Consider the following 72089-nt stretch of genomic DNA (forward strand, 5'->3'; position numbering starts at 1 on the left):
TCCACGTCACCAACGAACTGTGCAAGTACCAGCAAGAATTCGTCCTTCGAAATTGTAGCAGGAGTGGGGGGATTAAAGCAAAAAAAAAAATAATAAAGACTTTCGATTGCGAGTGTAGCCGAGAGTATCCCGGTCATTTCCTTCGCCTGGATTTACTTGGTCCAATTTCGGGAGGGGAAGGGGTTTCGGAGTGGGAGGAAAGGACCGGCGGGCGGATTTTCACTTCCCTTGCACTCCCCATTCCCCTCCGACGCTTTCTTCGCCACGGGCAGATCCCTCTGGTGAGTGCGGCCAGAAGTGGAAAGTGCTCTCTACCTCCCTCACTCCTCCTCGCGATCGACGTCGAAAGAGTTTCGAAAGATGTAGGGAGGGCATTGGCCAGGTTGGGGGAAGAGGGAAAAGGGGAGGGTTATAGGGTGAAGGGAGGATTAAGGGAGGCGAGGGGTGTTTGCGGAAAGATATGCGGAGGGGGAGAGACCGGGGAAAATGGGAGAGAAACTGCCCTTTTATTCGCAACCCAATCGAGATCGCTTTTACTGATCCAACGCAGTGGATCGGAGCGTTCCCGTGTTGGTTTTTTATTTACCCCCTCCTACCCCCTTCACCAGTGGGCACTCCTCCCTCCGATCGAAACTGGTGGTATGGATTCGCATCACTTGTAAATGCGCTCTCAGTCAGCGAGAGTTGGATCTCTTCCTCCGTTTCCTTAATCTCTCTCTCTCTCCCTCCCTCTCTCTCCGAACGGACGAGAGCTGAGAATCAACTGAAAAACAAACAAACTAATAAAATGGTCAAGGGATGCGGAGTACATTTCTATTAACTCGTCCCTTCCAGCATGGGGAGGGGGTTGGGATGCGACGAGGTCTTTTGAGGAAGAGAATGGAGCAGAGAAAGAGAGAAATAAGGAAAGGTTTGTCCGTATTCAAAACACAGATTCCCTCGCGCGAACCGGTTTTAAAAGGGCGGTCATCCTAATGAGACAGGACAGGCTCGAGTTTTGTGGGCTCGTTAAGGGGAAAATATAGGTGAAAATATTCTTGCGAGGACCATTTATTAATAACCATCGGTATTAAATTGAAATTGACTCGAGTCTTCTCTACTCAATTGCATTCAGAAAAGCGAAGCTTTGAAAGGCAAATCGAAGTTGCCGAAAAGGAGATTCCTCGAAAGAATATTCTTTTTCTTAAAAATATTAATTTTATTATGGCTCATGATGGCTGTTGGCTTGGCGTATGAGTAATTTCGGTCCCAGCTATATATTGGTGCTGGCTTCGTTAACGTTATTTGTTGCGCATTTTATTCTCGTTCTCGTCGGGGAGCAAGTAAACATATTGCTTTCAGGTGGAATCAACTACATTCTATTCGATGCACAAAGGTTAAGAAAACACTTAGCTGTTTCACAAAATAAAATATATTGCGACCGGTTTCGATACAGCGTATCATCATCTGGCAATTACAAGTATCAGTACACAGAATTTATACCCTTGAAGGCCTTATACCCTATAAATTCTGTGTACTGATACTTGTAATTGCCAGATGATGATACGCTGTATCGAAACCGGTCGCAATATATTTTATTTTGTGAAACAGCTAAGTGTTTTCTTAACCTTTGTGCATCATGAAGGAGTTTCACCATGTTACGCCAACCACCATCGCATTTACATTCTATTCTTTGTGCCTACCTTTGCAGAAGACTCATCTCTGTTAATTGACTTGATTTAACGAAGTAAAAGGTTCGAGTGATAATTAGATATGTGTGATTCGTGTGCAAACCTACATGACATTCGTAGATTGATTGTCCAAAGCAAGATGAAAAACTATGCATGAGAAACACTCTTGACCGCTAACTTAAAATCAAGTTTAGGTGCTAATTTATCATCAACACTCAACTCTGATGACAGATTTGTAAGCATCAAAGTTTATGCGTATTGAATTACATGAAAAATAAATTGTTTACTTTTCTTCGCCGTTCGCAATTCGCCCACTGATATTTCATGATGCAGGTGAAATATTTTCAAAACATGCCCTATAGTAGTGCCGTAAAACATCGAAAAAGCCCCAGCGTATTCTCTTATTATGTTTACTGTGTACTTTTTAACCCTTGCGATTCTAATATATTAATAATATTAGTAATTAGTAATATTCTAGATTTGCGAAATGGGGATGCGCACTGGTACTGAATCGATTCTTGAACCTTTTTCCATTCCCCGAGGCACTTATTGACTGAATTCAACTACTCAAAATTAGGCGCTTTTTATGGTTAGATAAATTTCTTTTCATTCCTGCAAGGTGTGTTTATTTTCCAAATTCTTGAGATCTTAAACCGTATCGATTACTTTTGAAATTGATTCCATCTATTTTATTCTCTGTGCGTAATTTTTTTCATAAAATGTTTTGGGCGATTTAATAGCGATTCTACGAAAAGCATGCTTTCAAGAACGAGGGCCGTTTTTTTTCAACCTCCGATGGGTCATGGTCATGATCAGAAGAAGAAGTGATTGACTAAAAATTATTTCATTGCTAAATGTTGACACTTGTGGTGTCCTTTCCGCATAATCGCCCCTGCGATTGAGGAATTGGTCGACCCTCTAGACAAGCTTTGCGAGCGTAAAGATGGAATTCCCCCGGCTATATCGGCATTGCACGGCGGGTAATCGAAAAATGTCCCATTGAAATTACTCAAGGAGCAGTTGGGCTGTATCAGCGCGGAGATAACGGGCGTTGTCATGGATCAGAACACTTCAAGTCAGCATGTATCTTCTTTTGTTTTGCAAGCTTTGCAAGTACGAGGGCCATTTTTTCAACCTCCGATGGGTCATGACCAGAAGACGAAGTTATTGATTAAAAATTATTTCATTGCTAAATGTTGAGCACACTTGTGGTGTCCTTTCTACATAATCGCCCCGGCGATTGAGGAATTGGTCGAGCCTCTGGGCAAGCTTTACTATACCTTCTTCATGGAATGTTGCCGCCAATGACTTCCAATGAATTATGCCTTTGTCCTGAAGCTCATCGCCCGTTTGAAAACGCTTGCCATCTTGCCACATCTTCATTTCGGCGTAAAGATGGAAGTCCCCGGGCAATATATCGGCATTGCACGGCGGTTGATCCAAAAACATCCCATTGAAATTGCTCAAGGAGCAGGTGGGCTGCATCAGCGCTGAGATGACGGCCGTTGTCATGGATCAGAACACTTCAAGTCAGCGTGCCTCTCCTTTTGTTTTGAATGGGAATGGACGTAATTTTTCACACTGTTTCACACTCTAGCCACATTGCATTAAAGAAAAATTCTCTTTTATCGTCAAGACATCTCTCTCTTTAAGGTCAAGACATGTCAATGCTGAAGCCATTCGGCGAGATTTCTGGCTGTCTCTCCGCAGTGCACACTTGGTGGGAGAATGAATTGAGGTTGTGTAGTTAATGAGATTGCTACTAACCTTAAACTAACAACTTACGGTCAGAAATGACTTAAGCTTGTGGTGCGGAGGACGTGCAGTAGCCTTATCCGTCCAGTACCCGCCTGTCGTTGGTATGATGTTTTTGCTGAGCTATCGGATGTTGAAAAAAATCTCCCTCGTAGTATGGGAAAATAAATTAGTGTAAGAAGAGCAAGGAGAGGGAGAGAGAAAATCGCGGGAATGCAGTTCGATACATCAAAAAAGAATTTTATCAAGATTAAATGGAGCGGGAGCTTATGAACGATTTGAAAAGAAAAATGGATGGAACCAAATCGAAAATGAAAGTATGGAGGAGGTATCAGTAATAATTATTGAATCGGGCCAAAGAGGTAGTTTATGAGGGAATACTTTTCTGTGGAGACTTCTATTTCGTTGAACTGAATTTTCCTAAAAGATAAACACCGTAGCACATTCCCATGTTCGTTTTTAAATATTTACGCAATTCTTTTAGGCATGAATGTTGATTTTTTTGTATTTAATAAACAAACGAAATTTTTTAAGACAGCCAATCACAATAACAAAGTTAAATAAGCATTTGCTGTTCTTTTTCATCGTGGTATATACTATGTACGCAATAAAATTTATCTTGTAACTAAGTATATGAAGTCTTAGATAAAAAATTTAAATACATTAAAATGTATACCTCTGGGATCTGGTTGAAAAGGAGCTCATGGCATGGAATATCATCATACTTAGATATGATACGTAAGCGACAAAACCCGCGCCATTTTCATTTTATTGTTAATCTGAACGTTACGAGCAAAAATAACCAAGTGAGATAATGCTGATTCATTTTTTTTTTTACTACTAATGAACTAAGGTGAGAGTTATAAATGCAGTTTATCTAAAAGGATACCTTTGGAATGATCGTCGAATCATAGAATTGTATCGCTACATTTGCTTATGAAATTATCACATCTTGACAAGAAGACATGGATTGACTCAAACGAAAAGTTTGCAGCGAAAATTTTAGAAGTTGAGTGAGATGGAATAAGTGTGCCAAACATGAGGCAAGATGACGTAAAGGTGACAGAAATTGTACTTCAATCTCTGAATCTCTGTTCTTTGAATGTCGTGTAGCTCAATTGGACGTGGATTATATTTAACGCCATCAGCTTTCGCCTGAGGAGCTAAAGATTCAAAAAAAAAAAAAAAAAAAAACGGATCTTCCAGGGTGGGGTTGAGAGGGAGATGGGAGTGTGGTGGAAGGGAAGGTACGGTGGGAGGGGGCGGTGCGGCGTGCGCTTTAGGGACCACGCCCAAAAATGGTGGCGAAAATGGTATTTATGGCGTTTGAGCGTTTTAAAAGTGCGTATTGTTGCTTAACTCGGTGGCCCAATAAGGGGTGATGCAACATCGTGAATTGGAAGACGCAGTTAGAACCAATCAGTCACTCTTGGCATTCAAAATATAAAAAAACATATGGGGAGTACAAGGAATTAAAATGGAAAACTGCCACGTTAGGCACTTAAACTGACCGACCATTTAGAGGATAATAAAAAACGGTGGAGCTGAATTCATTTATGAATGACATTTCAGCCGTCGGAAGAATCAAGAAACTCTATGATCGACCGTGGATTTACAAAATATTTATTTACCTTGGGAGTAACCGCTGTGATTTTATTAATTTTCTCTCTTTCTCGGATAGTGAATATTTTTTTTGTTTATAAACATTACAGGTACTCACATCATTCCTGCTGTTGTCTAAATTTCTCATTTTCTGTAGGAAGTCTTTTTTATCAATGCATAGCTAAAACAATTTCCGCCAAATTTTCTATGAAAAGCTCTGTTTAAATAATTTTGTGGCTATGTAACATGAGCTTATTGAAAAGACGAGTATGTTATTTTTAATGCTACTGATTTGGAATATTGAAGAAAAATATAGCATTGAGCAGGAGAGGTATGGGAGAGACAGAAGAAATGTGAATATCTGTGGGGGAGCATGGTCCAAAAAATATTGGGGATGAAAATTGTGAGATTAAGAGATTTTAGATTTTGAAAGACACGGGGACATAGAGGCGTGATGAGGAGGAATTACATAGGCACTAAAACGGCCTTTGGACAAGTATAGTTTAGAGATAGCTGAGAACTGTATAATAATAAATCTTAAGGTATTCATGTTACTAGACGTCCATAGATTGATATGAACTTTTAAAGAACTCAATATTTTTGGTAAAGTGATGTATGTTTCCATTACTATTGTCCTCGCCGATGCAATATAAATATTATTAATTTATTATTCCATAGTGATACATTTTCGTATTTGGCACCTAACGATAACGAGATACGAGGTCACCTAGCGGATGAATACCGTAGATATTCCTGCGAAATTAGCCCTGATCTCTGAGTGCGCTTCCTATCAACAAAAAGTTAAGTAAAATATAACTTCCTAAATGAAGTCACATAGAAATCTTGCGATATAAACACATGAAGAAGAAATGAGAAAGGGTTTTTCTCATGCGTTTGCCTGGTAGAGACAGTTGTTTATATAATAAACCAGCCTTGTTTGAAGACAATGAGCAGTAATAAATGTGAACATGTGATAGCATTTAACTCTAGTTCTATCCGGTCTCTTTTATCAAAGTACAGAGTAGAGAATAGATAATTATGTAACGAAATTTTAACCCTGGATAGCTGATACCAGTAGGAACCAAAATTACCAATGATGTTCAGGTCGAAAACACACCATTTTTTTTAACCACTTAAAACTTTGACCCAAGCGCCAATCTCAGTCTCGATTGGCCGCTCCTGTTGAAAATTCAAAGGCAAATGCAAGCTAAGCATTTTAAGTTATGATTTATCCATACCATCCGGCAACAGGACAAACTCGCAACCAATCGGAGCGCTTGGCTGAATGTTTCCGTAGTTTCAAAATGGTTCGTTTTCGGCCCAAACTTCATCAGTAACTTTGATTCCTTCTGGCATCAGCTATTTAGGTTGAAAATTCCTTAACATAATTTTTCCCCACACTGTTTATTCCCCTGAACACGTGCCTACGGCGAAGGATGCGAGAGGACGGGTTCAGACTTGAGTGAAGCCGTTTAGAGAGATGAGAGAGAGAGAGGGAGAGAGGAGGAGGAACTTGGCGTAAACTCTTCATCGAAGTAGGCCTTGGTGGTCAAAATAATCTTTGCAGCTTTCTCTTTACCTCACTCACACTGGTCCTTTTAAATTCTTCCTACAGATTCTGTACAAAGATCTGGTGCTGGGTCGCGCGATGGCTTGAATTGAATATTTCATCCATACAAGGATCCTCTCTGAATTATCAAAACTGAATTTCAGTTTTGTGGCTTTTCAAATTATGTTAGCATAAAAAAACACATCTAAGTAATTACAAATTTAAGATATGATTTATTCGTGCCGAAAGCTGAAGATTCCTGAGTATTGCACTATTGAAATCCATTTTCGGGTGCACGTCTGCGTGATTAGTATGAAAAAGAGAAAAATTAAATTGAATCGTTTTTATTTTATTTGCTTTTTTAAACTCTTGACAGCAATGTACCAGTATTCCAACGGTACGAGAGAAAAATATTTACACCTTCAGTCTCCTGACGATATTCCCAGGAGGAGGAACGAAACGTCGAGTTTAAAAATTTAGCACGCACACGTACACCCAAAAATGGGAATGTAATAGTGCATCTAGTCGCTGCAGAAACCTTAAAACCAAAATTCCTGAGTAGTGCTTGTCGGTCTGATTAAATGTAAAAATAATAGAAATAACATTTCAAGGTAATAGAATATACAGGATGAACTAAAGTGATAATAAACTGACTTAGTGTCTTCTGGGTCTGGTAAAATTCATGTTCCCTATATGGCTTCTACTAAATCAAAAGAAAAAAAATCAATAAATGGGGATGAATAATATAGCGTAGTGTAAACGTAATCACGGACATAATTGGCGCCAGAGGTAATGAAAAGTTGGATTAATGTTTCATGAAGGTTATACCTTCGAAAAAGAGCCTTTTTAAATAATAATTAGCTGTGAAAAAATCTTTTACCGATGATAATTGGAAATGAGATTGATACAGTTTACACTTTGGGCCCCTCTCGTGTTCTTAATGGCTAACAAATCTTGGCCACGCTGATCGTTGTCATCAAAGTTATGTTACGTGACCTATTTTCAGGGATTCGAAAAAGTCAGTGTGTATAACTGTCAGTTGAAATTATTCTCTTCTCTCAACTGGTATCTTTTTCACATTTATCGTAATGAAATAACTTCTCTCAAAGAATGGGTTAAAATTTGATTTGCAATGGGATATAATGGGATACGTCAAGTTCAGATACCCATACCAAATGAGGAATTTTGAAAAATACTCTCCTTTTAATTCAATCAATTTACTGTAACTAACTTTTTTTCGAGTTTTGATATGTATTCTTGAATTAGTTTGTACACTCATTTTCTGCTGAATTATTTTGCTGTAGTTTAGTCTCTGCTAAATGGATATGCATATAAAATTTTCTCGTCTATTCAATCATTAAATGCGCAGATAAATTGGTTTATGTTATAATTTAGGAATTAGAAAGCAATGATCTTTCGTAACATTCTACACAAAGTGATTTTCTTGCTATAACGTTCTCTTAATGATGTTGTTAAGCTTAAGTTACATATTTACAGAGTCAAATTACAACTATATAGTTGCAGGTGTAATGGAATAATTTACCCCTCCCTAAATCGTAATGTTTTGCAAAAAGCTTTTAAAAAAGTACGGTAAATAGTCTGTAGTTGATGTCGGCTTTTTTTACAACGAAACATATAGGATGAAAATAACTAAGTTGGATTAAATTTCGTATGAATACATCGAAGATTATGAATGCATTATGTAAATAAAAAAATAACGCACATGATTATAGGGGAAGCTTCCAGTAAATACCATGCATGTTTTTACATCCCTCACTTCAATGCAGTTTGCAACGACGACTTACAGTGATTGATTTGGACGATGATACAGCATCTTGTTGTACCGAGGGGTAGGCTAACTTAAAATATCGAAATGCTGCAGTTTGGTCTGAGAAGAGGAATTTTTTTTCCCAAAATTTTCCCTTTTCGGGTCTAATAAGCCAGTTGAAAATCATTGCAAGGCTAATTTTCCGTCTGTTAGAATACAATGTGCAAACTATAATGGACCTCTGGGTCCCCATTAATGGACCCTCGCGACATCACATTAGTAATTTACATAAATAAAACCAAAAAGATGCATCCCCATAGAACTAGGATAGAAAATTTTAAATTATGCAATAATTAAAGAAAGTATAAGGCTCATCGTTATGATATTAATTTTTCACCATTCCTAGGAACGGAAAGAACGATATTTTAATGCTCAGAATCATGCTGAAAATTCACGTGTTTCATCTTCTTCCAAGTACATAGTTACAATGACACGCACCTTTGTTTAATTTGGCATCCAAATTGCTTTAATTGACTGTCCAAAGTGATGCTTATTATAATATACTCATTTATAACGGTTTCCAATGCATTCTAATTCCAAAGCAATGCTAAGGGGGGATAAAAGTAATTCTACCCCTGACTTTAATTTTACTACTAAATTACCGTGCTAAATTTCCATTATTGCGTTTTCCAAGAGACTTTGATCAGGACGACTGCAGACGTTATCAGTGAAGAATTATCCGGGATGAAAATAAAATGAACAGCAGTAAGCATTTTTATGGTCCGTAAAAGTATAAGCCAGAATATTTTTTGAATGTAGTACAATAAAATGGAAAATATCTTTAAGCATTTGGTGAACATTACGTTCGACGCAAAAAAATACGTGCAGATTAATTCTTAAACGCATACTTTGTTTGAGGAAGTCCAGATGGAATAATGAAATAAGTATCCATGATTGTTATTCATGAAATAAGGGATAAATGCCAATAATGCCAAGAGTTTCTTGAAAAGAATCTTTGCCAGACGCCTCGAGTGCAATTCACCGTTGTAACAACCACGGGACGCCAGCCAAGTCCCACCTAGTGGTGACGGGCGTCCCTCACAAAAAAACCGCTCGAGCGTTGGAAGAGGATAAACTATAGCACTTCAGGACCGCGGAGATGAACAAGGAAGAGTTCTCGAAGGGCAAAACTGATCGGGGAGTTAAAAGACTCCCGCGTGAAGGGAGCTACCGGCGGTGGAGCGACATTAGGGGCGTGGCGGTCTCCTTCATAGGGGAAGGCAGCGAAGAGAAAGTGGGAGGGGGAGTAAAAAGAACTTACAAAGTAATCGTTCGCCGGAGAAGCAGGTTGGGAGAGGAGACCACCTTGTGGACGGATTTTTTTTATTTCCCTTTCGCATTGGCCTCGTCGTGCGGGATTGATGCGAGTAACTAGTCCACTTTGGCAAGCGGAACGCCGGGCGGAGGGGAATGGGAGGGTGGGCTGGTGGGGGAGGAGAAGGAGGAGGTATTGGGATCCGCCGGTGGGAGGGGGGAGAGAAATGATGCGGCGGACTAAAACTCTCTCGCAGCGACGGGCCCACAGCGCTCTCCATTTCTTACCTCCCCCGCCCCCTCCTCCCCTCCATCCCCCGTCTCCTCTCACTCTCTTTCTCTCTCTCTCATGTTGGCTCTCTCTCTCTCTCTCTCTCTCGCCCCCACCCACTGACGCGCCAAGCATTCTCTCACTACGTGTCGGCCGTCGCGGGCACCAGAGTTCTAAGGAGTCCACGGGCCAGAGTGCATCGTTCCCGGGAAAGTGGACGGCGAGAGAGTGGACGCCGGAGTTGTCGCGGTTTTCGGCGGCCCGACACAAGAGTTGGAGGATACCCGAGCCAAGTCCGAGGCTCGTTGAGTGATATTTGTGCGCCGACGATCGAGGAGTTCCATCGGTCCCGTCGGAGTCGGCGCGGTCCCTCGTGCGATTATCGGCGCGCCGAGAGTTGAAGTCTCCGGTGCGGGAGTTGAAGTCTCCGGCCCGCTGGGAAGCGTGCGATAGGAGTGCGGGTGGTTGTCGTCGCCGAAGAATTTGCCGCAGAGGACAGCGGTGGACGGGAACCGCCGCTCAAGAGCCCCCGGCGGATCGTGGCGTGCGAGTGGGAGACTTGGATGCGTCGGTCGCGGTGCGATGCGTAGACTGCGGCTCGCGTCGAAGGTGCTCGAGGTTTCCGACTGACGAAGCGGCGAAGGCGGAGCCGGACCGGGGAGGTAAGCAGTGTGGAGGGGTGAGCAGACGCTCTCGACGGCACGCCACCCAAGCAGAGATAATTATTTGTTTACTCTCACATTTACTGAAGTTGACATTCTCAGTGAAGCGTATTGTGTGATTTACGTTTATGCTTGAGATCTGAGGTTGCAGTTCCTTCGTTTCATATTAGCTCTAAACAATCCGTTTTCACAGGATTTGATGTAATTTTGCACCAATTAAGATAACAATGAGCTAATTACTTGGCAACATAACCTATTCGATACCTAATAATGACTCCAAGTAGCAGTATAGTAAAAGCCGCAGGCCTAAATGTCATTATTAAATTTAGAATTGCCGTAAATATTCACTTTTAGCCCTAAACTGGTCGCTAATCCTTGAGGTTTTGACAAGAGACGCCGTATACCTGCAGCTCTTTGCCGGAAATTTTAAAATTGCTCCCTTGGAACGGAGAAAGTCTCTTTCAAGTTGAATAAGCTCCACGTCATTTGGAAAAAAATGTCTCGGTCCGTAGGCTCCGTTCCAGTGTCTCACTGCCACATATTCAACGCGATCTCCCCTTCCCCGCCCTCCTTCCCCCGCAGCCCCTCTTTTGTGAAATTGAAAAGAGTAACAACCGTACAAAACCTATTAGGATAACTAGCAAATGGATTATTTAATCATTTTTCCGGGCACCATTGAGCTATTTGTTTGTTCTGAACTTTGATATCTATTTTGTACGTTGCCATTAATCGATGAAAATCAGTTCTATGGTGTGAGTTTTGCATTTCAAATGAGCTAAATAGGTAGTTGAGGTCCTATATTACTTAAGCAGGTATTATTTACGACTATTAATCGCTTTCGAGTTGATTTAGTGGTGTGGTGTTTTCTTGGATCGTATAAAAATACAATTAACAGATCTATCAGATCTGTCAGAGGAGATGACTTTCAAGGTTCTCACGTACGTGGAGGACTTGAGACAAAATTGCGTTAAAGATAAAAAAAATATAAGTAGCACTACTCGAATGGTACACTTTCATTTTCTCAAATTGAAAAATCTTTCGCCCTTGACTCAATTAATTCTGTTTTCCCTTTTCTAAGCGTCTGAGAGCGTTATAAGCTAATAATACACTTTACAGCACCCTCAACTTTAAAAAGCCTCTTGTACTATCTTTTAGCTCTGTGCTTAAAATATTGAAATCAAAGTTGAGGAGCTGAAATGGTCAGAGTTTGTCCATCTTATTAGCGGACTAGATTTAATTATGGGTCCCCAAGAGCAAATACGTGTTTTCGACGGTCCATTAAAGTGGTTTTCTTCCCAAAGTAGTGAGGAATCAAGCCCCGTCCACAGTACCGTGAGTTCAAGAGTCAAATTTGGCTACTGCTCTCATTCCAAACAAACGGCGAGTGGCCCTCCAAACGGTTGGCTATCTCGGGCGCCGCCCATGCCCGCGTGGACAAAATTTTGTAGGCCATGGAGTGGGAGGGGGTGGAGGTTTGGATGGTGAAAATAGCGGATCCTGGAGAGGCTGGAAGTAGGTGGGAGCAGGCTGGGTATGGGGAGTATTTTGGACGAAGAGGTCAGGCGAGTCCGGTGGAGAGCAAGAGAGAGAGGGAAGCTGGCGGCGAATAGGGAGAGGGGGGACTTCTTGGGGAGAGAGAGAGAAAGGAGAATTTAAAGGGCGAATAGGGAACGGGTTAGCATGGTAGCCTAGCGGGTTGAGCTCCAGGTTACCAACCAAAGAGTACTGGGTTGAAATCCCAGGTGAAGCCTGTGAATCTCCTAAAATAAAACTCCATCGTGGATGCTGAGGGGAAAGAAATGGCCACCTTACACGCAATGGGCGATTTTCAGATGCCCGTGAGTTAGTCTGGGGTGAGCTCCAGCCTTGATGATCGATAACGACCCTCCGGTACGGGTTGATTGAGTAGGGAATAGGATTTGGTCGGCTTGGTCATGGTATTTAGAGGAGGCGAGCGCCAATTAAGGTCGTTTGTGCCTTAGGGAAATCAGGGGAAGAATAGATAGAAACTCGATGTCAGCATTAGTCCACTCATGACTAAGGTACTCGAGTCAATCCGATGGACAGAGTACTGTCTTCAAAGTTCACTGCACTCAGCGCTTGAGCAGGGATCTAACTACCTCAAAAAAAATCTTCCCCTTGGTCGGGATTTGAAATCGGACCTATGCTAAGGAAGCTAACATTCTATGCCAGCGTATCGACTAGATACCCAATGAGTTTCGGTTGGGAAGCTTAGGCAGAAGGATATCGCCTTGCTATCGTATTATTTGGTCGGAGAAACCCGGAGGTTGTAGGGCGTGCGGAGGTGGTAGATCATGCCAATGACTGGACAGTGCTGGGCTGTCAAGCGGTTGAGAATGATAGGATGGGGCGCCGGGGAAGGGGAAATGGATCGCTAAGCGAGAGATCTGATCCCCGGTAGCAGTATGACGAGCATTCACCCGCGTGTCGGTCATGGGAGTTTAAATACTAGAGAATGGAGGAGAATGGATTGCGTGTGGTGAATAGGTATTCGCGTTCGGAATACTTTTTGATGCTTGAGGTAGCCGATTAGAAGCTTGGAATAGGCATTACCATGTGATTCTTGTGCCGATTATTATAGAGAAATGGGGTTTACTTCGAAACTATTGTCCGATAAGAAAGCTAATTCCTTTGATGCATTGAATAGTCCCGGTCGTTACACTGGTCATAACTCATGTCAGTAGCGATTATAAATTTTGCATAATCGAAATGAGGCTAAGAGTAAAAAAAAAACACAAAATCGAACCACATAAGCTAGCAAATATTTAAAAAGTATGTACTTTCATTTTAAACATCTATTTTATTCCGTATCTCTTTCATCTGTGCTGCTATTTTATATTCATGATTCCGAAAGGACAATTTGGAACGACCGGAACTAAGGTCATGTTTATATGAATTATACCTATATTTTGAGCGCTGTATATATGAGTGATTTATTACATCAATTACGGTTACACCTTTTCCAGAATAACCAAGGTATTAATTAATCAATTTAAATGGATAAGCTACATGGCTAAAATGGCATTTAATTGAAAAATTTATGAGATGCTCAATGAATGATTGGTGTCCTAACACCGCCCGCCACACACCTTGGGGCGTCTTGCGGCGTAGTCTCTAAATGTAGGTGAATGTGGATCTCATTTCAACACATTTTTATTTGCCATGGGCGTGAGCTGGTCGCTTTCAAATATTTGTGTTGAATCAATTTCATGAAAGAAGACTCCTACCAACTTTACTCAATTGCAAACAAATTGGCATAACTAATCATTTATGATAAAAACGAAGAAAATATTGGGTAATTTTTCTATTTAATTTTGTTTTAATTTGCAAAAGAGGATTAATTTTCATTTAGCGCCACCCAATGTAGACGACAGCCAATGCAATCAATTCTGTCTTTACTCATTACGTATTTGAGCGGCTCCGTTTGAAAAAAAATTGCTAAGTCGGTTTATGATTCGTAGAGAATAAGTATGAGATCTAAACGTGAAGGTGCAGAAATGCGAAAATGTTATCGATTAACCAAAGTCAAAGAGAAGAGAAGATTCCCCCTGCCCCGAATATGCCAAGTGGAGGTGAAAATTATGGCCGGTCCTTAGGATGCTTCTTTCTTTTTTACCCGCACTGCCGAGCATCCAGCCCCGTTCAGTTCTTAGAACGGGTTTTTGCCTGGCAACATCATTGCCCACGAGGAAGAGCCACTAGCTGGCAAGTAAATTTGTAACGGTTACAGTATATTTTAATGTCAGATGACTATCGAATATGATTAATCATTTCCTTTTAACAAGCTACATGAATAAATGAACAAATATTTTTATCTGTCGTATCAAAATAAATGCAACTGTAAGAGGTTATTGTATCGATTTGGCAAAAAACAACTATTTCATTATCATGGTGTTTATTTTTATTCCCATGAAACAAAAAGGCATCATTTAAGAGGCTGGACTCATTGTCAGTTCTTTCATACATGTGAAGCGTAAACTGAGTTGATTGATTTCAATCTCCCTTGATTCCCTCCTCAATATCCTTATTGATTCATCTTTGCCATGCATATTAGAATATACGCTATAATTATTTATACGAATGCATTTTTATGTCCTTGAATATCGATAATTTCAGTATTAAAGAATGTTTTGTTCCTCATATTAGTCTATGATCAATTTTAACAGTTTACCGAAGATTTAGCTCTAAAGGCGAGTTTTTTAGCTTTCAGCTTCTATATTTTGCGTTTTCATTTTTATCTTAGAAAAGAAGGATTAGATTATTAAACACAGAAATTATATTACTGGGTAAGATTTTGGACGCAATTAACCACTTTACCCGCAGGCGAAAAGCGAACAGCCAATGCAATTAATCCTGTCAGAAATGTTAAGGAATATTTCAACTAATAAAAAAAAATGAACTTCTCTAAACTTTGCATGTATAATGACTAGGAAAATCAATGAAATGTTTTTGTTGATTGCATTATTCACTACAAACTTTCTATTAACAAATCTTTATGCCACCATAAAGGCAGGCTTTTAATAAATTTTTCAGGCAGGTTAAATGAATATATAATGTTCGATAATGGTTCTATTTTGGGATCTTTCGTTTCAATTTTTCATCGTAAATGATATGCCTATTTGATGCTAATGTTGCAATGACATTGCAGCGTTCACCTGCAAATATGCTATACACATTATTCAATTATCTCCATTCCAGTTGAATGTAATGTTGAGGCTGTCTTGAAATATGGGAAGGCGGGGGGGCATATAACTTATTTATAGCCTTTCTTTAAGTGATTGATCAACAATAGAGAACAGCCTTAAGGTTTATAAACTTACAGATAGTTTTACGCCAGAAAACACTTATTGATGAAAAATGATCTACTTCGGAATGAGCGCCGCAAGTTTTTATTCACTATAATTAGTTATTTTATCAATATAAGTACCTATTCACATGTATAATAAAAAGCTCCTGTAATCAAAATTTAAAAAAATATCATATGCAGCTAAATATATTTGCAATTGAGAAGAAACAATGATAGCAATCTTCTGAGTTTCGAACCCCACCATATCTCGTCGCAGTCAAAGATTTATCTTCATCTAGCCACTTTCAATATACTAACCAAAAGAAATACTTACATCCATAATTTTTTTATTCACTTTGTTCTTTCTAAAATTACCGTCAATTTTATCCTCACTGCGAGGCAATTTGAGAAAGCTTGCTGATATGTGGCAAAAATTTGCCGATTGGCCGTTTATACACATTCTGCTTACGGTAGCAATCGATTTTTTAGCAAATTTTATCACATCGTACTTACCTTTTACTTGATAATCCATCGAAGCTTTCGCGAATAGATGAATTTCAAGGCGTATAGATGGCATATTAAGATCAGATAGGAAGGAGATTTTAAGTGTCCGCTTGGTCTTTATGAGATTTTCTCGGTTCTGAAAAAGTGATTCCCATTGAGACCTACGATTACATTTCAGCGTAGATAAATAAGTGAATGGAAACCCTCAATACGAACGGGAGTGAAGGGTTTTTGGAAAGAGAATTGGTAAAGCATGAAAACATGTCCCATAAAATGTCTTTTTATTTTCCATGACTTTTATGATTATGGAATAAAATGATGGGCGTGAGATTTAACTAATCGTAACGATTCTTCCACTGACACTCAACTTGTATGTCTTGTACTTTCAGTTAGCCTTATAAAGATTTAAGGGCTAAATTTAGGGCTAATGCTATCCACTTTCCTTTAGAAGTACAGGCTTATAAAATCGTATTTGTAGAATATTGGAAGCCGTGAAATGTTATTTTTCCTCACAAATATATCTTTAAAGCATTTTAACCTAAGTAAATTGCTCAATTAACACTAAATGAGAAAAAAATTACGCAAATCGCGATAAATTACAAATGGGTCAAGGAAATAAGAATGAAAAATAACTTACTGGCAATGCTTCTGGATTTCAGCGAGAAATTACTCTTCCGTTTACTCGTTTTTACCTGTCCTTTAAATAATTAAAATAATTTCCCGGTCAATTAGAGAGCTATCAAATAATATAACTTCCACTTTTATCCTATTGGTTCTTATAGTTCAAATTTCTGCGCTCGGGTAATGGAATTTCGACCCTGGACCCACCTACCGACAACCCAACGCTCAATCCCCTGGGTCACCACGCTCCCCAAGTTCTCTCACTTACTTCGTAGCTCAATCCTAAGGTTTGTGTGCATCGTGGAGGGTACTGCTCGCCTCGGACTAAGCCTCAGTCGTGCGAGTAACACACATCCACGATAGGGGGCGATTGCCTTTCCATGGGCCACCTCACAATCCGAGGTTTTTTTGGGGGGGTGTCCACCCACCAGGCCAACATGCTCCCCATATAACCTCTCCGTCTATCAACCAAGCTCCCAACATCATACTTACTAATTTATAACAGGCTATTTGCTTCCGGGAAACACTCGGCTCCACGTCCTGGATTTTTCTCCGCGTGCTCGCGAAGCACCTGGACCTCGGGGGGTGGGATGGAGTTCCCGACATCTCCCGCGGCGTCGGCGGCGGCGAGTGTGACAGCAGAGGGCGATGAAGGGTGAGGAGCGGGAATGAGCGGAGAGATAAGGGATGGAAATGGCTGGTCGAACAGAGAGGCTGGCGGTGGGTGGTGGGCGTGGGAGCGAGGGCAAAGTGGGGCGAACAGGGATCATCTCCCCGGCGACATTCCACATTCCCGCGCCCTCCTGAAATCTCCTCTTCCGCCCACTCCGTCCCCGGCTCACCCGTCCATACTCCCGTCCGTGAATTGGACAAAAAACTCACCATTCGAACGAAGACCTCTCTCTCTCTCTTTGCGTGGGGGGATGGGTTGACGAGGTGTCCAAATAGAATGGGGAGAGGAGGAGGTTTGAAGCCTTGGGGCAAGATGAAAGAGTCAAAATCCTGAGCGAACGATTTTGATGGAACGGAATAAAAAGAAGATCGCCGGCGAGTCTTTTGAGATTCGGCGAGTCTTTGTGAAGAGATTTCTCGATAAAATAAACCTGGGCTCCGCTATTCCACTGATTGGATTCCCGTGCGACGTGCTTCCGTAGCTTGGTCGTCCTCGTTCACCTGTATTCAATATGTGGAATGATGCGATCAAATTTTATTTTGATGGGAGTAAAAAGATCTTCAGTTTTCTCATAACGACTCTCATAAGACGAAGTGAAAGGGTAAATAAATGGGATTTTTCTAAAAATGGTGGTGCGTTTATATACAAGTTAAGACATGTGTGTACTAGAAACGGAAAATATTTTGCAGTAGAAACGTGCCACTACTGCATTACAATAGTGAATATCATTGTAATAATGGTAGTGCATCGTCAAATTCACCACAAATCACTTGAAAATGGTAATGAAACAAGGATGGCAATATCTGTCAATAGTATGAATGAATTAGAGACAGGAACAAAAACTAAGATAGCATTCATATTTTCCATGGAAAAAATACATCATTGACCTATCTATTTTTTGATGATAAGTTTTCCTATTTCCGAACGAATACAGAGGAGATATCATATTTAATTCTAAAGCCTTCATGATTTGTCGCTATTTGAAATAGACCAACGCCCGTGGTTTGGACTTTAAAGGTTTAGTAATTATTTGCTAGGCTCAATAACGAGTTGATGAACTGTGACATCAAAAGAGAATAAGTTTAGCCACGATACATTTTCTCATTGGTGACTATTGTATTTCCCAAAATATGTACAATTAAGTGGTAGACCAGAAGTTCTCGTACCGTTCCAATGAGGTCAGTACACAAAGGGACAATTTGAACACGCTGAATACCTGTTTGACCGGCAAGAGTTTGCTGCAGAAACAAGTATTATTATGTGAATGGTCATAATTAAGTGTAAAAAATTTGCTTTTGACATAATAATAATAATAGTAATGATATTACCAGATAATAGTAAGGCATTACCTCCGTTTTCCCCTGGACGATTGGTTGATGGGAGTAATTAACCTAAATAAGTTTTTGATTAATGTTGATACACCGTATAGCATTTTAAATGCCTTCCAATTGGAGGGTTGGATATTTATATTCATCCAAAAATGGAGAATTAATAATGGAATATGCGCGACTATTTTGCAGAGGAATTTCCGAATATACTTCCTTGGAAAATTGGCACTCATTAATCGCTCTCGAAACGGGAATGCATGGCCGATTTATCATCCTTAATTTGATTTTACGCTTCTGCATTCGAGTGCGCGACGGTGTAACTTGTCATTAGTGCTTAATTTTGTATGTATGGCCTTATTGTTGTAAGTATGGCCTGAAATGAAAGTTACTGGGTACAAGAAACGAGGCCAACGTGAGCGTATTAAAAACGAAAAAGATATTGCAGTGGTAACAGAAAGAACCCAAAATTGAAAAGGGTTTAACTCACTCGTATGTTCTAATATTCGTTCTAATAACTCGTTCATTCAAATACCAGGCGGCACGTTGTTGATTAATGTCAAATTGAATTCAAGCTTGAAGAACTCCGAAAAAGGATAAATGACAATGTGAGAAAAATAATGGAGATAGAAATTGATAAGACTCACTGTGTACACTTTTTCATTAAATTATTTACTATTCAAAAGGTGTTTCAATTATCTTTTGACGATTATTAAATCGAGTTATGAAATGAAATTCCTATGAAGTAGACATCCAATCCATCCTCTCATGCTTTAACAAATACCCGCCCAGCATTCAAGTTACGATGCAGCCGTGTCGATTTCGTAACGCTAGGACTGCCAGGGAGGGTGATTTTGTTTATAGTGGCCCTAATGTGAGGGGTTGCCTCTGTAGAAAGTTTTGAAAGATATCTATTTTTGTATTTCGTGATGAACACCTGACTCAAAAGAAGCAATCGATTGTCACACCTAGCCCTATGATGTGGGGACTACCGATTTGCCTGACACTTTATGAAGCAATATATCTTCTGGGCCTTCGTATTCCTAACGCAGCGGAAATAGGATTTTTATTTACCCACATATCGTGGATGTAGTAATTCTTACTCACCCCAAGAAAACGCTTCACCGGTATCAAATTGCTGACGGCTACTAGTGAGTTTGACGACCTGGGTCAAAATTTGCGGACGCACGCATTCTTCAGACAGCTGCTAACTACCTCGCTAAGCAATTCCATATATCACGGAGAGCACGATAAAATCGTCTATGTTTATCGTTTAGCGTGTTCCAAAATTTCCATCGAATCCTTGGAAAGCGATAGCAAAGTTATAGATAAATGCACCCATGTAGGTCATTAGCATAGGCACTTATGCCTCCTGAGAAAGGAGAGGTGAAAAAATATAATGCATAATAAGAATAATAAGAAGGGAAATAATGGCGATAAAATCAATTTAAAAAAGTGATACATCACAGTATTTAGCCAAAGAAGGCAATTCTAACGAACTTTAGGCATGTTGGAATCAACTATCATTACGTAATACATCATATTCAGGATTTTATTAATTAAATGAAGGCATTTCTTGCGTAAAGAAATCTGAAAAGTTTTCCTTAGCTAGTGAGGATAATAAATGATATTAATTGCGCTTGAAATTCTATGACTGGCAAGAGTGACAGTTTAGTTTTGGATAAAAACTCTTTAATTTTCTTTGGAGGTAGCCGTAAATTGATTTGAAGAAAAATATAAGTTATTTCATTTTCTAGCTATTCATTATAATACAAAATAAATAGCCAGAAAAAGCTTTAATTAAAGGATTGACGTTAGTTAAGACGAGGTCAAGCGAGAGGTGGTGAAGTTTAGTGTAGCATTTCACTGCGGTGGATTTTGCAGTCGTGAATATGAAGGCAGAAAACAGAATGTCAGTGAAAAATGCTTACTATTCACTACATTCTGAGTCCGATTCCCGATCACGAAGGAAATTTGCGTCATGAATGTTTCGAAAAATTCAGGAGTGGGTGGTTGTAATCGATTTTACTAGATAGCTTTGTGATGAGTTATGTTCATAATGGAGAATGAGGTCGGTTAATTTTAGTGGTCCTCCAAAAGTTTCAAGTAGTTAAGAAAAATTAATCGACTCACAATCAGTAATGGTGAGAGTCCATAGACCTAAACATTCACCTGTATACGAATTACAATTATTCAAATGTAGGGTCTATTCTATGATTGTTTCGCGAAAATTCGAAAATTATTAAATATTTTCTGCATTTAACGTTTTGCCATCTATGAAGGAAATAAGTATGGAAATAAAATATCAAATGTAAAGTTCCTTTAAAGTTAAGTTTATGGTTATTTATATAGATACATGATAATTATTCAGTCTTTATCAAATAAATATTTTATCGAAAAGTGATATTAAGTAATGTCATGCGTTTCTGTCGGTTTCCGCAGCGGTATCTGCTAAAAAAAGAAAGCATTCCTTAAAATATCTATTTCACCATCTCTTGCTTCGTAATAATGACGTTTATCGATGACTTTCAAGCCTGTAAGGCTTCTCCTGAAACTGGAAGGTTGTTTGAGTATCAAATTTTAAAATTTTCAACGCTGTAGAAACACGCTTTGCGTCCTCATAATCAGCGGCTCTCTCTACTGCTCCTCTGTTTTAAGGATGCAAATATTTCGAATTCATCTAATAATGATGTCGTAGGAATTAAGTAAATTCATTTAAAGGCGATTACACACCTTCAGGAATAAGTTTAAATATTTATTATCTGCTTCCAATTTTCAGGCATTCCACGAAATTATTGAAACCTTAGTGAGTTGCGAATTCACTATTTCCAGGAAATGATAAACGTGAATGTAGGCCATTGCTTTGGACGTATATTATGCAAACGATATGCTAGCACCTCTCATAGGGAATACTTGACAACATACATTTATGTAGTGGCGTACATCGGTGGAAGGTACCATACGTTTGTTGAAAACTTTAATGAACCATTAGCCTGCAGTTATTAATTTTACAGGCTAATAATCTACTATGAAGTTCAGAAATATGAACTAATTGTACGAAAAAGAAAGCGTAAGCTCACGTCTATCGTTTTTAAGTAATAATCCATTCCTAATGCATTACCAATGGAGCAATGAATAATGAATACTCTCACGACAGTTATCAGAAAACAGGAGACAGCTCTCTGTGGCTGACGACCTCTTTGCGTTTATAATATATCACCTTAAGCGTATTTTCTGCAGAGCAGGAATATAAATTGACTCGATGGGATAGAAAATTTACGCTAGTCGTCTTTTTTCTGAGTTCACATTCTATGATGCGTATTTTATGTCCTGTTGCCCAGTGGGTCGCGAGTGTCACGCCCTTCAGACAGGAACCTATCCTTACTTTCTCATGTTCACCAGAAATCCCACTTCAGCCGGGGAATAAGTGGCCTCAGGAGAATAAGTTGGCAAAGAAATTGTATTGACTTTATTATTAGGTTTTTAAATCGAAAGCAAGCTTTAAACTCGAATTCATTTGTATGTAAGCAGAAATGCATCATTCATGTGCAGTAAATGAAGAAAACCTTCGTGCTTGTTATTTGATTCATTTTACTTCCCACATTTTTGTCTTCTCTCACTCAGTTCACTTTCGAATTGTAAATGTACGCACTTATCTGTACGTGTTTGTTAAAAAATAATTTTGAAGTATTTTTTTCTGAGCATGGTGCTCTACACATATTACCCGAAACAACACGTAGCAAGCAATTCGAGAAAATGTGGAGTTTATAACTCGTGTTCGTAATATCTACTTATTTCGTGCATGGTTAGGAATGCCAAACATATATTAATTAAAAAAATAAAATAAAATAATCCTATAAGTCACCTGAAATATTATTGGTAATCGTCTAGTTGAAGGAAAATTCAAAAAGAGAATAAGTAACAACGCTGTATAATTGATACCTTATTGTTAGTGTCATAAATTAACCCTCACTCATAAACATTATAAGCAATAGTAGCGAGCGTGACTTGGTGGAAATCCTTTATCGCAGTAGCTGAAGGAATAAAAACTTGGCTTGTTGAAAAGGTGATTCATTTTGTTCGACCATGGTTTCGTTATAGCGTAATACCTTGAAACTGTTACGCTGTAACGAAAACATGGTCGGACTAAATAAATAACCCTGTGAAAATGAAAAGTTTTTATTCCTTCAATTTCTATCGTAAAAATTAACCTACCTCAAAGTATGGGGAAATTATTTGCTCGTTTCGTTTATAAGAACAATCGAGTTTCTTCGGATAGCTGCATTTCTCTCATAAGTTCTGTAGCGTATGCCTTAACACACACTTCCCGAGCGTGAGCAATTGGACTAACTGTTGCTTTGGGTGGAAATACGTTCCGCTGCCAGAATACAAATGGACAATCGAGCGGAAATTATTAACGGTCACTCCCCATCGTGTCGTCACTCCTCACTCCAAACACCCGAGGAACGATTACGGCGTCACTCTCCCGCCAGGCAGCAAACACCTTCGGGGCATGCGACGGTCACAAACCTCGCCGCATAAGGACTGGAGAACAATCCAACAATTATCTTGTTTCCTCCGAGAATGAAGGCTTAATCGTTCCTTTATGCTTGTATATGGAGACGAGAAATTCTCTCGCTACGTGATTTCATTTACAATTAACGCTTGACCATCGCATCTCTATTCGCCAACCGGTATACATATAACTCCTCCTCCCCCTCGCTGTCTGGTTGTTCCTGCATTCCCCTCCCATATTGCCTCCCCTCCTTCGATTCTGTTTCCCCTCCTTATATTCCCCTCCCCTCTCTCTCTCTTTTAAAAGATACCTCCCTCCTTCCGCCCCCCTCCCACCTCTCCACCTGCACGCTCTCCGTAACGGTATCCTATGGTTGTGTTATTTTTTTAAAGAACTCCTTCCCCTCCTTCGAATCCGCAGTCAATTGAAAGCCCGTACGACCTTCGGCTCCCGTTCTTGTCCTCGCCCGCTACATATCCTCCTTTTCATCCGCTCGCCTCGCCACGCCATCCCAATTCCTCCTTCGGCTGGACACGCCTCCCGCGGGCGAACCAGTTCCTTCTCTCCTCAATTGTCATGTCGACAATCAGGGCCCGCTGATGGATTTTAAACGCAACATTTCGACTGGGAAGTATGCATACATTTCCAGTTTCCATCCTACACAGCTCACGTTCGAGTTGTCTTTCATTAACATTCAATTTTGGAGATGCTACACATATGTACTTACAATGTAGGAATTCACTCGGATTCCTTGAAAAAGGGTTGTGACCACGAATACAATCTTATGAGGGCCACTCCGTGAGGCTGATGCGCACTTGAATAGAACACATTGAGTGCCATGAGGTATTTTAAATGGAGCTAAAAATATTGGCCCATCGGAGGATATAAAGGCTAATAATGAGATAAATACTTCGTCATGAATTATCACGGAGTGCAATATTTAATACGGAAGGCAACTAAGGCGGAAGCAGATGACACCGTCTTGCTATTGATACCAATACGCCATGAACGTGGTCATCACTTCAATGGGTTAAACATTAATTGTTGGCTAATGAAGAAACAGCAACTGATGGGAACGTATCTACATTTGTGAAATAGCTCAAAATAAATAATGCTTTTCAACATTTCATTAAGCAATGGATATAAAAATTTCAATCAAAATCATTTAGACACAGGCTCTAGAAATACTTTAATTTAAAACGTTGGATTTTACATATTGAATTCCAACTTTCTTTTTCATTCTTTCTACACTTAATTCTATTACCTATTATTTACACAGCTAGCGTTAGGATGAAATTTTCACCAAAATGTGAGTGCCTTCCGTAATTCGTATTGCGCACCTAAGTAACCATAAAAATTAAACTGCAATAAGAGAGATGCACAAGCTGAGCCCATTGAGTACTACCCAGTCCTCAGTACCTGAATAAATATATTTATGTATCCCCTATTGGTATGGATAAACAATGTACACAGTCCTTTATTTACAACCGGGGTGTGTGATCTCAATCTATTAAAAAAAGAAGAGGTTCACTCTTAGCCCTATCTCTGGATTTTAGTCAATCGATAGAAGTCGATCTCTACGCAAAAGATAATTTTTACATGCATAAATAAATGTCTTTTTTAGGGGAACTGTGTCCATCATGTGTTTCTAAATATTTTTTAAAAATTATCTGATTTCAATCCCCACGTAATGAAATTATCTCTTTATGTTTCCAATTATATTTTTTCGGATCTTTTTCGGGCGTTTTCATTTTTCCAATTCCCTCAGAGAAAGGGTGATTGGGGAGATGGCCTGAAGACCTGATTGCAAGCCCATAACCCGCCTTTTCTACTCATTCCGAAACCAGCCATTCTACAGAAAAATTCACAGGGCGTCCTCAATTTCAAATCGACTCCGATTCGGAATACTTGATCTATTTTCGAACATTGGGGAACGGTACATACATTCCACGCCACCCGAAACCCCTTTTTCAAGTCCCAAAACTTCCTCCTTCGAGTACCTTCAGGATTTGGTGAAGTTTTGTGCTCGTGAGCTTCCTGAGAATACTCACCCTCGCTCGCCATTAGTTTTGTATGGCTAACGGTGGCGCTTCCTCCTCATTATTCGAAAACTTTGTATGAGATTAATTCTTGGACCTAAAAAACACTCAGAGCCATGATCGGTGTCTCATCGTATAAAATCCAATGCCCAGTTATAGTATCGTCCATTGGCTATGGTTCGACCTTTATATCCCGTGAGTCATTTTAATGCATTGATTTCCCGCAAGTGAAAATGTTCAAAATCTGAGGTTTCACTCGTAGCGATTTTATCCGGCGTGAATTTTTATTGTGGAATCCTTCCATGCCTCTCCCTGACAACCTGTGTGCGTGAAGGGATTCCTATGAGGTAATTGCATGCTAAGGAATCCATCACGACAATAAGTAATGATAGAATCCATCACGAAATAAGACTGGGATTCAGCTAGGGTCCTGCAATCACTAATTATATTTTGCAGACTATCAAATTTCGCCGGAAATGTTTCAATTTTCAAATCTTGAGATTATCGCTAGTGCTATAGCATTCGAATTTGATCTCATTCGAGAGAATCCGGGATTCAATCCAGTTAATATGATATTCGTGATATCTTTTAGTTTATGATCCTGTCACTACGTAGGAAACGTATGTTTTTCTGCTCGGTGAGAGTAAGTTCATTAGGAATTGATTTAGTGCATCCTAATCATCAATGATCAATTAATTCAGCAAAAGCAATAATGAAAATATATAAAATATGCATACCTAAATGTATTACTTACTTCTATTTTAAAGTTCCATTGGTAATTATTATGACCTTTTTATTCATTAATTTTCTTTCATGTTCACCTATCTTTAAACAAGAGCGGTTATTCACCTATGTAACTCTTAATTGACGTATATTTGTGAGATTTTCCCATAATTCTGCCAGTTTTTAGCTTCATGTATAATTTAAGATTTATGATTGTGTATTTGAAAATTATTTTTTATTCGTTTTCTGGCAATGCCAGTGGGTACAATTCCATGATTGTTATAATCAACATTACAAGGCATATTAGCGCTGCTAACATGTCAAAAATGTATCAATCCTTCATCAACCATGGGAAGGATTAGGGCTTTTGGGAATAAATTGTGGGAATTTGCATAAAATCGAGGATTACCCCGGAAGGACGGGACGAATGGAAACTGTTCACATGTCTTTCTGACAAAGAGACCACAAGCGCTGAGGTAGAACGCTCCAAAAGCCTCTTGGTTTTCCCAATTCCCCTATTCTCTCTCCTTTTTTTCGTGTCCCTTCACCCCTTTCCCCCCTATCTCCCCTGAAACACGATTCACGGCTCGTCATAGCCTCCTTCTCCTCCCCTCCCCATCCCATCGCCAATCCCACCGCCAAGACAACAGTCTCCGCTTCCCCCCGCGCCTTCCGCCGACTCGTCCTCATTCCTCCCCATCCAGTTCCCAGCGCTCAACTCTTCGGTCCAATTTCGCGGTGTTCCGCGCCTCTCGTGATCAAGCGACACGTCTCCCGTTCACGATGCGAGTCACGTGCACGGGTATATGGAGCGACCGGGATGGGGGAGGGGTGTGGGGGGAGGAGGAAGAGGGGCGGAGACAATGAGCAGTTGGTGGGGGGGAATAGACACAGAATGCGGGCTGGGTGCTGGGGCTAACCCACTCCATTTATCGCCAATAACACTTTCTAACTCCGCGCCGCGGACGACGGCATTTCGCCTAGAGGAGAGGTACGTCTGCGTCGGCTCCTCACGGTGGAGCTTGGCCCCTCCCTTCCAATGAGATGAGAGAACTTGCCGGGGCATTGTTCCCTGCACCCTTGCTGATGTTTTCCCGAGGGAAAAAATAATCTCTGTTGGACTTGACTTTTTCCCGGTAAATAGTGGCAGTAAATTCTTATCGAGATTTCAGCCGGGTAATCTTCTCAATCTTCATCGCTGCTGACAAGTCGATTAAATCCATTTCCCGAGAAGAATTTACTACCAATAATCTCTGTTGTTTTCCCGAGGCTAGTGTTGCGACGCGTCGCATTGAACATGTCAAAAAAATGCTTAAGCGACTTTGGGGAGGGTATTGTTTTCCATATTCAGGGAGGACATAATGTAAAAAAATATACAATTAGGATAAGCACCGAAAAGGAACATATCTGTTGATACCGTTGAATTATTTCCTTGAAATCATGGCGAAGAATTCCGTCGCTAGATTCCATTTCATCAATTCCATATGCATAGTGCATGCGCTTCACATACCTATAGGTTTAATATCTTTGGATTTCCCTTAGAGGATACCATAAAATTTTAATTTCCTTGAGAGTTAATAGGTACGTAATAGGACCCGAAAAGTGTTCTCAAAAGAATGACTCTAATCCGCCCCAGTGTGAATAGCCATAATTAATAGCCCCGTTGTATTGACGTGATTAGCGGGCAATTGGTAAACGTAGTATTGTCATGGTCTGGTGAGAAGTATATGATAACATCGGTAAATGCTGCTATTAATCAGACTAACTTTTGTATATCCTTTGCTCAAGATGAGATAACTTGACACGTGCATTGCTGCTAAAATATTTTCACGCACATCATTATTATATTATTATTAAAGACGAAATCATTATTGTTATAACAATTTCGTCTTTAATTCTTTCGCCTAAAAACGGCTGATAAATTAAGAAAGATAAGCTTATATTTATCAGCCGAATTTAGGACTATATAGTCCTTTCTTACAAATTGATGTACTCGTGTATACATTCATGCCCTGAGTGGGAGAAAACTCATCCTGGTGAGATTCGAACCCGCGACCCCTGGATTTAGGACTTTGCCTCGCCGCCACTGAGGCCCGCATTATTGTAAGGTTAGGTATTATCCTCTCCTAATTTAAGGTGATTTGAATCAGTTATGTAAGTTGCAGTATATATTTTGCTGATGAACTTCAATTTCATGAATTTTAGTGGCCGAGATATTCAACCCTGAAAAACAATTTAGCTGATAAGACTCACGGTATATTATTCATGCATTTCCCGTGATGCAGTAGGCGAAGGTAGAACTAAGACTCTGGAGTGGTGAATGATGTAAATACATGAATAAATGTCAAAAGATCCAGGTCATCATTCGTGATACTGCTCGCTAATCAGTGCGCCATCGCTGGGTTACTGATTTTAAACAATTCTTAGCATAATTATGAAAATCATTGATACTCAACGAGAGGACTTAATATCTTAAAGATTGGATCCGGGACCCTTAGATCCACGACAAGGCGCTTGCCCTCTAAGATCAGAGACTATACCAATTATGTGGAGTTTACATTTGGTGGAATTGGTATTTCATGAGAAATATTTCAGAATTGAGTTCATCGCCCTGTGTCATAAAAATTCCACGGAATGGCAAAATTGCCGAATGGCATATAATCTTCATGCTGGCTATAAGAAGTCATAGAATAAGATATTACCCATGGTATTCTTCTACAGGAAAAAGCCGAGTCTATTGAACCGAAAAATGCGGTCGTTCATCGTCGATGTCTCGAAACTATGAGAAAACAGCCCTACAGTTGGTGGTACAGTTTCCGGGATTACTAAACGCGGCGCCAAACCGCGCGTCGTCGGTAACGGTGCGGGTCCGTGAAGACCGAAAATAGATGTCAACACGTTTGAGCACAAGCCCCATTGTGCAGTTGGAGAGAAATTTAGAAAGAGAAAGGGGTCGTTATAAAACCGAACGAGCTACTTGGAGTGGATATCATAAATACTGTGGAAACTAGTCGACCTAGGAGATTGCAACGATCCCTTTAGTGATACGAGATGCTTGCCTTCCACCGTTTCACTTTCTCCGGCGTCGGCGTTGAGGAAAGCGCCGCGTTCGCGAAAAAAATAGCGCGGGACCTTTGACAGTTAACGCACGATTGGATTAAATTTCAACCCGTTCCACTGAGATTTATGCCCAGTTCAAGGGTGTGCTCTATTATTCAAATGCGAGCTTGTCTTGGATATCTTCACGGTAAATGCCCTAAAAACTTTTAAATAAATAATGCTTGTCGCATCCGTCGTTCATTTTTCTCATATGCTTCTGTCATGAGCGCTTGATTGACTATAAAATTATGGATGCTCAAATGGATCGAACGAATTTGTAATGAGGAAGCCCTAAGAAGAGTAGGAGAGAATAAAAGCCTCATGTAAACCATAATAAGGAAACGGGACAACCTTATAGGCCACCACATCTTGAGAAATGATGGCCTGATGAAGACAATCGTCGAGAGACAAGTAGATGGTAAGAACAGATAAGGAGGACCTCGAACAGAGTATATGGGACATGTAAAATGTAATTAAGGATGTTAAAGAGAAGAAATACGTAGGTGTGGAGATTAGGTGATAGGGGAATTTAGTAGGGAGCTACGTGAAACCAGTATTGTTGGCCAGTGATGATGATAAAATTATACTTTTCTCTTTGTTTATTAATGAGAGCTTACAATTTTAACTAATTCACTGTAAATAGTAAAATAATTTCCGCCCTTGAATTTATAAATCTGTATTGTCTCATAGCATTAATCGGTGCCAAAATAAATGTGCCAAGTCGTATATTTTTAAGCATTATATTGAATGTTATACCTACGCTAAGCCACATAGAGTTTGTGCTGTCATATTAAAGGCAGGGGTCAGCTAGGAATTAAGGCTGGGGGGGGGGGGTTTAGGTGTAACCAATACCGGGGTGTGTGGGGGGTATGGAATACCCACCAGGATAAGCGCTAGGTACTCGATTAATAAATTGCGAAATTTTAAGATTAATGGTTCAATATGGTGAGTTTTACGGCTTTCTGAGAGATATATTATTGATCCTTACACTATTCATTTAGTAATATCAATGCAATTAAGTAAAATGGATTAAACTTAAAAATTTCTCTGAGCTCTGGGGTAGGTTTTATCCTCCAAACCCCCCCCCCCCCTCGCTGCGCCACTGATCAAAGATACCTACATATTTATCTAGATTTACCGACTGAACAGTCCCACATAACACTCTCATTTCCTCATTCACTCTGTGAATACGGCGAGGCATAGCCCTGCGTGAAGAGCTCGTGATTAATTACCGTTTCGCGTCTGACAGGAATTTCTTTGAAGGTTTGAGCTCCCTCGATAAACAAAGTGCGAGTAAATGGACGTCAATTTCTCCATTTTATCTTATACATACCCTTGTATAGTGACTGCACATTATGATATCTTACATTAGCTTCGTTGTTTACGAAAAAAATAAAACTATTTCTCTCATACCAAAGAAAAAATTGAAGCCCAGAAAATGTGAAAATTTAAGAAAAAACTGAGAAGCAATAAATATTGTAATATTGGCCATTTATTTGCAGGATGTATGATCCTGTTTTCAAAATGTCTACTGAAGGAATATATTAGCCATAGGTGGAAGAATTTAAGATTCAATTTCAATTCTGTCCTGACCTCACTACTCTTTAGACAACTCATACGGAAACGATGTATTGGAATCAAAATAAAAAGGGAGATAAAATGAACTATATTAATTTAATGCGCTTCAGGACAGATGGATTTCATTTCCCCTAATGATTCTAGTATACCGGTGAGTCACCCGCAATGCAAAAATGTGCGAAATTCCTCTGAAGAAAAATTATTTTTCCTTGACCAGGATTCGAACCCGGAATCCTCAACTTCCAGTAGCTTAACTGGCTCAACCACTTAGCCAAAAATCGAGGGATTTGGATTCGAATCGCGGTCAAGGCGAATGACTTTTCCTCCGTGGAATTTCGTTCATTTCTCTCTTAAATTATTTAGTTGGTAAAGGGCCCTCGTGGTGTAGGTAATCCTACAATTACCAATGTGGTGGATTCTGTCCGCAAAATTGAGATTCCAATCAAGGTTTTTGAATTTAGTTTCCACCAAAAAAGGACAGTAGTATGATATATCCTCGGTATCGATAGTAATTTCTGGACGAAACACGCGTCGCTCTATTACTCATTACATTTTTGAACTTCATACGCCGCACGAATGCCCATCTCCTACGACGAGGAAACCGTTTTCAAAGCGGTGCTTACAATTAGCAGCAATCCGAACACCAGGGTCCCGAACTCTTGAACTGATATTTGATATCTCATTCGAATGCAAGCGCTAGACGAGTGCAGAAGAACGGAATCCGAGGGATAGAGGGGTAAGCCAGACAGATTATTCAACTCGGTTCTCCGACAAAAGAACATTAATGTCTTCGCGATGCCATGCTTGAGAGAACACGGGAATAGCAGTGGAAGCGAGGAAACGAAAGAGAAATTGAACTGAAAACACACGTCCAAACTTTATTGCGAGAATGCGCTTTTGGAGAATTTGGGTCGACGAATGGGATCAATTGGCATAGTTTGTGTGCAAGAGAAAATTCTATTTCTCTTGAGTCCCGGGGACTTTCAAGTTGAGCTATGATTACTGTGGGGCGTTAAAAACCGGTGAAACAACGAGGAAGCCATCAAAATAGCATTTTTCTGTGCCAAGTAAACCTGCTGGTTTAGGTTTACGGTTGTTTATTTAGTCCTTATTGGTAGTAATTTCCTCAGTCAAGCTCACAATATTATAGAATCTATGGTTAACGCGTTAAAAATGAAATTATATGTTTAATAATTATTAGTGATGGGTCGATTCCAAAATTTTATCGATTCCGATCCCGATTCCGATTCTGACATTTCGATTCCGATTCTACCAAAACCGATTCCATCGATTCTGATGCCATAGGCTCCAAGAAAAATATCACTTAATTCCAGGCAACAAGAAAACCACTTTAAAAATTTTACTCTGTAAAAGTCAGTCGACAAAAGGATCTTTCATATCATCACTATGTAGTTAAAATATAATAACTAAATTTCAAAACAGAACATACCTGAAAAGTGGTGTTACATGATAGGTGTTACTTTAGAATATTGGCAATCATAATATGTCGACTATATCTATGAATCCAAACTACAAGGGAGAGACCTGAGTACAGAAATTTTCATAGCTGTAATAAAGATCACATACTACGTATATGAATCATGTAATATTTGGCCCTTCCAAATTCTCAAGCAGAAAAACCAATTATTCTACATGATCAGCCAGCAGGTTTTGACGTCTCCATGTTACAGTATTACTGCCTGAAGAAAATTACCTTTTGCTACGCACTTGTGTGATTGGGCAAGTACTTTCCTATCAAAAATGCAAGATTTCGGAGACTTTGTAATTTTTATTAAAGATTATATCAACGATTTTTTTGGATCTTGAATCTTCATTATATTCAAGTAGACGAAGCGAACGAACTATAGAACTAAACTTTTGTTTTGTAGAGCCAAAAAAATTCTATACTTCTCACATCATTTAATCAACCTTAAAATCTCTTGCTTTTTTTAAGTTCAAGAAAGAAACTAAACGCTACAAATGAATATCACATCGGACGGACGCAGTAATAAAAAAGGCTACAAGAGCCTTGTGGTGTGAAAACTCCCCCTTCCGCGCGACTCACCTCGGCGAAGGTGGAAAGGGAAAAAGGGTATCGGTTGTTGCCTTTCACGGAAACATTTCATTTTTCTCTCTTTTAAGCATACTGACTTAATCTCTTCACTTTACTTCAATACCCGAGGCATATTTCTTATGCATGGGATAGTTCCGAAAAATATCCAATCCTTAGTATTTTCACTCGAGTAATATGCGCTCAATGTTCTAGTCGATCTATACATAATCCTTTTTAACATCCTCAGTTTAGTGTTTTAAGTCAATGAAGACCATTATCCATGCTTTAAATGACGATTTTCAAGACTAATGTTTTAAAAAAAACTTGAAAAATCGGCCTCAGTTACCGAGCTTTAGAGTTCCGCGGCGTGTAGCTCAGCCTTGACGCGCGATTGAAAAATCGCTCTTATTTCCTTCGTCGCGCACTTTTTTTTCCAAGATTTCTACTTAGTACTCTATAAATCTCTGTGGTTCAAATTTTCCGGGTTATATTTTTCGTCAACGAAAGATAATATCTACTTTATGTCAAATTTCACGTGAAAAACGGGTCGGCCATTTTGCCTTGTAAAACCAGAGAGATGAGAGCCAAAATCTTCAAAAGTCATTGAAAGTATAGGCAAAGCACAAGATCAAAGGAATATTGCGTTTTTTATTCCATAAAACTCATACCAACGCAAAATCACTTGGATAAATTCAAAGATTTTTTGAGGAAAAACGATATCTCGCGTGGCATTGAAAAATTGGTCATGTTTGGGCCTCTGTATCTCACTAAAGGTTCGCATTTATGTAAAATGGCATATAAATCTATATATGGTAATAATTTATGAGTATTTACGCTAAGTTTAAAGTCTCTTTCCCCAATAAGGTCATTTTGGACTTTATTCCAGCTTTTTCCGATTTTGGACCAGTGTGCGCCGGGTAGGGAGACGATCGGCCGCCGCGGCTGGCGCAAAGGTATTCGGCGCCCACGTCGACAACTATAGTGTATACAGCAAGCTGAAACTACCAGGCCAAGGCATTAGAATGACTTATCGGCTTTAAAAACTGCATTATTACACGAGTTTCATGACAGCGCTTTCTATGGGCAGATTGCTGGACCTACTAGCCTCGAAAGCTCTGTAACCTTAACTACTCGACTCGACATTCGTAATGCTACTCGAAACGCTCGTGTCGAGTACCAACTACTCGATCGACTTGAATTTTCGAGTACTCGCACATCCCTAGAAGATATGTGTTTTGGTATTACGATTACGTGGCGCGAAAATTCAAATGAATGTCGGAAACGCGGTCGTATATTTTGTTGTTTGAAGTACTACTGGAATCGGAATCGATTTTTCACTTTGGCAAGTACTCGTTTTCGATTCCGGTTCTTGGTCGAGAATCGAGGAATCGAACCGACCCATCACTAATAATTATATAATATACGAAGCTTTGAAAATCTACATGGATAATATAATAGGCATGGCAACAACTTATGAGACTTTCAAAATTGATACTTAAAATTGGAATTAAAATTGAATTAGAAATTTTGCAAGTCTGTTTTGATAAATGGTTGCTAACGAATGCTTAGGTTGTTCGATTATCAATGTTGAATTTTAGGATGTTATGTATGCTATCTTCCTTATTTTCCTAATTCTTACGAAACGATTTCATTTCTAATTCTCGGCGTGTTGGACGTGGTGTGACACCGCAAGGGTGTATTTTCACGCATGCAAATAAAGAGTGAATTTAGAAGCAAATTTTTCAGGTTACTGCATTTGTTGCTTCAGTGATCATGTCCAACTTTTATTGAAAAATTTTCTCCCGCTAAGCATGAAATAACGAAATGATTTTTTTCCTAAAAAAGAGTATTTTCAAGTCAATTTATTTATTGAATTATAATTACTCGGTGAGTTTTTGAGTAAATACTTCTTCTCTCTGATAAAAAGAGAAGCAAATGGTCGTGCATGAGATGGGTCTATTGTCTAGTTTCTCGCATTGGTTTCCAGGAAATCTCTAAGACCCTCGCAGCACAGGATTTTCGATCTCCAAATGTTTCACCGGATACCGAGGCTTTACTGTGCATTTTTCCGACGGAATCCGATTTTGAAAAATACTTTTTTTTCTGTTTTGGAAAAGAATGGACTAAACTAGACACCCTTTTTTTAGTCCACACTGATGCAAATTTCTTTAAATGGCAGTAACTGTTAGTGCTATTTAATATCCTAAGGAAACGATTCGATTCTCTTTTATGGCTTTTATATCAGCCTATCGAATAGAATGGAAAGAACTGCAATTAAATGCGTGTTATTTTTTTCCCACGACATTGCAATACCCTTGTTTCGTGTCTTGATCTTGAGTTTCGTGACCAATTAGTGAAGTTTCTGAAGCATATATCTCTTTGCATTAAATTTTGTGGTTAACATAAGCATTTTCCGTCAGAATCCGATTTTGAAAAAGATTTAATTTTCTGTTTGGAAAATAATGGACTTAAGCGCCTTAATATGCTATCAATAGTGACTATTACGTCATCAATTTGTGCCGAACTCGAGCTTTTTTCTAATTCTTTTTCGTATCAATCACTTGGGAGCGAACCATTTTGTTTCCCGCCGTAATTATCAATGCCATACCCAATTACAATGTATTAATGACATTCCAGTCCTGGTATGATTTTCTGTGAATAGTTGGAACACGTTTCGTGCACATGGCAAAGTAATTTACTTCCCGTAATCATTCAGTTTAAGATTGAAAAACTAAAGGCTATTTACTTCGTTCAAGCAGATCGGTACAGATGCAGCTGTGGTTAAAAATTGTGATTCCATCCGATCCCCATACATGTGGCAGGGTCTATAAATTAAGTATAACTACACTATATATAAAATAAAGAAGGCGCCTTACCTTATATCGGAGTTTTTATTGCCCCACAAGACCGAAATCGTGATTGTATCGTGTTCGTGTTGAGATGATGATGCTGGTGGCGGGGAAATGACACGTGATGGTACGCCTAGAGGTGTCGTGTCTCCGTGAGTGACCTTCGTAAGGACGCCTCCTCTTCCTTGACCCTTTATTCCTCCTTTTGGCTCGAGCCACTGCCCTCACCCTTTCCATCCTCCTCCTTACGACATATCCGGTGCCAAACGCCCCTGACTCACGTACAGTGGCAATAACGTGAGTGCTGGTATCATACCATCCGCCGAATGTCAATAGCTTCCCAAGATTCTGATTTTAGCCTCTGTTACATTCTCTCCACGATAACTTAGGTCATTGTTTCCGTAGAGGCTAAGTCAGACAGGGTGTCATACGCGGCTCCTATATTTTGAATCACCATATGCATAGGTTTCATAGTTACCACCTATGGCTCTTATACTTTGAACTACCTTTATATATGTTACATAGTTTCTCTATGACGTCCATGGGTGCCGGGAGAGGGGTGCACCCTCTAGTTCATGTTTGTACCGACTACTTTTGTAACTTGAACAGCAACTGTGAATTTAGAAAGGAAAAAACACTAAAAAGCGATTAAAAAGTCCTTTTTAAATAACTGCTATTGCTTTAATGCTTGATTAAAGGCTTCATTACCACACCTGGCAACGTAACGCCCCAGGGATGGCACTGAATGCACCCTCTTGCATTTTCTATCGGAACTCATGGTGATACTCAATGGTAGATCCGCACAGCACTTAATTTAAGGAGTTTTAAGTTCTTAGAGTTTACTGTACTTGTGGAAAATGAAGAAACAGGTAATAACTGTGAATTCCGATGATTTATAGTTTTTTTATGAAAGGAAAATAATGGAGCGTAGAATAATGGGGAACTCCCATCTTTATTCACAATATCACCTCTCCATAATGGGGTCGTTCATCATTTTTAGATAGAGCTTGAAAAATAGAGACACCCGCATTTTTCGGTTATTTGATCAAACATCTCCTTCTTGAGCAATTCTCTGCGAAAAATCCTCGAAGGCCTTAACCTTTTTGCGAATAAATTAGTGACAGCACATGCGTAGCGTGTCACCGTGTCTCACCCACTATTTGGTCTTGCGCATGGGCCTCATGTAGCTTTTTGCTGCTTACCTTATTGCTAGCGATTCCTCTCCACAATAAATTTTCTTTCTTCCTGATCAAGTAGAGAAAACAAAAATCCAATGATGCCACAAACTCATGAAAACTGGGCGGTACCTTAGCATTTTTTTAAATTTTAGTCCCATGAGAGAATGACTGAATGCGTAAGATTTTTTCGTCATTATTCATCTCTACCTTCCACTTGTAGAATTATTTTACCGATTTGCGAATTCGGATCTGAGTGAACGACCCCATTAAGTCAAGGAAGAATCCTTACACCCACATTACACCAAGTAGGAAAAGCTTATGAGAACAAAAAACGTGGATTTCATACAAATTTAATCTCATTTAAGATATTACTGGGCAGAATATTTTGCCGGTTCCAAATTTTTCCGGGACCCAACCGAGGGCTAAACTTATTCTCTCATGTTTTTTTTGTGAATTTCCTTACCTAAGGTTCACCCGTAGCTATCTTATTTACTTTTGGTTATTTCTAGTTCCTAGGCAGTTTCCTTTTTGGTCAGTCACCATTGATATTTCATCGATTCTCTTTAAAAAAACAAAGATAGCACCAGAAGGCTATAGGAATAGTATTTCTGGCCATTGTAAAATGGCAACACTGCTGATGTCTCGATGTTTCTGGGTTTCACCGCGTGGATTTTCTTTGTGACGACAGTTTCTCCGGTATTCCAACCGGCGTCTTCAGGTCGATCAGGTCGATCACAAAGGTCACAAAGAAAATCCACGCGGTGAAACCCAGAAACATGGAGACATCATCTAGACAACGCCGCGGAAAACTACGCATCAACGGCAACACTGCTGCATGCGGTTATCTACCTTTAAATAAAAATTATTTCTTAAAAATAAGTGTCGACGAGCACTCAGTTGTGACGTGGCAGAGCTTACCGTAATAATTAATTGCGATAGCTTTATATAGAATTTTTTGGTAACTATTTGAGTCAATTTGTTCCTCAAACTTGATTGAATACTTACTACGGGAATCATATAAGATGCACATTGCGCATACACTGTACAGTAAGGTGGGTCGAGAACAGGCTAATGCCACCAATCATTTCCCGAGAGGTGCCATTCTACTCTTTTAATGAATAACCATAGCAACTGGAAGCAGAAAAAGAATCTTTTGCATATCATTTAAGAGATAAGAAACAACTCTAATGTATGTAACATAGAATGAAATGAGGAAGTTAATGTATTGTAAGTATCGTATTTTACGGTATTTTGGCACAGCTTATCACGTTAACATTTTGATGGAATTGCAATAATTTTAGTTCTCATATTGCTGGTCTAAAACCGCTTCTTCTAAAATCATGAGCAATGCCTAATTTTTAGTGGTAACCACTAAAATTACGTCAAAAATTGATGAAGCAACAATTTATTTCACGTAACTGTTGAATACTAAGACTAATTCTGACAACTCACCAGTCTCCAGTCATCGCAGTGAAAAAGAGTCGCTGGCATAGTTAGTAGCTACATATACTTAACTATCTATTTGGAAGGCTGCAAAACAATTCTCGTGGTCCAATGCCAAAAAAAAAAACATTCTATATAGTCGGAAAATTATCTTGTGCTATTTTTATAGGCTTCTTAACTCGAATAACTTTCCGAGACAGCTGAAATTTATGGAAGTTCATTGATTTCAACGAGGCATTTTCTTAAGTGTGACGAGTTTGGTCAGTTTCTATCAAATTCGATTCTGCGTAGCTGAAAGCACTAACATTTTAACTCTTATTGTTTCTGAAGACGGGATTCAAAATTAAGTTCTTGGCGTAAGAAAATAGCTGAGCAGTACTGTTGAAAATAATTTTTTCGTCATGGCATTGCGAGTGGATGATTATGATTATTTAAAAGTTATTATTCATTAGATTATCTTGGCTTACATTTTGCAATCATCTTCCCCATGCCCGCGATTTTGCATCCAGCTATGCCATTGTAGCTCTTTTTAGCTTATAGCTTTTTATCCTAGACAAAACCTGTTATCGACAGTATTTATGTCTCGATCTATTGTTGTTATCTTGTCATCTCTTAGAGAGCGTCGATGGTAGCATAGACTAAAATACGCTTAAATAAACTAGCATGCGGTGTGAGCGGAATTGACCTGTCTTCCCGAGTAGATCCACGTGGACCCGTTTCTCAAGGTAACAAGCGAAGGACAGCGGGTTTTCGAATACTTACGATTCGTCCTCAACCTTCAGATTTTAAAATAACTCGAGCGCTGATATTTTCTCTTAACGGTACCCCCTGTTTTTACGGTTTTCACGTGAGGCGCCATAAACTGATCTTAAAACTCAAGGTTAGCCAATTAACCTCGCATATACCCTACTAAATTGTCACGAGATGAGAATATGGACGAGTCAGTGAAAGTGAGTGGAAACAAAAAAATATTTTTGCATTATTTATTCTCCCCTTTTTTAGTGCTCAGCAATCCAATTGAATTTATGATGAATAAGTATTTTGGTGACAATAACTTTCATTCAGACACCTGAATATTATAATCACGAAATCTCATATGAGATGTAAAATTCTCCATGATTTCCTTAGATTGTTTCATCATTAAATTATTTTCTACTGGGATGAATTAAAATGATTGCTTTTATCCATCGTTTCAATATTTCTTCGCTGATCTAGTCAATTTTAGTTGCGGTGAAAGCCGCCTAAAGTAGTCCTGAGAGTTATTAACTGACTTGTCCACCGATTTCTAGCTATTTTATGCACATAATCGTTTAGGTTACTCTGGTTACTACCGTTACCTGGATATTTTGTCGGAGGATGATGAAAGAGGAAGCATAGGAAGGCGGTAGCGATGCAATGGTTTCAGGGAAGTCTTACCAGCCTTTCGATGTATCACATAATTTTAAACTTTGCTGAAATTATGCACATTTAAATAATCAAGTGCGACAAATGTGATTCTCTTCTAGAAAAATAAGTGAAACCCTTAAAAATAAAGGCTTCTGTCAAAGTTCTATTCTACTATACATAAAGCGCATAAGAAATCAGTAATTTATCATGATCTTTAGGAAATGCATAGTGATTGATCCCTTGTTTGTGTAGTTGATTATTTTGGTATCTCTCAATGACAAGAATGTGGCTGAATGATTTACGGCCTTAACGTAACATTTCGTATGCTAGTTAGAGTTAATTTTAACCGGAAACATTTTTCTTCTGCTAGAAATGGCGTAATCTTCGTTCAATATCCGATATATTCATTCATCTTCCAAATTCCATTACACTTATTTTAAGTAGAGATTATTAAGTTAGCTCTGCACTAAACTATCTCATTAGTTTTGTATGTTTGATTTGAATTAGAGTAACATTAGAGTCAGGTAATGTGAGCTCTACGGCCTCAATAATGAAACAAAAAAGTAGTCTCCAATTGCCGTTGCAGACTACTTTTCTGTTTCAGAACTGAAGGGAGTTTTGAAACAGAAAAGGAGTTAAATTAGAGTTTCTCATTAATCGTAGGCATACATGAGAGAAATTAACATTCATTTTCATTTATATCGTTCGGCGGGTATAGCAGTTTTTCTCTGTTCAAATAATAATGGCGCCACTTTGCCACTTCTTTTATGCGTGTGGACTTGTCAGCTATTTAAGGGTCTGAGTTTTCTGAGAGTATTCTGAGTTCAGTAATTTGCCTTTCAGAAACCAACTGTTCTTCCCTGCATTACTCGCTTTTACCAGCCTAATATCTTTTCGAGCATGCAGTGCTTGATAGAATATTAACTGAGCACCAGTAGTAAAATACAATAAGTCACTTATTCCACGCTGTTTAGTTCTGGCCATGCAAAGCCTTTTACGGTCATGATTATCTCATCTCTTCCGCTTCCTCTACTATTGTGCATGAGCCTTGAATTTAAGGACAGGCAATAAAGGTAAGATGGCTTGCAGTGGGGAAGTCAGCGTTTTGATGAGGCGCTGAATAAGACTGGATATTCGAAAGGAGGAGTGAATGTCCCACTGCTGAGGGCACTTTAGTGCTTCTGTACATCTAAATTTTGGAATTTGAGACCATTTGGCCTTTCAAAACAGGTTTGTGGACTCTATGGACGAATAGACTTCTTTCCACAAATACGAATGCGAATATTTGAATGAATTAGCTCTTTGCTGCGGGTGCGTCAGACAGCGGAAATCGCTTTCGAACCGAAAGCTTGGAGAAGTTGCTTATATTTTCGGCACCGCGAGGAAACTTTTTGGTTACGTCTCCTTCTTTACTCTTATGGGCCGATTTATGGGAGAAAAATATTTTCAAAGAATGCTCAGCGAAAAGAAACTGCTATTTTTACCTGGGTCCGGCTTGATGAAGCGGAAGCAAACACAACACCCGCTCGAAAACCTTGTTTTGTTCGCACCCTTCATTTCTGCGAGCCCCCGAAGTGAAGTGCTCAAGACATTTATCACCTGACCTCTAGGAAGTGAACACGCGGGAGAGCAAATCTGCCGGGAGATCGCGCTTTGTGCCAAGTAGAACGCGTAGAAATACGTATGACCTTGCTCTGGCATGGAGAAAGTTTGTTGACTGGCGAGGAACGAATGAAGGGAAAGAAGTCTTTGTGCTCTAGGCTATCAGATCAAGCGCAAGGCTTTCGAATAACTTGCTTCTAGTTGGTTCCAATAGCTGATCTTATTTAGTTTTCTGCGCAAAACAATTTTTTCTTTGCGTTAAATCATTTGGCTTTCAATCAAGAAGATATATTTATTATTTTGTAATATAATGTTATCTATATTTAATGAATTTACATTGTTAAAAAGGCAAGGAAAAAAATTTGCGAGCATGTTACCTTTTCTCTTCATATCTCCTCACATGTTTAAGTTCACTTCCGTCTCTTTCCACTGCGCTGATATATTTGAAAATTATGCCACCACCAGCAATAAATTATGGCATTTAATATCAGGAATTTTTGTGAAAGTATTCGTTAACTTTCCCTGAGGCCTGATTTTCAGTTTTTTTTTTCATTCAATATTTTGAATTCATGTCAATCTTAATATCTTAGAATTTTTAGAAGGATCTTTTTCATTTTCTTAACTTAGCTAATACAGCTACAAGTGCCTTCGTCTTCTGTACACAGCTGTCTCTCACCTTTTCCCGTAAAACAGCAGATATTTACATCAAGCGATTGGGGAATGTCGCCGAAGAAATGACAGTCATATCCTGTCAAAAATCATCAAATGCAATTTGCTGCGCTTAAATTACACGTTTTATTTGATTTATGAAACTTAATTTGAGGAAAAGATGGACCTTTGTCATTAATCTTCGCACGGGTTCACCCCCTGAGGAAAATAAGCTGATGTGGAGATATTGTTCCCAGTTTTACGCGAAATTAAGGCACAAAGCCCTATTGCGAAAGATGGGGACGCGCGCATTGTATAGCAAAGCATGTATTACGACCTAAACTGAGCCCCTCCACAATGTTAAGAAATAAGAGGCCATGGATTGAGCGAGGCTAGGGGAAATCGTGGAACTGTGGAGGAATGTTAGTGCCGGCATTACCTTGGCATTCGCCACGTGTCGCCTTTGCGTCACCACCATCAGAGGGCGGAATGCCATTCGCACCCTTCTCAGACCTCCTCTTGGAGCAGACGTGGCAGTTCTCTGGTGGCTCTCTGCGGGATTCGAATCGGGAACGCCCAATAGGAAGAAAGGACATTCGCCGACTGACAAGCCATTTCGATAAAATGTGTTTTTTCCGCTCCTCTGATGACTCTTCCATTAAATACTCTTTGGTACGTGTTAGGGTCCACGGGTACAACAAAATGTATGCAAAAAATGGCATTAGGTGCGAAAAAATTATTAAACTGAACCGCGATTTTGTGCTCGGAACTCCCTCGGTTACCACTATGTGGTAAACTTTCCCCGAAGTTCTCTTGCGCAGTTGAGTACGTGGTGGTGTAGTTCGAGGCATGCCTAACAAGCAGTTCGAGCATCCGGGATCTGAAGGGGAAAATTTTCCTCGCCAAATTCTAATGTTACGTTGTTCTGTAGGGTACACTCATATGTAGATGACGCGCCGAATCTCCTCGTAATTAAAGACCCTCTTTTATGAAAAAAATAAACTTTATCGTCCACATTACTTAAATATCTTATTTAGGCACCATATCTCATTATGTTTTCCATAGAGACTACACTGTTCACAAGTCCTCCTCCCATACCCAAAGTTGATATATCCGCCTCCGGTATGAACATGGTCCGTTCCCCAATGTTTTTGCGTAAGGGCGGGTACGCTTTTCGCAATACTGAGAAGTCAAAACGCTTTGCGCTATCTCCTCTTATTCAATTTGCCGCCCGTGCATGTCATGAATCGAAGCGACGACTTTTTCGCCGTCCGCTGAGGGAGCGGGCCCCGTTTCAAAAACAGGTTGCCCCGATGGGTGGAGGGTCCCAACTCCCACGCCGCTGGGCTGGGCGTTCTCCCGTTCACTCCCCCTCCCTGTCAGGGAGTCCCTCCGCCACCCTCGCGACGTGGACCCCTCCCCTTCGAAGGAGATCGGCTCGCATAAAACGCACGCCTCCTCCCGCTGGGCGCGTGGCTCCCTCCGCGCACGGGCGGATCACACAATGCATCCTCCATCACCCTCTTACGGTGTCTATCCCTCTCCAACATTTACTACTTCTAAAAAAAAACGAACATTCAAGCGTGACGGGGTGGATTAAATAAATACTTCCATTTTTCCACGGCCATGGAAACTTAATCAATAAACGGTGGGAATGGAAGACGAGGAGAAAAGTGGAGTAACAGGGCTGAAATATATTGAAATAAGTACTTTCAAATTTCGCTCGATTGTCGTGGAAAGGAAAATTTAATATTCTCGAAGGGTGAGGTGACCCAGGGATAGGAACTGGCACTCCTACCCTGAATGTTTTATATTCACACGCCTGTAGACAAATCTGAGGTGTGCTCTATCCTCACCTACCCAAACCAACTTTCGGATTAAATCGCTGAGTGAGTGCAAAGATTAGCTGATAGGAGAATTGAGTGGAGAGCTGCGTCAAACCAGTATAAGAATTGATGACTGTTGATGATGATTCCGACCGGTTAAAGACAGTTCACATGGAGTATTTTGCAGGTTTCTTTACTCCGACTTGCACTTCCCTCTTCAATTCGTAGTAAGACCTACTTCCTTTCATAAGTCTCCGCCAAGGTTTCGTATGTTGGCGACCTCGAGGACCTAACGATCTCTCTGCTATGATCGACACGTACCATCACCAGAGGGCAGAGTCCCGTTCGATGAGTTTCCAAAGCTCATTTGAGTGTTCTTTTCTTCATGGAATAGATGGTTGACAGGGTTTCCCTCGTCCATTCCTCAATATATTGAAAATATTGATGTCATTTAGGTTGACAAGACGTGAGTATTTCGCTAGGTATTTCAAGCTTTTAAGGGAAAATGTTTTCTTCCGGCCGGATTATATTTCATGAAGGCTAATTCTCCTGATTTCTTTCTTTAACACAAAATATTTACCAAATGCTGGAACTCAGGGTATAAGATAATGTTCGAGGAGATAAGTAAGATTGATTCTGTCATTTCATGAAAAACATACTAGAGGAAATTTACTGTATATAAAGATATAGATTTCGGTCCCGCTTCCAGTTTATAGCCACAAGGATCGTAACAGTCTGTCATTTGCATTTATATCCATTATCTGAACTTGTTCATGCATAATTGATTTGACCCGCGAGAGTAAACACTTTTTGTACTCGAGAACACACGTTTGAAGGCATATTTTTCAATCTCAAAAGCTACTGCTGGATATTTCCTCTCCGTATCATAGAAAAATAACAATAATGCAATTTTGAAATTTAAAGTTAAAAATAATTTTTATACCCAATATTTTTTTTAATTTTGGTTACTTTACTTAATAGTTCGAGTCTTTGAAATTTTTTATCTAGTCATCATAATGTCAGCATTACTCACTTACAGAGTCTAAATTTACTTTGGGTAGTCAGATCATTGTAACTGATAAGATTTTAGTATTTTTCCATTATAATAATAATAATATCGTTTATTTTCGTAGGCACTGGGGCCCATAAGAAAATATAAGTACATCTTTCTATATTTCACATTGAGATAGATAAATAAAATAAAAAGTAAATAAATATATATACATATACAGTCAAATGTGAACAGTGCATATCGCCTAGTACATGAAAGAAACAATACAATATTTTCGACAAAAAAAAAAAAATAAATAAATAATCGCACTTCGATATAACACACTAATTACAAAATTAAAGGTGACAAACAAAAGAAATATGAACAAGAGATATGAACATAAGAAAGTGAATATAAACAAGAAATATGAACATAAGAAAGTGAATATAAACAAGAAATATGAGCATAAGAAAGTGAATATAAACAAGAAATATGAGCATAAGAAAGTGAATATAAACAAGAAATATGAACATAAGAAAGTGAATATAAACAAAAGAAATTTAACTTGGGGATAAGGAGGCATTCTTCAGAAACCCATATGTGCTGTGTTTGAACCTATTGACATTTGTACTGCTTCTTATTTGGGCTGGGAGAGAGTTCCATATTTGTGAGGCGGTTACTATGAATGATTTGTTCATATGTAGCGTGTGATGTTTTGGAATATGGAGGTCAATGTTATGATTTCGGGTAGGTATATCATGTACCTCAGATTTTCTAATGAATTTCTCATACAAGTATGGCGGGTAACCGGTCGTTAAGATACTGAAGGCTAGAGTTATTATGTGAAGGGTGCGACGCTCTTTATACTTAAGCCAGTTGAGGTGATTGTAATAGTTACTGATATGGTCCCATTTTTTTAAATCGTAAATAAACCTTACAGCTGAATTCATGGCCAATTGGAGTTTATTATTGTTTGCGTCGTCTTGGTTAGTGAATAAGGCTGTGCAATAATCCAAGTGAGGGAAGACTAGTATTTTAACTAATGAAATTCGTATGTCGGGTGTAAGTATTTCTCTGGCTCTGACAAGTTGATGTAGTGATCCCAAAATTTTACGCCTCGCATAGTTTGTTTGAGGCTTCCAACTAAGGGTTCGATCGAATATGACTCCAAGGTTTTTTACTGTTTCCTCATAAGGTATATTGTGGCTACCGAGTCTTATTTTAGGTAGATTTTCATGGTCTAATTGGGAAAAGAAATAATTGCTCCCTATAATTATTGCTGTTGTTTTCTTGTCATTGAGAACCAAATGATTAGCCTGCGCCCAACTGTTAATTCTCTCGATGTTCTCATTGATAAGTGCGATTGAATTAATAATATTGGACGGCGATGAATGACGATAAATTTGAAAATCGTCGGCGTAAAGGTGGTAGTCACAATGCATGAGGACATCAGGGAGGTCGTTTATAAAGAGAGAAAAAAGAAGTGGGCTAAGAACTGAGCCTTGTACCATCCCCACGGGATTAGGGATCCAGTTTGACTGTAGGTTACTACTGACCACCACTGCTTGAGTGCGACCGCTGAGGTAAGATCTAAACCAGTCAACAGCACTCTTTGAGAAATTTAGGGTACTCAGCTTGCGGAGGAGCAATTCATGGCAAACGGAGTCGAAAGCCTTGGTGAAATCGAATAATACTAAGATCGTCACCTGGCGTTTGTCCATTGCCTCACGAATGTCCTCGGTAATTTTTAAGAGTGCAGTTTGAGTGCTATGTCGACCACGGAAGCCAGACATGTTGACATGTTCACGGAAGACAGACTTATAAAAGGTGGAGTTCGAATAATGGTCAATTAGTGTAATTTAAAAACCTTCGTAGGTAATTCGAGGTTTGCAAATATGATAGTTCGTATACTATTACTTTCAAATTTTCCATTTTGTCGAAATGTGGACGTGTGTAAAGGAAGTTGAAATAGAAAAAGGAATGTTTGAAATAAATTTTGGCTAATTAAATCAAAATTATGCTTGCATTTATGCTCGCTAAAAAAACTTATAATATTGGGTGACACAAAGGTGGAGTAATAGTGGGTGGAATGTGGGAGAGGCTGAGGTCGACCTTATGTGGAAGAGGCTGAGGGATCCCTTAAGCCCCTTTGGCCTGGACTATGTTATTGACACCAATTTATGTCTTAGCAAATGCATTTGCTCACAATGTTATCATTCTCATCGTCAAATAATATCTCCGGCGGTTACTCTAAATTTTTCCTGTCACTTGGTTAGGAAAGATAATCCCAACCTCTGATAAATATTTCTCTTAATTTTTTTTCATTTCGAGACGCTTTCAATTCACTTTTACGTTTCCAGACTACTTTAACCTTTTCCTACCGATATGATATAAATGATTCCACATGAGGCGTGCGAAGTGCTTTTGATTCCGATAGCTTGGGCTTGGCGCACATGAGAGCCGGCAAAATGGCATAGGTTCTAAAATTTACGTCCAATGCTTCTCACCACTACCGGTACAACGGCAGTGTACAGTAAAAAGTTCGAAATCCGTTTTCAAATGAGAGTGACACTTTAAATTTACAAGGCTTGGTTACAGAACTTGCTTTTAGCGGCGATTGGTTGAACAATGTTGACTATATTGGTTGAAAGTTTTTGGGAAAAATTGGATTTTGGAGGTTTAAAAGGCCGAGGTGTTATGCTAGGTGGGGCAGCGGGTATAAAAATTGTAGCCAGTAGGCATTCAAATACATAGAGTACTATTTTGCCCTACTGTGTTAATAGAAAGTGGGGAAATGCCGTGGACCGCTGCGGAGTTTGCTAAAAAATGTTCCATATGTTGAGTCTGCCTAAATCGCCAAAAATATGGATTGATATTAAGTTCTAAGATATTTGTCATAGTTCGAGGAATAAATGATCAAAAAATTCGTTGCATATGAAGTCTTATGCATTATGCGCCAATTGAAATTCCGATTTTTCCAGGCTACCAACCGAGATATTACTTTTATAAGAACATGCGGTTTTTTATGCCATAAGAAAAAGGTTTCCGAATTAATATTGATTTTAAGCCTCTCTAAATTCTCTTATAGTTAAGGAATATAAGTAACTAGCTGAGGAACCCATTGATTCTCAATGGAGGAGAAAAGAGGAGGTGGTGAAATTATGAACATTTCATCGTTCCAACAAGTAACGCCCAAATCAGTTGATTTTATTCGAAATTATGAAGGATAATAATTTTGTCAAAAAGAAAATTATATTACTCGGCCTTGTTTGATGCCGATTTTAAGATAAAAATCTCATTACTCTATGGGGAAATCGTGGCTCAAAACTCAAAAACAATAATTCTCGTTATATATAGAGGATACTCGAATGAAAAAATAAGAAACTTGGTTCTTTCATCTTTTCTAACGGCTAAATTTACAATACAATGTCTCAATTGCAAGTACTTAAAATGAGAAAATTAAGAAGCCTTTGCATCGATTCCTAAGCTTTTCGTATGTGATAGCTCTTTTGGGCCTTTCTAAAATATACGTTTGACATTTTTTCTGGGTTTGCGTCATCAAGACAATTAATTTGAGGGTAATATGATGACTGTCCGCTATCTAGTAGTCGGCGTACATCTTGAATATCCATATATTTTTGCGTGAACGTTCTGTTTTATGTGGATGAATGTTTCGCGGGATTCCCACCAGACACGTCGGCTCCAATAGAACAACCTGATTTTTGGTCGGGACGTTTCAATGGCCAACACTGCCATCGTCCTCAGGGCATTGAGTGCTCGGTCAAGATTTGCTTGCCTTTATATATATCTTCTGGCCGTGGCTAGGGTCATTTCTGATTGGCCGTCGTCGATCTGGTCGTTTTTGTTTTTCGTGACGCCTTAATGATATTGAGCATGGGTTTACACGCTTGGCTGATTGTGTATCCTGTGTCGCGGTTGAAGTTTTTCTCTACTAACCTTATCTCAATAGTGTACCTTGTTTTCTCCTCCAGAGACGGAAGGAAAGGAAGCTAGCTCCTTAGGAAGCTAGCCATCGAAACGTTGGCTCCGATAGAGCAGCTCATTTGGTGGGAATCCCGCGAAACGTTCATCCACATCGTTCGCCAATAAAGCACCAAGTGTTATATTTTCTGCTTTATATTTAGTATTATTTTTAAGCCCATAAATCACACCGGTTACCCTTTATGAACCATCAAAAAGAGAGATTTTAACGCCTGAATTTTCGCTCTTTCACGATACTCCGGTTTTATAGCGGAGAAGATACTCGTGATAGACTTCTAGAGGTTTGCAGCTATGAAAACGATAGTCCCGATGAAATTAACATTTTTAGTGGTCGACCGCTAACTGTAAAATTACTTTATGGAAGATATTTCATAATACCATTCTTATTATTTCCTTTCACTTTAATCATAGGCCGTTCAGCTCATGACCGCTTCTTATGCCCCTTTCTCAGTTATTCCCTTTCTGAATCCCTCACATTTCCTTGAACGAAAGAAATAAGTCATTTCCGTTATTCATGATTCGTATTTTCAACATTGACGGGGAATCAGTATTTTTCTATTTCTTGAAAGTTAGCGAATCTAGACGATTACTTTTTTATAATTTTTTGTCGTTTTTCCGATATGATTGAAAATTGAAATTTTTAAGTTTTCCACAATTTATATCTATATGACCCTTTAATTCATATTGGCGGTCATGCGAAAGAGTGGTATATCATATGGAACTCTTGTTTGCGGGATGAACTCGCAGTTTTTCGAGGATATTTCCAATAATACTCCCCATTTAATAAAAAAATCTCTCAATGTCTTATTCCACACGCCTTGGTTTTTCATTTGCATTCCGACTCCGCCAGGCAGCTGTCCTTCATGTCCCGGCAATTTATAAAAAAACTTCAATTGTATCATTGTTCCTCAGACGGTTGAAGCAGCCCAGACTGGTATGACATCCTGGAAATTGCAGCGCTCACTTTCTTTATTATCAACGGTATGCAACTGGTAATGAATTGCACGAATACCAAACAAATAACAATCATTTTGCAGATCTTTAGACATTTGAATTAATTATTTTCGTGATTCACCTTGCAAATATAAAGAAGCATAAGGAAACCTTATGGTCGGTATGTTTCCCAATAAAGTAACTAATCAAATGCTTCAAATTACCTCATAAAATTCTCTATCGAATCTTTATAACCCATCCGCTTTTTCGAAGCGGCTCTTAGAGTACAGATATCACTCCATAAGTACTACTGATGAGATTCACATATTCTTTCATGGGTCATACTTAAACTTAAAATTTCTATTTATGTTTCAAATGTGAATGTTTTTCTAGTGCAGGATTCCAAGGCGTCCCCTAATATTTTTTTAACAGCCAATACCCAGAGTATTATGATTTTTAGGTAGTTTTTCAGTTTCCGTTAGATTTTATTAACTCAATCTCGCAAAATATGAAAATTTTAGGCTTCATATTATACCATTACTTTATTCCCTCCGTGGATTTAATTGAAAAATATGCACGAAACTTGCACGAAACTCGACGCGGCAAGCGTGTATGCTTTCCCTTGGGATATCAAAACTATTATGTCTATTCAAAAAACAACAAATTTTAACGACGGAAATGGGATTTGAAAAGAGCAATTTAGTACTTGGGTCCACCTACAGATTTATCATAGGTGTTTCTAAAATTAAAGAGTAAACAAATTTCATAACAAGAGCGCAGAGAGAAAGGCTTTGCGCTGGAGTATCGTAAAGGGGGAAATACACGCGAGAAAGGAGATCGGAGTAGATAGGAGGAAATATTAAGTTTTTTTCAAGCTCGTCTGCCACAGGAAGCCACCTTACTGACAGACGTATCTATCCTCAGGATCGAGAGACCGGCCGCACTAACAATTTTTCGTGTCTTTTTAAAAATCTTTTTAGTATTCATTGCCACAATAAATATTATTGAATTTATCTCTGACAAAACTTATGTTTGCGGTTATTTTCATATTAAAATAAATAAAAAGAGGAATGGAACGGCCCAAAAAAGTTTCTTTTTGCATCATGCCTATTATTCGCCATGGAGAGATGATAAATAACTTTAGATGGCACCTGATGTTGCCAAAAGAACAAGTTTATGGAGAGTTTTTTTTTATTGATGGTCACTAACTTCCAAAGGAAGCTTATTTATAAAATACTGCAGCTACTATTTAATAATACCATTATAAATATTATTTTATGATAAATCTTATTATAAATATGAATTATACTGCATAAATTGTAATTTATTTAAAAAAATAATAATTAAAGAACAACTTCGATGCATTCTTCGTTGGAATCTCATTATAATAATTCATCGATCGGAAGGCCATTCTATCTTGTCAGGAGGGGCTTGGCTATTCCACTACATTTTAATAATAATAGCCGATTTCAAATCGAGCCGATCTAATCCATTCTGGAGCAACTGCGAGTAGCCGTCGTCACTAACCCTCTTCCGTTGTTCCTCAGCGGGACCGGGAGTCGCCATGTCGCCGAACCCAGCGGGCAGCAGCGAGGCGAAGGTAGTGGGAGGAGGGGACTTGCCCGCGGGAGACGCCCAACTTCCGTCGCCTTGGCCGGAAGAGGAGGAGGAGGACGAGGAGATTGAGGTGGACCTGGAGGAGGAGGAGGAGGAGGAGGAGGAAGAAGAAGAAGAAGGAGACGAGGGAGACGAAGAAGAGGAGGAGGAAGAAGAGGAGGAATGCGGTGGAGAGGCGGAGCTGGCGATGATGCAGCGACGGAGGATGGCTCGCGGCGGCGCGGCGGAGGCGGAGAAGGGCGGCGGGGGCAAGGAGGACGCGGAGTGGGGCCGGAGGAGCGTGGACAGCGGGCGGGGGGCGAGCAGCGAGGGGGGCGGTGGAGAGGCGAGTCCTGAAGGCGCCGGGGGCTCCAAGAGGAGATCCCCGAAGAAAGTGCGCCGGCAAGGTTAGTATGGGCAGGGGGATGGCTGAGGGCCCCGACGGCAAATTTCCCTTAACCCCCAATTCAACCCAGTGGGCCAACTGTATAAATATCTAATATATATAGATCAACTAAGGAAAAATCTGTGTATCTGAAGTATTTCTAATCATGGAATATTCTTTCATTTCTGTTGGAACAGCAACGCTTATGGTTGACCGCGCCTTCTTATTGACGGCCAGTGGCGTAGCCAGGAATTACGTTAAGGGGGGAGGGGTCCAAAATCAGGGGGAAATTTTTTTGAAAAACAGGGCACTAAGTAGAGGGTTTTTAACTAATTTTAACGCTTTTCATAATCAAAAAAACTTCATTTGTTAAAAAAATATTTTGTAAATTCATGATTTTTCAATATTTTGTTATCTTTTATGGAGAAAAATAAATGTGTTTGTGTATTTCGGGGAGGGTCCGGACCCCCCCCCCTGGCTACGCCACTGATGACGGCGCGAATTTTTCCCATCCCAATCCTTCCGTCCCCATCCCAACCCTAAAGCGTTGTCGAGCTCCTTACCGCGGCGGCGCGGTGCTTCATCCCTTTTATTTCCTTCCTCTCCTTCCCTCTTCTGAGGAGTGCGGGAATAAAAGTCTCTGACTTGGTTCCCGGCCCTTAGGAGTGTAAGCTCGCGAGCCCGCCCAGGGGACTCGGTCCTACTGCATAAGTATCATAGGCGTCACAAGGCTCAAGCGTCAATTTTGGGCCGTAGAATTCCCATGTTTTCTCGTCAGTTTATTTCATGGCTGCGTCAATACTTCAAAAGTTTTTGACCTTTATATAATTGACCCGCAGAAAACATATTTCTGATCATGGGTGCACTTCCCCCTCTCAATGATGATCCTCCCCTTAATTAAGACGGTACTCTCCCTTATTCGCTACTTATTGAGGACCCAATTTGATACCGGGTCCCACCAAATACCCGGTTTACTGTGCTGCACTTGTCATTCTAACATTGCGTTACATGCATAAATAATGTTGAACGGGTAAAAATATTTTGTTAGAGTGAAAATTTCTACGCGTTTTTATTTAATTGTAAGAATAAAAGTCTTTGGAAAATCCATAGGGATAAATAGAATAATTTTTAAAAGTAACAAATGCATTGTGTATTTCAAAATTTAATTTTTTCCCTAGGTTTCAGGGAATACTTGATACGTAATTTTTATTAGAAATTTATCGTGGGTGTAAATATATATTCATACTTGAATGAAGGCGAGCTTTTGAAAATGCTTCAACCCGTCCAGATGTTTCGACCCCAGATGGTAAATGAACCTAATGTATGTAGTAGTAAAATTTGCTCTGATTCTTGGCTTCTGATCACCAAAGTATTTATACTAACTTCTCAATCAATCAACCTTTATGAATGAAAATATGATAAGGTGCTCATGGCTATGGTTTCTATTAGAGGCTATTGCAACCGCAGTGATTACTAAATTTAAATTCATCGCACTTTTAAGATGCATTAATTTCAATCCCGAGTATTTCAGAGCTATTACACTACTCAAGGAACTGATTTAGCGTTCATTAGTGGATACCTACTTAATTATTCCTATTGACCATGGACAAACAATTTTACCCACAAAAAGTGCATGAAAACTCCAGGTACGGAATCAGAACTCACTCTGAACTAGTATGGTAAAAGGCATTGGATCGGGAGAACCAATGCTCGCCGGTGGCTTAAAAAATGCATTCCTGCCTTATAAGGATGCGGAAATAAATTATAAAACTACTTGAAGTGCAGCAAAAAAGATGAACCTAGTCGAGCTTCAGTCGCTAATGCAGTCCCTAAGGAGAGATTTGGAAGTAATCGAACGTCAGGGTTTAAAAGCGGTTTGCGCACATACTAAAGTGGAGTTTTAAACGTGTCTGCATAAATTTTTAAATATCCTCACTGAAGGGGAGCGTGGTAGCTTAATGAAGGGTTCTCCAAAAGGCTGTTTTGTCTGAGGCTTCAATAGCCCCTTTTTAGTCTCATGGATTTTATCCATCCCTATTGTTTCGAATCAATCTTCCAAAAATTCCAGTCAAGTTTTATTTTGAATTTGAGTTTCAGCTTGCGCCAATTCCATGAAACCAATGTCCACAGATGCACTCTTGATATTTGTGGAAAAAAGTTATTTTTTTCGCTCTTATTTACCATAGGTCTTTCATTCCCAAAGGGTCACATGGGACTGACTCAAGAACTTACTTGTAATGCATGTAATTCTGAGCGGTTGCCCTTAAAATTTTACAGTAAATATCTTCAGGTTTTATTTCCTCGAAGTCTATATTTAATATTTAGTTTAAGTCTTGTGTATAGAATATTTTTAATGTTAATCAACGGACTACTACTATTTTGAACCATGAGCTTTAAATTATTAATCGACCTGTCAACTGAAATCAATAGATTAGGCCTTCATTTGGTGAAAATTCATGATGAATGAAAATAAACAACCTTTGAAAATCTTCACAGATTTTTTTATTTGGACCGTAGCACCAAATAAAAAGTTCTTTGCGGCGAAACGCATCGTACCAAATAAAAAAATTCTGTGGAAAGTCACGAGGGTTATTTCATCTTCATTCGATCTGTCATCTAACGGATTGGTCGCTGATCTAGAAGCTTGCACTAAAATTTGGGATTCTCATCCCTCCTGGACAGAATTTTACGAGAGTTCCGGGAGCGAGGGGCCATCCCGGAAGCTTTCCCGGCCCCGGAGGAGGAGCGCGGCGGCGAGCGCGGGCGGGAGTGGCGGCGGGGGGCGGGCGTCGCCCGTGAGGGAAGCGAGGGGAGGCGGAGGGTCCAACGGCCGACGGCGACGCTCCGGGCTCTCTGCGCGGGAGAGAAACCTTCGCCGCCTCGAGAGCAACGAGAGGGAGCGCATGAGGATGCACAGCCTCAACGACGCCTTCGAGGTGAGTCCCCCTCACTGAAGACGCTTCACACGTTCCGACCACCCAACTGTTGGGACCAACTACGTCGGCACCGACGGTTGGAGGGTGTGTACGGTGTAGGCTTGTCGCCCGACGAAAACAGTCGGACCCGACGGTCGGGCGGTTGGTCCTGTCTGACACTGGCGCCGACTCCGAGGGGCCTGAGGGGGCCCGAGCCCCCTCAAAAATTCGTTATGGGTGTGAGGAAAAAATGTTTCAGGCTTGTCGATTTTCCCCGGAGCGTCCAGATATTGAGATTCGTGTTATCATGGTTCTAATGTTGATCATATGACTCTTCTAAAATGCTTAAAAAACTTAAAACTCACTACTTATAAAATTTTCCAGAGCTAGATCCCCGGTTTGGGTCCCCCAAATAATTTTTGGAAGTCGGCATCCCTGCTGTCAGACCATCCAACCGCCGACCGCCGCATCCGGATTTCTGTGGCGTCGCAACGACTGTACTGTTATCGGCTATTTTTTCTATCAATTTGAGGCTTGATCTTGCCAAGCAACTCCATGAAATACACTTCGCCCATTTTCAAATAATTTCGGAATTCATTTCCATCCGAGTGTCGAAGTAAATTCATATGGGTGAAACTTCAAGCAGCCACTTCTTCGCCCATACTCTTGTTTTTTTTATGTCATCAATGAGAACCTAATTGGCTGAAGCAAAACCCATTTTTTGATTTTTCGAACAACATTTCAACATTGCCAACACAAGCCAAAACCAACTTCACTCCACGCGATCATGTTTTGCACTGAGGAATATTTACTAAGTTGGTCAGTCGGGTGGCTGGCCAGCAGACAAACAATGGAAGAGCTACTCTGCTACTTTTTGGCATTCGAATAACAGTGATAAATATTTTTGTGTAGAATTTAGTCATATTTTAATAGGGAAACATGTTTACTCAATTCAACCCTGTTTTCTTGCAATTTTACACTGTTTCTAGCAGAAAAAAATCATGTGATGATTGCAAGGGAATGTTTTAAGGGTGACATTTACCAAAATTTCTTATTAGGAATTATTGTTGTACTGGAGACTTAAAGATCTGTATGTTTTTCAGTTGTAGTTATTATTATGTCATCATAGGGATATTTCTATACTTGAAAATTAATTATGTTTTTCATTCCCAAAAAGCTATTCACATACATTGTAGTATGGTAGATGGTCACTTTAGTATGACTAAAATTTTCACTAAATGCATTTATGAATGATCCTATTATCTTTCCTCCTTTGCAGCAACTCCGTGAGGTAATCCCTCATGTTAAAATGGAAAGGAAGCTGTCCAAAATTGAAACTCTGACCCTAGCGAAGAATTATATAATGGCACTGACCAATGTCATATGTGAAATGCGAGGAGAGGAAAAGCCCTATACGTGAGTACCAATAAAATTAAATTATGTCATTTAACTTTTATTATTATCTACATACCAAGCAAGTTGTATCATCTAATCCTTTAAAATGAGTTTGTAGTCACTTTGCATAGTAATAATGAAATGTTGCACAAATGGAACAGTTTACCTATTGAGCTTCCCTCTGTATCATATTTTTTTCTGTCTGTAATACTCTATTAAACTTCATTTGGGTGTAATGGATACCTAAAAGCTTTCAAGTACATATTACGTGATCAAAATGCTTCAGGAGTCATCATTGCATAAAAGATTAATTGATGTAACAAAACACAAGTTTAAAAAGTTTATGCCTTAATCATGACGTGATTGATTCTAGTATTTGTATTCTTTTCCAATGTTATAGAATCTCTCCTTCGATCAATTACATGTACCTATGAATTATAAAATACCATTGACAATGATTAAAAGAGACAATGAAAAACCTCTTTTTCACTATTATGTCACATGTTTTATTAGTGTTGTTTAACAGATTATGAAGTCAAGTATGAAGGTCATCTTGGGCTTTCTCTGGTATGTGATTTCTATTGCTGCCAGAGTAGTTGAGTCTGGCAAGACCTCGATTGTCAATGAAGAATGATTTTGAGAATTGAGCCTTATTCAAATACATACAGAAGTGTTTGTGGCAATAAAATGCCTTTCCTGGTGAAAGACTGAAGAAAACTTCCTAGTCTATTGGAGGAAAACAAAACAATTTAAAAGCTATGCTTACAATTAATTCAGGTCCTCAAAGCCAAGTCGATATTATAAAATAGAATTGAATAAAGTTATATTAAAAAATTAATTTTTGTCCATCAATTACTTTTTCAGTTTTCTTGATGACAATGCATCCAACAGCAGTGGAAGTACCAATGCTGAGGGTGAGGGGAGCACCAGTGGTAATAGCAGTGGTGGAGATCAGCAAGCCTCTACAGATGAACTAGAGATTGAGCTCAATAACAATTCACCATTTCAAGAAAACTTGGAGAGCAGAGGTGCACCTGTTCTGGTACAGAGAACTCAAGAAGTTTGATGGGAAATCATATCAACATCAAATGTCTCCCAATAGGTAGGTATGAGATTATAATTTATGTAATGAAGGTTAATTTCATTTCAGAGCCATGATTCAATTTTCCCCACCAAACTATAATATCAATGAATTGAAGAGTATTCCATTTTCAAGTTCACTTATATTGGAATCAAGGATTGCATGGGTATATTTGCTATAACTTAATGCAGAGAACAATAGTTTGTATTTTAATATTCATAATTTGTTATTATAATTTTCCCAGGTCTTTCAAACCAATGGAGCATTGCAAACATCATTGGTTCATTTCACTGAGACATCTGTTGACTCCCATATTGTGCTGGACTTAAGTGTTGGACGTGAGGATTAATGCAGAGCATTCAAGTCTCCTCAACATGTTACCATTCCATCATTACAAAATCATTTTTGCACTCTACAACTTGAGTCATTGGATATTTGTGACACTTTGCCACAACATTTGAAGAAGACTCTTAATTACAATTGTGATAAATATATTATTAACAAACACGACGAATTAGGAAGGAAAGGCAATTATTTTGGTCAATAAATCTTGCCATATTTGTAGTCTGTAGAGTGGAATTCTTGTTATTTAGTCATTATGTTCCACATGAGAAACATTCAGGGAACTCATTACATCATTTTGAGAGTATTCTAGCCCTTTAATGTCATTCATCTTCGTGCATGAAAATCACCTTCAATTTTTAGAAAAAAAATTAAGCCTTATGGCTGCAAGAATGAACAAAAAAATCCATTTCAAATGTTGAGAGATTTTTTATTTGTGTGTAAATATATATGTTGAATAAACTGATAAGGAAATGATTTAACTGCCCATCATTGAATGTTCTTAAAAAAAATAAAACTAATGATTGAGTGGTGTTTTGAGAGTGGTATTTTCTGGAATTCAGAACCTCCAATCTAATACTTCATTCATAAAAATGGGGAGAAATGTTCATCATTATGATTAGTATTCTCAGCTTACTACAGCCATAGTCTAGACTTATTTTTTACAGCTTAAACTATTTTTATGAGGAAACTGTTGACAGTAGAGAAAGCTGAGTCCCAAACCTTACTTGGCCAATAAAAAAAGTATATCTCACCTTAAATGTCAAACAGCGCGTATATTTTTACTAGAGGGCACATGTATGGAAACAAGATATGTATGACATTAAGCATTCTCATAAAGACCAGTACCTACCCACAGGGGCGCAGCTAGGAATTAAGGCTAGGGGGTTTTAGGTGCAAATGATACCGGGGTGTGTGTGGGTATGGAATACCCACCAGGATAAGCGGTAGGTGCAGGATTAATAAATTGTGGAATTTGAAGATAGATCCTTCAAAATGGTGAGTTTTGCGGCTTTCTGAGGGATATTTAATTACTCCCTACACTATTCTATTGGTAACATCAATCCAATTAAGTAAAATGGATTAAAATTAAAAATTTCTCTGAGCTCTGGGGGGGGGGGGGGGGGGAATTTATCCCCCAAAACCTCCCCTCGCCAATGGTGCAGCGAGGGGGGGAGGATAAAACCCCCCCAGAGCTCAGAGAAATTTTTAAGTTTAATCCATTTTACTTATTTGGATCGATATTACTAATAGAATAGTGTTAGAATTTATCAAATATCCCTCAGAAAGCCATAAAACTCGCCATTTCGAACAATTATTCTTCAATTTTTTCTGGAGGAGGGCCCCCGCAACTCCTGCTTACCCCGGTGGTTATGCAATACCCCCACACCTGTAAGTATTAGTTGCGCCTAAAACCCCCCCTAGCCTTAATTCCTAGCTGCGCCCCTGTCCCTCGCTGCACCACTGCTTGCCCATACAGCACCCATAGGTATTTGCAGAACAGCTAGTGACTATCCGTCAGGAAGCTGCATGAAAACATGGACTGTATTTTTTTCCATCGATCACCCATAGGACACCTATCAAAGGCACTCACGTCTTGAAGAACTACAGCCAGAAGACATCCATGAAGGGTCTGCTGTGGACAGATGCATTCAGGACAGAATTGGGTGGATTCATCAGGAGGGAATCTGACTTGCCTTCAAATATGATTTCCAGACTAAATGCAGCAATGTGTTTTGATAACAATAGGGTGGTTTAATTTCCCAAATTGAAAGATTATTACTCCTGGAGTACGCATTTCACGCTTTTAGATTTTTAAATGACGATATCTATTTTTCGCGATTAAATGAAATGTGAAATTTTTCAAGCACATGAACACACTATGGCTAAGTAGGAATGCTGGGAAAAGCCCATGTGACGTCATTCTGGTTCCAGCTGCCACTGTGTGAGGCCACCTTGGTGCAAGGCTATGAGTGCTGATATGATGCAGGATGCTAGCAGGTAGCAGAGTACCCTGGTGGCAGGTAGCGCTTGGCTTAAATAAGGATTATTAATGCCCTATCAAACGAAGGAAACTTTCCGACCATAGGCAGTTTAAATAGGTGATTATTAAGAGATGTTTCCCTGAGCTCTGTGCCTCAGGCATGCATTGGTAATCTCAGACAATATAAAACTCCTGAGTACTCGTATAGCATCTAGGTCCCCGTAACATCACGTGGAGTGGCATTGCATGGGTGCCAATCAGGCCTTTTTCAAATCAGGTTAAAATTGTCCATTAACATTCGTCTAAACTGGGATTTCTAAAACCAAATAATTTGTATATTATGAATACAGTAATCGTGGGTAACAAATTGCAATCAATGCCTTTCGTTTTCTTTGATAAAGGAAACTACCCTATTGTGGCTCCGTTAAAACATAAAATTGAACACAGTGGCTACAGGACTACAACTGTATCTATTGAAGATGAATGAACGAACCATATCAGTAATCACAGATCAGAAAGCATTGCTGTACTAACTTAACTACACCACAGTGTTGTATATCTATATATATTAAGTTCGTGAGTGTCAGAATGTCTGCATTTTGCGCAGTCACACTTTAGGATTTATCTCAGTCGCACCAAGTGCTTCAGGGATGGGTTTGGTGCCTTCAACACAGAATCTCTGCAAACACATTCTAGACTTGGCCCCAGCACTGTTGCTCGACACTGCCCACTAAACACATTGAGCTGCCGCAACGCTTCACAAGAATATCAGCACTGCTAGTACAGCCCATGTCAACTGCAGTGCATCAGCAGTATCTCAGCAGCTCTCTCATAAAGTGAATTGTGGAGAAACGTGTCAAATGTGTCTTCAGAGCATGTGTATCATGCGCTGCTGCAGCAAGTTGTGGATGCACTGCCACAGCACTGCAGACAGTCTTTTGAATAAGACACGTTATGCCATAGCGATGCTACGGGGTGACAAAAATCTTTACCTGTGAGCACTCGCGAGAGAGGCAAGAGTGCAGATGGAGGTTAAGGAAAAGGAGGAGAACTGAAAGACAGGTGATTAATTTCATAATGCAATTTCATTATAGTGATGACTTAAAATTTAGTATTAGGACTATCAACTACATTTTACCCTTCGTGAGTTTCTAATTAATTTTAGGGGGTAATGGTGATTTTTTGTAGTTTGTCAAGTTACAGTGTCATAATGGGTGTATCTTCTTGTATTTTTCAAGAATGTTTCCATTTATAAATTAGTATTTGATTACTGAAATTGGTATCCTAGGAGCTTTGATCTATTTCAGACGTATTCTCTAGAAAGCCAGCTCTTTCCTCATGAGCACTGTGAAAATTGAAAAGAAAATGAGATAGTGATTTAGGCTGACTGGAACAAGGATGAAGAGAGTCCAGTTAAAGGCTGCTTCTGAACTTATACTTTAAAGACCATAATGATGAATTAAGTCATTTATTGCAACACGGTGTTTTCAATTCACTCTTATTGGCTCTGAAATACTTCTTTAGTGCTTTTATGACCACTAGTGGCACATCAGGAATTCATTCTCAGCAATTCTGACATTCATTTGAAGCGATCGTGGCACACTTGTGCAGCACTCCTGACATGCTTGTGCAGAGCATCTGCAGCATTTTGTGTTTACTGGGTATGTAAAGTTGTGGTCAAAAAATGTACAAGAAAAGCCAGCCCACAAAATGGGAGATGAAAAATGGCAATTGCCACAATTGGCTTAAGTGGAGGGGAGACACAGGAACTAATTGGCACAATTACATAGTTCCTGTGTCTCCCCTCTGCAGTGGTTCTCTTTTACAAAACTCTAGCAACTAGCAACTGGTGCAATTCTATGACAGGCAACAGCTCCGCAATGATAGACGACTGGTGTAGTGCAGCAGAGTCAACCTATAAGTGGCTGCGGAAGAGGCAGATTGGCACTGCCACTACAGTAATAAAGTGGCATGAAAAATGCCAGCACTCAAATTCATATGTTTGTATCAATCCACAGATGCATCAAGAACGATAAGCGTCATTAACACGTTATGTATGGATGGCGAGATCTCGAGAATGAAGAAAAAAATGACGAGAATTCAATTCGCGTCATTTTTTTCCCGAACGTTCCAGACGGATGACGAAGATTCTCGTCATTTAGGCGTGTCAACCTAAACAATTTTAAAGCGTGCAATACATATTCGTTAGTACGTTTTCAGTTGTTGTTCGTTATTCATAATGAAATTGATGCATCATAACGTTTGATTGGGTAAATTTACGTTACGTTTAAAATAACTTAAGTTATATTCTAAACATTAGCTTTTTAACCATGGCACATATGGAAACATAATGAAATACACTTTTGTATGTTCCACAAGAGTTTTTTAATCCCGACCTAGGTTTCGGCAGTACACACTGTCATTATCAAGGTGAATATACAAACATTTTGCGAGCTTATATAGCTTAGGGAGAGGGGGGTTAAGGCAGGGAGGAGGTGGTGATGGTGGGAGGGGAAAGCTAACGAGGAATAGTTTCCTCAAGGTCAGTAGGTTTACTTGCCGAGTCCAGCAGAACTGATAATAAAGGGGAGGAGTTGGAGGGGTACAAAAGGTCGTTAACCACCCTTACATTTTTGTTTCGACATGCTCTTAAAATTTCCAACTGCTCAAGAAAATCCATCTTTTTACCTTTACACACATTGTGGAGAACCTTGACATTGAAATCACTGCTATGGTTGCAGTCTAACAGATGTTTGGCAAAATTAGAGGTTGAATCGCCTCTTACCCAACACTTCATATGTTCATTTGTCCTAGTTTTTATGGCACGTCCGGTCTGACCAATATACACAGAATTACAATTAGGCTTATTGCAATACAATTTATACACACCGCTTTGGTCCTTGTCAATAAATTTTGGTTTTGAGTTAAATAAAAAATTGCCAACAGTTGTCATATTATAAAATGTTAATCTTAATTTATCTTTCGGGAACATACTAGTCACTCGATAAGATAGGGGGCCAAGGAATGGTATTTTCCCCCAAGATGTTTCAGGTCTATCACTGTTATGGGATGTTGAGGGTAACGTTGTGACGGTCTTCATTGCGTGCTTTTTAAGTTTCTTATTAAGGATTTTGTCAATGGTAACAGATTTATACCCGTTTTGAACAGCAATTAACTTAATAGTGGATAGTTCTTTTTTAAAATTTTCATTTGACATGGGAATAGCGACCAAGCGGTGTATTAAGGAGTGAAATGCCGACATTTTATGCGTGTGATGATGGCACGAATCGTTGGGTATGACAACATCACTGTAAGTAGGCTTCCTAAAAATTGAAAAATCATGTGTACCGGAGTTAATATCTATGGTCAAGTCTAAAAAATTCAGCGTATTGCCCCCAATTTCCATAGAGAAATGAATGGAATCGTGAAGGCTATTCAAGAGGTCTAAAAATCTGTCTAGTTGTCGGAAACTACCAGTCCACAAGCATAAAATGTCGTCAACATAACGATACCAGTAACAAACATTTTTTATTAACACGTCATTGGATTTAAAAAGATTATCTTCCAAGAAGTCCATAAAAATCTCTGCTAATACAGGTGAAATTGGTGATCCCATAGCCAAACCATGATTTGATTTATAGAATTTGTTGTCAAAAATAAAATAGTTTTGTGAAATACATAGATTTAAAAGCATGTTCAGTTCAACAGATAATCTGGTATCACCGGAGCGGGCTTTAACCAAATCCACTGCAATGCGAGTGGCTTCTTTAGCGGGTACAGAGGTAAACAGATTGGAGACATCGAAGGATATCAGTTTGCCATTGGGCGGAACAGTCAAATGAGATAATTTCTCGGTAAGGTCAACAGAATTGATGATACTCCTTTTAGATCCATGATTTTTCAATTTTTAGGAAGCCTACTTACAGTGATGTTGTCATACCCAACGATTCGTGCCATCATCACACGCATAAAATGTCGGCATTTCACTCCTTAATACACCGCTTGGTCGCTATTCCCATGTCAAATGAAAATTTTAAAAAAGAACTATCCACTATTAAGTTAATTGCTGTTCAAAACGGGTATAAATCTGTTACCATTGACAAAATCCTTAATAAGAAACTTAAAAAGCACGCAATGAAGACCGTCACAACGTTACCCTCAACATCCCATAACAGTGATAGACCTGAAACATCTTGGGGGAAAATACCATTCCTTGGCCCCCTATCTTATCGAGTGACTAGTATGTTCCCGAAAGATAAATTAAGATTAACATTTTATAATATGACAACTGTTGGCAATTTTTTATTTAACTCAAAACCAAAATTTATTGACAAGGACCAAAGCGGTGTGTATAAATTGTATTGCAATAAGCCTAATTGTAATTCTGTGTATATTGGTCAGACCGGACGTGCCATAAAAACTAGGACAAATGAACATATGAAGTGTTGGGTAAGAGGCGATTCAACCTCTAATTTTGCCAAACATCTGTTAGACTGCAACCATAGCAGTGATTTCAATGTCAAGGTTCTCCACAATGTGTGTAAAGGTAAAAAGATGGATTTTCTTGAGCAGTTGGAAATTTTAAGAGCATGTCGAAACAAAAATGTAAGGGTGGTTAACGACCTTTTGTACCCCTCCAACTCCTCCCCTTTATTATCAGTTCTGCTGGACTCGGCAAGTAAACCTACTGACCTTGAGGAAACTATTCCTCGTTAGCTTTCCCCTCCCACCATCACCACCTCCTCCCTGCCTTAACCCCCCTCTCCCTAAGCTATATAAGCTCGCAAAATGTTTGTATATTCACCTTGATAATGACAGTGTGTACTGCCGAAACCTAGGTCGGGATTAAAAAACTCTTGTGGAACATACAAAAGTGTATTTCATTATGTTTCCTGCGAACAAGTTCCACCAAATATCGCCATCCAACCTTAAGCTGAACATGGCACATATTTCCAATCTCAACACCTCCACCCAGAATCGGCGTTCTTAGGAATTTAAATGACCTGGTACGCAACGTGTTAATATGTATTGAGTTTGTATTCTACCAGTTTCCAATTTTAATTCTACAATTTTATGATGACTTCTTTAATTTATACTCCAATGGCAGTCAGGTGTTCCCTGTCTGACTTGAGTATCTGTGGTCAGATTTTGGATGCATGCAGCAGATATTCATCAAACAACATATATGTGCCATATTTGTAATTTATTATTATGGCTGTAGAGCAACATGGCTATAGGTCCATACATTCACGTGAAGTACTTTACACCGAATAGGTTATTTTTTCCACTCTCTCTACTTTAACTATCCAAGCTCTTTATAATAATATTAAATATTTTACACAACTTTAGGACAAATATCCACAGGAAAGAATGAAAACAAAAAAAACATCAAAACAGGGGGAATTGACTGGTTTTCACTTGATTGTATTCCCAAGTGGATGGCCTCATATTAGTCCTGCGTAAGGCTTGCTGGTATGAAATGTTTTCTAGTGTTTTGGAGGAAAGACAAAACTGATCACTATCCCAGCCAGCACAAAAGTTACCTAATTTAGATGGAAACTATTTGAGTAATATATGGAACCAATGAAATACAGATATCCTCCCTGATTACGGAGGATAAAAAGCTAGGGGGCATAACCAGGCACTGAAAAAGGAAATTTCCAACTAACCACAGTATGATTGTGGTTGATTATGGTGAAAGCTAGGGTGAGGCCTATCCTAACCTATCCTAATCAAACCTCCCATTGTATCACTTAGTGAGTAAATTTCATTGATCTCATTAATCAATTTAGCATCAGCGGTACTATTTCTTCAGCCTTAATAAAGAAATCCGGCGGCCCATTTTACCGCCAACAGCACACAAAGAACACGAAAAAAGAAGGCTAGACAAGTACTTATAATTCTGGACAAGTAATACTACATGCATGTTGAGCTGCTAAGTCGTTAGCAGTGAGTCTGAGGTGCATAATCCAGAACTAATACGGGTGAAGAATTCCTGCAAACAATACATCTGTCGTAAACATTCCTAAAAGCGAAATGCTTAAATTGGTAATCTCACCTTTTCAAAGTAAATCTCGTATTTGAAATCTTTCAGGGTCCCGCCAACTGAGTGGTGTGACGAATGAAACGTGACAAGCGCAAGCAGCTATACAACAGCGAATCGAATTAAATAACGAAGATAGTTCACGTAACAGACGAAATCGACGAAATTGAAGGTCAGTTCCTTATTATCTCAAACATCTCAACATTCTTTGTCTATAGGTCAAAGTTTATGCCTTGATTAATGCTGATCTTTTAAAATAGAAAAAAATCAATGCCATTTGCTCATAACAAAGCTAATCCTGCTGTTAGTTGCGTTGAGCCCAAGCCGCATAGAGAACATCGGTAAGTTTATTTAAGCGAAATTTTATGTTTTCTTTCTAGCTTGCATCGGTGAAATACTCATTCGCCAAGTTCAATATAACAAGCTCGTCTGTCCTGTTTGATAATCATGCTGCGGTCTGCTGTTGCTAACGTTTACCGGTATGAACATTACAATTTTTGACTTACTTCCACATTAATGATTGGTAGTGAATACATAAAATGATAATTTCCAGATGTGGAAGGAATTCCGGATCGCATGTAAGCAAGAGATTCAAGCACTGCCTGCCTGATCTGCCCTACGATTTCAATGCCTTGGAACCTGTGATCAGTGCAGAAATAATGAAGTTACACCATGGAAAGCACCATGCGACTTATGTCACTAATTTAAACGTAGCAGAGGAGAAATTGCATGAGGCAAAGGCCAAAAGTATGTTTGCAATCAAATGTGACACCGATTCAGTTAGTTCGCAGTAATAATAAATTTGTGATGTGTATTTCAGATGATGTGTCTGCGATTATTGCTCTTGCTCCAGCTTTGAAATTCAACGGTGGGGGACACATAAATCACTCAATTTTCTGGAGTAATCTGTCTCCCAACGGTGGTGGTGAGCCAAGCGGTTAGTAATTTTTTCATTTTTAAGGAGAGTGTTTTAAATTTGAATTTTGATGCATGAAAACTATATGTCACGAGGAAATTTTCACTAAATTAATAATTGTCGATGCTGATTACAACAATCTTGTACGATTACCTCAGCCTCAACTAAGGTATCATAAAATTAATACGGAAAAATAAACTGCCGACAGAATTGTGTTACAGAATGCAAAATCTGAAGGAATGTGAAATTTACCCACTCCATGTTAAAGAAAGGTTTAATTTTAAATGCAGCATGCAGTTAACAATTATCGCAATTCCATCGCGCTTTCCCAGATTCAGCTAAAAATATTGTCTAATTTTTTGGGTGAGTTCATTCACACCCCTCTTCACATTTCAGGATGCTGAATAGAAATGTGCAACATAACGAAGGCAGTGGAGTAGCAAAAAAGACAGGGTCATTTTTTATTAATTTTTTGGTGTTTTCACTCGAAGGAGCATAACCATAAAGGCACGTAATAGGAACTATATTTAGTCCAAAAAGGTTCCAATTGAAACTAGGTTAACTAGAAAAGGCACCAATGCAATTGCAAAATGTTGAGTTTAGTTATGGACTATAAGACTTTGAAGTGGGATGCGTGAAAGCATTCCCTTTCGTTAATGTGATTACCTCAAATGCCTGGGTGGTTTTTTTAGAGGAGCGAGGTAAGCACAACTGTGGAGATATGAAGTGAAACACTTTGCAGTTACAGCTTTGAAACTGTGGAGACCATTAATGGTCATAAAAGAGGGAAGTTGGGCTAGCTGTGCCTTGCTCTTTTTATCAGGACCATTCTTTGAGCTCAAGTTTGGTAAAGCATATTTTCTGTAGGATTATTGAGTGGTGAAAGGTGATTAATTGCAGAGGAAGAATGGCTCCATCTTGGCTCATCAAAAACCAGTCCCTTTGTTGAAAATTCATAACCTTTCATTGTATTTATTCCTTTTATTGTATTTATATTTCACCATTCATTGTATTGATGCATAAATTGCTCCTTTGTTGGAGTATCATGTATAAATAATTTTTTAGCTTGCCAACTGGTTTTATAAAAATTATAAATTATGTAGTGTGGCAATATTATGCTTGAATGGTGTGGGAAATTGTTGAGCCTCGCCAATTTCAGTTAGTGCTGCCTGTTTGCATGCCACAGAGACAATACGACATCATTTAGATGCCAGCCACTGTTTCTGTTTTGAAACATTGGGTAGAACAAATGTGATCGCATCCGTTCATCTTGGCGGTTTGCGAGAGTGATTTTTGATCGTGATTCATTGTGGGCCATTGTATTTCTCTATTTAACTCAACTTTGGATAGTGTCCCAGGCACTAGTTAAAGTCAGAAAAAGGTCTAGGGAATGGGAAGGTGGATACTGAATGAGAGGACTCTCACCCAGTATCCATCCTGAGGAGAGGGATAAAGGACTGTGGAATAATGCAGCCGTGGACTCTTTTTCACTCATTGTCTTCCAGGCTGATGAAAAATTTCCCCAGTCATTAAACTGTTTTTATGTTGCGTTTTGGTTGTTTTAACCATTTACTGGAGTGCTCACATTAGTATAAGTTTAATCAAGTATACAAGTACAGCAGATAAGTATTGCCATCATTGAATTTTAAACACAAAAAGTAAAAACAAAATTAAATTTTCATCAATGCCTTTGATTTTGATTATTCTAGATATAGGAGCTAGGCCTGTAAATTCCGTACATGGAAATCATTCATTTTTCTCCCATATCTTTTGAGTAGCATGTATGCCGAAATTTTTCTAGGTCAACATTCACTAAAAATTAATAAAAGTAACTAGGTTCTGTTATGATAAGATTTCTGAAGTACGGTTATCTCTCAAAACTTTACACTGTGCTTCTTATTTTTATTTCATAAATAGGGTGGTTTCCTATTATTTTTTATTGCCTAAATCGAAAGATTATTACTCCTGGAGTACGTATTTCATGTTTTTAGATTTTTAAATGACTATATCTATTTTTTGCGGTAAATGAAAAGTGAAAATTTTCAAGCACGTGAAAATGTGACGGGTAAGTATGAATGCCGGGAAAACTCCCGCGTGACGTCGTTCTGGTTCCCACTGCCGCAAGGGAGGTGACCTTGGGGTGAGGCTCTGAGCGCTGATACGACGCAGGATGCTTGCAGGTAGCAGAGTACCATGCTAACTGGTAGCGCTTGGCTTAAATAAGGATTATTAATACCTTATCAAACGAAGAAAACTTTATAATCTCTATCGTAATGGATAAGGAAGGATCATGGATAAGGAAGACTACATCAATAAGTGCTACGATTTCATCAAGAATAACCAAATTATAAAACTTACAGGGGATCCAACGACAAATTTTCAACAGATTGTGAAAAAATCCCTCAACTCCGCCCCTAGGCTTATCAAACCCAGCGAAGTTTACAAATTGACAACGATCAATCCAAGAGCCCCCTATTTTTTCGGCCTCCCCAAAATACATAAAGTGAACGTTCCCGTACGGCCAGTGATCTCCAGTGTGAAAGCTCCTTCCAGAAAACTCGCAGCCTTTCTAAATTCTTGTTTTAGGGAGTTGACCAATTTTCAGTCTAAGTTTGGAGTGAGAAACACGAAAGACTTTTGTGATCAACTCTCCAAGAAAACTCCTCCCCCCGGTAAATACATTCTGGTGTCTTTTGATGTGAAAAATCTTTTCACTAGTGTCCCGGCCTTGGAAGCAGTTGAAGCGGCAGAAAGAATTCTTTCTAATACGGGAACTGTAACATCAGTAATCAGTGATTTTGTGTCTCTTTTAAAAGTGTGCGTGGAACAAAATTATTTTAAATCCAATGGTGAATACTATAGACAATTGGAAGGGCTAGCGATGGGTTCACCGTTGTCACCTCTCCTGGCTGACCTATTCATGGACGATTTTGAACAAAAACTGTTCAACAGCGGTTCGGTAAACACCAAAAATATCTATTGCTGGTTCCGTTATGTGGATGACGTCTTTGCAATTTGGACGGGCACCGAAAGACAATTAGACATTTTTTTAACAAGTTTAAACAACCAGTGTGACAGAATTAAATTCACATGTGAAAAAGAAGCGAGTGGTAAGTTGAATTTCCTTGATGTGACTGTTTCCAAAAGTGCTAAGTGTTTTGAATTTGCTATTTTTAGAAAAACCACCACCACTGATCATGTAATCCCCAGTGACTCCCGCCATCACATTTCCCAAAAGTTGTCGACGTATCACTTCTTGATAAATAGACTTCTTAATACATATCCCCCTATCGGAAGAGAACTTCAATAAGGAATTGGAAACGATCAAAGCAATAGCAGCAACGAATGGTTATAACAGATCTCTTGTGGATAAAATACTCGTAAAAAAACGCTCCCTAAGAGCACAAGAAATGTTATTCAGGCAAAGGGACTCAAAGGAGGAAAAATTTAAGTGGAGAAAGCTACCTTTCTACGGTGTTTTATCACAAAAAGTGAGCAACCTTTTCCCTAAAAACCTGTACAAGATTGCTTTTTATAACAACAATAACCTGAAAAGATTATTTAATAACACTAAGGAAAGGAGTGACCCATTGGACAATAGTGGCATTTATTTATTGGAATGTAATGATTGCACTGCAGCGTATATCGGACAAACGGGCCGCACTTTCCGAAAGAGAGCGGAGGAACACAAGAGGAGTTTTCGGACTTGTAACCTCTCCCAATCCCACTTTGCCAAGCACTTGTGGGAGGAGAACCACAACAGTGATTTCATGCCAAAAATTCTGCACAGGGAGGAAAAAGGCAGAAGAATGAACAAGCTAGAAGAGTTGGAGATTAGAAGACTCATCAAGATACGTCCCCTTCTTAATGATATCCTTTTTGAGAACCTTTCCCCCCTCCTAATAGCCTCCCTGAACCTCACGGAAAAACCAACAACCCATAATCCTTCCCCTTCCCCCACTCCCACGGACACCCCTGTCATTACCTTAGTCACCAAAAACCTTCCGTTACTCCTGACCAACGGTCTTCCACACCCCACCCCTCTCCAACTCTCACCACCCTCCCACAACGCCCAATCACACACCTCAGATTTCCCAGCCACCCCTTCCACCTACCTTCTTCCTCCCGATACCACATGATATATAAGGATGTTTGTTTCTTTGTAGCCTTTGTACCTGATGATGACGCCGCTGCGTCGAAACTAGTAGTACCACAAAAATAAATTGGTGGATTTATACATAGTTTGTTCGCTTTTATTTATTTGAAGAAAACTTTCCGACCTTAGCCAGTTTTAATAGGTGATTATTAAGACATGTTTCCCTGAGCTCTGTGCCTCATGCATGCATTGGTAACTTCAGACGATGTAAAACTCCTATCTACTCGTATAGAAACTAGGTCCCTGTGCTGTCACGTGGAGTGGCATCGCATGGGTGCCAATCTGGCCTTTTTCAAATGAGTATAAAATGGACCCTTGCCATTCGTCTAAACCGGTATTTCTAAAACCAAATAATTTGTATATTAAGAATGTACTAATGGTGGGTAACGAATCGCAATCAAGGCCTTTCGTTTTCTTTGATGAAGGAAACTACCCTATTCCCATTATGCAGGCACTGTTAGTAAAGGAGATCCCAAAGAAATTTCTGGATTTGTGAATGCAGTTCCTAAAAATGCAGTTAGGAAAACTTTATTTTGATGAAGCATACAGTGTTATATGTATTATTTTCTTGTGGAAAGAAAATGTGGCACTGCCTGTGAAAGACAATTTTCAATGAAATCCTATGTAATATTGAGTAAACATTTATGAATCTGAATGTGTAATTTCCTTCATTACATAATTGCTGATATGACTTGATGAAAAAGTAAGCTGCAAATTTTGTTCAGTGTGTGTGATGATTTTTTAGGTGACCTCATGCAGGCTATATGCAGAGACTTTGGATCCTTTGAAAACTTCAAGACCCAGCTACAAGCAACAGCTGTTGGAGTTCAAGGCTCAGGTTGGGGATGGCTTGGATTCAATAAGCAGAGCAAAAGACTTCAGTTAGCTGCTTGTGCTAACCAGGATCCTTTGGAAGCAACCACCGGTAACAAATTTAGAATTTCCTCTGTAGTGATTTATTTTAATTTTAAATGTGACTTAGGCATTTAAACTAAATAACCCTGCTGCTTCTCAATACATAACCAAATGATGTTTGCTTTCAAAAGTTTCCCTGCATGCATGCATTTAATATCTGTTTTATTATTGCTTACCAGTGCTAGGTGTGAAAACTCCTGTTTTATCACATAACCAGCAATGCTTCCGCCTATTTATATGATACAATAGGGTTGTTTCCTATTATTTTTTTATTGCCTAAATCGAAAGATTATTACTCCTGGAGTACGTATTTCACGCTTTTAGATTTTTACATGACGATATCTATTTTTCGCGATTAAATGAAAAGTGAAAATTTTCAAGTGCGCGAAAACGCGACGCGTAAGTATGAATGCCGGGAAATCTCTCCGTGTGACGTATTTCTGGTTCCCGCTGCCGCCCTGTGAGGTGACCTTGAGGCGAGTTGAGCGCTGATACGACGCAGGCTGCTAGCGGGTAGCTGAGTACCCTGCTGGCTGGTAGCGCTTGGCTTATATAAGGATTATTAATACCTTATCAAATGAAGAAAACTTTCCGACCTTAGCCAGTTTTAATAAGTGATTATTAAGACATGTTTCCCTGAGCTCTGTGCCTCATGCATGCATTGGTAACCTCAGACGATGTATAACTCCTATCTTCTCGTGTAGAAACTAGGTCCCTGTGACGTCACGTGGAGTGGCATCGCATGGGCGCCGATCTGGTCGTTTTCAAATGAGGATAAAAATGGACCATTGCCATTCGTCTAAACCGGTATTTCTAAAACGAAATAATTTGTATATGTATTATGAATACAGTAATGGTGGGTAATGAATCGCAATCAATGCCTTTCGTTTTCTTTGATGAAGGAAACTACCCTATTTGACATGAGGATGGAAGGGCCCAAGCAATTATGTGTATATACGAGTGAAGGTGGAGAC

At 39.2% G+C, this 72089-nt stretch overlaps 2 protein-coding genes across 4 annotated transcripts in view; both read left to right on the forward strand.

Annotated features, from left to right (window-relative positions):
• Window positions 1-10248: 10248 nt before the first annotated feature.
• On the forward strand, window positions 10249-57578 carry LOC124165500 (bromodomain-containing protein 2; the record flags this gene model as incomplete). The annotated part of the gene is made up of 6 exons (XM_046542978.1): window positions 10249-10591; window positions 50935-51390; window positions 54051-54304; window positions 55563-55699; window positions 56543-56780; window positions 57004-57578. Coding segments are annotated over 5 exons (1392 nt in total), but the record flags the coding sequence as incomplete, so codon positions are not given.
• A 7618-nt stretch (window positions 57579-65196) lies between these two features.
• The window catches only part of LOC124170995 (superoxide dismutase [Mn], mitochondrial), a 10992-nt gene continuing 4099 nt past the window's right edge, over window positions 65197-72089 (forward strand). The window contains exons 1-5 of one of the 3 annotated variants that reach the window (XM_046550111.1): window positions 65197-65300; window positions 65509-65607; window positions 65682-65875; window positions 65949-66065; window positions 70946-71125. In XM_046550111.1, coding sequence (XP_046406067.1) covers window positions 65576-65607; window positions 65682-65875; window positions 65949-66065; window positions 70946-71125 — 523 coding nt within the window. In that variant the 5' untranslated portion in view covers window positions 65197-65300; window positions 65509-65575. Of the gene's footprint in view, window positions 65347-65508; window positions 65608-65667; window positions 65876-65948; window positions 66066-70945; window positions 71126-72089 lie in introns of those variants that run through there. The other 2 variants (XM_046550118.1, XM_046550128.1) reach the window with 2 other exon arrangements.

This window comes from Ischnura elegans, chromosome 1 (genome assembly GCF_921293095.1).
Source record: "Ischnura elegans chromosome 1, ioIscEleg1.1, whole genome shotgun sequence".
Classification (NCBI taxonomy): domain Eukaryota; kingdom Metazoa; phylum Arthropoda; class Insecta; order Odonata; family Coenagrionidae; genus Ischnura; species Ischnura elegans.